This window comes from Triticum urartu, chromosome 3 (genome assembly GCF_003073215.2).
Source record: "Triticum urartu cultivar G1812 chromosome 3, Tu2.1, whole genome shotgun sequence".
Classification (NCBI taxonomy): domain Eukaryota; kingdom Viridiplantae; phylum Streptophyta; class Magnoliopsida; order Poales; family Poaceae; genus Triticum; species Triticum urartu.
In genome coordinates this window covers 735,260,325-735,331,221 of record NC_053024.1, presented here as the reverse complement: position 1 = coordinate 735,331,221, position 70,897 = coordinate 735,260,325, and the positions used below count along the sequence as shown (strand labels likewise).

General features: G+C 44.6%; 4 protein-coding genes and 1 long non-coding RNA gene across 22 annotated transcripts in view; 2 read left to right on the top strand and 3 right to left on the bottom strand.

Moving 5' to 3' along the window:
• The first annotated feature begins 3,398 nt into the window (after positions 1–3,398).
• On the top strand, positions 3,399–4,969 carry LOC125546316 (transcription factor PCL1-like). The gene has a single exon (XM_048710551.1). It carries the CDS (start codon positions 3,649–3,651, stop codon positions 4,501–4,503), a length of 855 nt encoding a protein of 284 aa, XP_048566508.1. The 5' UTR covers positions 3,399–3,648; the 3' UTR covers positions 4,504–4,969.
• Positions 4,970–18,368: 13,399 nt separating this feature from the next.
• Positions 18,369–21,806, bottom strand: LOC125546315. 4 transcript variants are annotated; one of them, XR_007300588.1, is made up of 6 exons: positions 21,350–21,806; positions 19,898–20,519; positions 19,562–19,655; positions 18,880–18,957; positions 18,741–18,791; positions 18,369–18,641 (listed from the first exon to the last, which is right to left on the bottom strand). It is a non-coding gene; the product is annotated as an uncharacterized LOC125546315 (long non-coding RNA). The 4 variants fall into 4 exon arrangements; XR_007300586.1 differs by having other exon boundaries at positions 19,562–20,561; XR_007300585.1 differs by having other exon boundaries at positions 19,562–20,519.
• A 10,539-nt stretch (positions 21,807–32,345) lies between these two features.
• Positions 32,346–42,845, top strand: LOC125546313 (elastin-like). 8 transcript variants are annotated; one of them, XM_048710548.1, is made up of 8 exons: positions 32,346–33,092; positions 33,188–35,307; positions 35,388–35,580; positions 35,774–35,813; positions 35,897–36,166; positions 36,401–37,148; positions 37,261–38,517; positions 42,479–42,845. In XM_048710548.1, the coding sequence occupies exons 7-8, from the start codon at positions 37,530–37,532 to the stop codon at positions 42,619–42,621; spliced, it is 1,131 nt and encodes a 376-aa protein (XP_048566505.1). In that variant the 5' UTR covers positions 32,346–33,092; positions 33,188–35,307; positions 35,388–35,580; positions 35,774–35,813; positions 35,897–36,166; positions 36,401–37,148; positions 37,261–37,529; the 3' UTR covers positions 42,622–42,845. The 8 variants fall into 8 exon arrangements, 6 of the variants coding, with proteins under 6 accessions (XP_048566505.1, XP_048566507.1, XP_048566503.1 ...); XM_048710550.1 differs by having other exon boundaries at positions 32,347–33,092; positions 35,774–36,166; positions 37,261–37,457; positions 37,541–38,517; XM_048710549.1 differs by having other exon boundaries at positions 32,348–33,092; positions 33,188–33,255; positions 35,259–35,307; positions 35,774–36,166.
• An 11,082-nt stretch (positions 42,846–53,927) lies between these two features.
• LOC125546312 (putative disease resistance RPP13-like protein 1) lies at positions 53,928–61,743 on the bottom strand. Of its 8 annotated transcripts, XM_048710544.1 has the most exons (6): positions 61,290–61,743; positions 60,063–60,375; positions 59,194–59,915; positions 55,874–58,237; positions 54,587–54,684; positions 53,928–54,488 (listed from the first exon to the last, which is right to left on the bottom strand). In XM_048710544.1, the coding sequence occupies exons 1-4, from the start codon at positions 61,557–61,559 to the stop codon at positions 55,922–55,924; spliced, it is 3,621 nt and encodes a 1,206-aa protein (XP_048566501.1). In that variant the 5' UTR covers positions 61,560–61,743; the 3' UTR covers positions 53,928–54,488; positions 54,587–54,684; positions 55,874–55,921. The 8 variants fall into 8 exon arrangements, with proteins under 8 accessions (XP_048566501.1, XP_048566494.1, XP_048566499.1 ...); XM_048710537.1 differs by having other exon boundaries at positions 54,587–54,704; positions 59,194–60,375; XM_048710542.1 differs by having other exon boundaries at positions 53,928–54,474; positions 54,587–54,704; positions 59,194–60,375.
• An 8,379-nt stretch (positions 61,744–70,122) lies between these two features.
• The window catches only part of LOC125547372 (serine/arginine repetitive matrix protein 1-like), a 1,022-nt gene continuing 247 nt past the window's right edge, over positions 70,123–70,897 (bottom strand). Inside the window, exons 1-3 of the mRNA XM_048711265.1 lie at positions 70,836–70,897; positions 70,595–70,700; positions 70,123–70,319 (exon numbers count right to left, since the gene is read on the bottom strand). The exon at positions 70,836–70,897 is cut by the window's right edge and continues 247 nt beyond it. Of these exons, the coding sequence (XP_048567222.1) occupies positions 70,300–70,319; positions 70,595–70,700; positions 70,836–70,897 (188 nt within the window). The 3' untranslated portion in view covers positions 70,123–70,299. The remainder of the gene's footprint in view (positions 70,320–70,594; positions 70,701–70,835) is intronic.

Below are 70,897 nucleotides of genomic sequence, written 5' to 3'. Positions count from 1 at the left end.
TGATCGCCATAATAATTTCGCAAGATGACGCTCAAGAAAGAGGTGTTCAATTGATTCATTTTTATCACAAAAGCAACATCTAGTATTACCAACCCAGTTCCTTTTTGCCAAATTACCTTTGGTGAGAATAACTCCTTTGTGAACGAACCACATAAAGATTTTAATCCAAAGTGGAACTTTAATATTCCAAAAGTGCAATTACCTTGACAATGGCCCGAAGTCAATTAAGTCCAGATACATAGATTTCACTGAGAAGACTCCCGTTGCAGTGAACTTCTAGCGAATTGTATCAGCCTGATCTGATAGTTGAATGTGCATCAACCTCCGAACCAGTTGTAACCAAGCATCCCAACGTTCTCCTACTAGGGTTCTCCTAAAATGGATATTAAGCGGTATCGAGTTTAATACCATGGCAACATAATCCTCCTTTTTTTAGAAAAGGAGGATGACACCCGGCCTCTGCATCTGGACGATGCATACGACCACTTTATTAATTATTCTCACAAGACCTTACAAAATCATACAACAGTAAGACTAAAGCCGCCGTCTAAGCAACAAACTGTCGCTACACCTATCCAGTTGATGAAGGGGCGCAGATAGCCTGGGCCTAATACCAAACAGACATCGCAGCCAAGCCTAACATCTAAGACCTGAGCCCTCAACCTAGCCACTTGCCGGGTCTGGGGCACATACTGGTCCGGCGTGCTCTCAGAGGCCGCCGCCGCCAACTGCCACTGCTCCATCTTCAGAACTATACTGATGCATCAACCTTGCTCGGTCCAGCTATCGTCGACGCCACCACGGCGCCCAACGACACCTCCTCCCTGCGCGCAAACAGCCGTACACGTCGCGGTCGCCACTGATACACCTCAGCGCCATGCTGCCACGTACCACCAGCCGACACAGCTTGAAGCCCTTGGAGGATTTGTCGTGCGTAGCACCTGCCGACCAGGCATGACCAAGCGTAGCACCTGTCGGTCAGGCATGACTTGACATCTCCACCGAAGCTCCGTGCAAGACGAAGACCGCTCCACCTCCTGCCTCTGACTTCCAGCGCTGCTCCACAAAACGACGCTCCCAAGAGAGAAACGACACCGCGGTGCCGCCATCGTCCGGTCTAGAACACCAGATCCTAGGGTTTCCCCCGGAGCAATACGAGTGGGTCGATGGTAGTCACATGACGATGCCTTCATCAAGGTAACGACGTGGAACGCCGCCATCGCCCGCCGTCGGCTCGGTTTTCACCGGCAACTACGTCACCCCGATTCGCAGCTGGTGCCAGATGACGGATCCCGAGATCCGAACACCCAGCCTCAGGCCGACCACCTCTGACGGAAGAGATGACCACCACCGCGGCTGCACTGGTCAGAACAGATCTGATCGGAGGTGCCGCCGGCGAGACCACCAGGCCCTCCACGCCGCCGTCGCCCAATCTGAAGGCAGCATGCACGCCGCGCAGCCAAGCCGGCCGCCGTTGACGCAGCCGCCGCCGCCGCCCGAAGGGCCATCCGCAGCGCCCGCAGCCCTGGCCTCCGCCGCGCCAAGCCGTCGCCGTCCGAGGACGGGCCGGCCTCCCGCCGCCTGCCGCCATCCGCCGCGCTGCAGATCTCAGATCGGTCGCGCCACCACATGCCTTGGGGTCCTCGCCACCCCGGAGACGCGTGAGAGAGGAGATCCCCCGCCATCGCCGTCGGCCCCTGGGCTTAGCCCGGTGGCGTCTTCCGGCGGCGGCGGAGGAAGGGGAGGAGGAAATTTGCGGCGGCGGCGGCTAGGTTTCTAGCCGCCAGAGTCGCCCCAGGGGAGGACGACGCGGGCGAGTCTTCTTGGCCAGTTAGAGGCGTATAAAAATCCTCCTTACGTTGCACAATATTATATAAAAATGATATTGCACAGTGAGAGGCGTATCCCCTAGCCATGTATCCTCCCAGAATCTAATACTGTTTCCATTGCCAACTAGAAACATCACCCGTTAGAAGAAAGTTACCTTTGTCTTCATTAACCCCTTTCAAAAGGGTGAGTCCATTGGTCTAGCGATTACTTGGGCCAAAGTCTTAGAGTGAAGGTACTTATTCTGCAATATTTGTACCCACAAACTATCGGTCTCAACAGATAGCCTGTATAGACATTTTCTAAGGAGTCATCTATTTTTCACTTCTAGAATTTTGATCCCTAACCCACCATGTTCCTTTGGTCTGCAAATAATATCCCATCTAGCCAATCGGTATTTCTTCCTGGCCTCGTCACGAAAATATCTATGGAACCTCATAAAAAGCATCGGGGATTTAAAGCTCGTCCGCACAAAATAAATTATATATATCCTTTCACTCAACAGAGTCATTCCATGAGCAGCTAATTTGGAATTTTGGTTTTAGTCCTCTACGAAGTGAGTCTTTCTGCTTGCTTTTTTCGTGTTATAAGTGAATATTTTGAAATAAAAATGAGAACTGAAATATTTCATATAAAAAGATTGTTCTATCTAGGCCATCTAATGTGTTTTTCAAGAGCCACTCTTTGTGGTTGTATCGCCTTGATATGACTGAATCACTGAAAACTCTGCCAATCACTTATTTTTTTTTCTCTTACTAGCGAGTTTGAGTGGGCACAAAACAAAAAAATATAATCACATGTAAAGGCGTAGACTCTTTGCTGTCTTGTGATCCGGTTGTATATAAATCTCAAAGAAATATCTAATCACCGTTGGACCGGTCTTACAATTACTTTTAAATGAGGTTAGAGAAGTTTCAAAATCCACCCCCTAAAGATAAGAAAAGCTTGACATGAAAACAAAGTGAAACACATTTGTTTTTCACGCGCCCCCTCAATTAACACGCGATTTAAATTTTTTTCTTTATCTCCATGTAAAATGAGTTTTGGCTTCCTATGTAGTAGAGTACTATATTAAGAAATTGATCCTTAATGCACAAACTAAATATCCGAGAGAAAATATCCTGACAAAAATATCTATCGTCGGAAGTTCATAACAAGAAGGACCTAAAGAATATTGGACAGACATTATTGCACACAAGCCAAGCCAGAATTTGGATTCCAATAAGCAGAAGGCAAATCACTTTTTATTGCTGGCCTGAGGTTGACCGGGCAAGCTAGTAGCAAAAGTCTCCCCCTCAAAAACTAAAAATGGGCCGCCCGAGAGCGACCCCGGGGCCAGGCCACCAACGGAATCGCGTCGAGTGATAGATTCTGGCCGTTCGATCGGGCTGCGCACGGATCTCGAGGAAATATCCCCCGTCCACATCGGCCTGGGGAGCGCCCCGGAAAGCGCGCGGCAATTACGATCGTGCCATCGGAAAAGCGTATCGAAAATATCGCGGTGACCGGTCCACGTGGCCATCCCGATCCGCGCTTTATTCCCTTTTCCGGCCATTAAATTATCCCCGCCCCCTCCCCCCTCATCTCACCCCCCCCCCCAAAAATATCTTCTTTCTTCCCCTGGCTAGCTAGGCTCCCCTCCACCCACCCACCGCCGCCGGCCGCCGGAGTTAGCCCGGCAGGTAACAACTAGATGATACGCAGATGGCGAGGGTAAGCCTTCTGCTCATCGGGTGATTCGTCGGATTGGGGCTGAGAGCTTCGGTTGGGTTGGGTTGAATTTTCTGGGTTCTTGATCGGGTTGGGGATCCAATCCAATCCATGGGGGAGGAGGCCGGCGTCTACGGTTTTGACTTCGGGGGAGGGGGCGGCGGCTATGGAGGGTATGAAGGGAGGGTCACGGAGTGGGAGACGGGCCTGCCGGGGTGCGACGAGCTGACCCCGCTCTCGCAGCCGCTGGTGCCGCCGGGGCTCGCCGCGGCGTTCCGCATCCCGCCGGAGCCGGGGCGTACGCTTCTCGACGTGCACCGCGCGTCCTCCGCCACCGTGTCCCGCCTCCGCTCCACCTCCTCGTCGCCCTCCTCCGGCAACGGCGCCGGCACCCACGCCAACGGCGGCTCCTTCCCCTCCTTCCCCGGCAAGGGGGCGGCGGCCGGGGACGACAGCGGCAACCGGGACAACAACTCGGCGGAGTCGGCCGGGGAGAAGGCGGCGGCGACGAAGCGGGCGCGGCTGGTGTGGACGCCGCAGCTGCACAAGCGGTTCGTGGAGGTGGTGGCGCACCTGGGCATCAAGAGCGCGGTGCCCAAGACCATCATGCAGCTGATGAACGTGGAGGGCCTCACCCGCGAGAACGTCGCCAGCCACCTCCAGAAGTACCGCCTCTACGTCAAGCGGATGCAGGGCCTCTCCAACGAGGGGCCCTCCGCCTCCGACCACATCTTCGCCTCCACCCCGGTGCCGCCCAGCCTGCGCGAGCCGCAGGTGCCGCACGCCGCCGCCATGGCCCCCGCCATGTACCACCACCACCCCGCGCCCATGGGCGGCGTCGCCGCCGGCCACGGCGGGTACTACCAGCAGCAGCACAGCGGCCACGCCGTCTACAACGGGTACGGCGGCCACGGCCACGGCGGCGGCGTCTCCTCCTACCCGCACTACCACCACGGCGACCAGTAAGGATAACCATCCATGGATCCATCCATCCCGGATTCAGTCATCAACAGATGCTCTGCTCTCTCTGTCACAAGTGTGTGTGTTTGCTCCTGCTCATCAGTCAGTCAACAGATGCTGTAATTGTAACCTGTAATCAGTCGGTCAGTCAGTCCATGATCCATCGTCAGTCTAGTGTAGGTGTGTGTGTCGATTAGTCAATCAGTTCACATCATAATTATTAAGAAGAAGAAGAAGAAGAAGAAGAAGAAGAAGAAGAAGAAGAAGAAGAAGATTAACAAGGGGAGCTGAAGTGAAGCTCCCGGGGTAAGAAGAAGATTAGCAATAAGAAGAAGAGAGTTGCAGAGTGTGTGCTCTGTTAATGTATGTATGTAATACTGCTGCTGTAACTTTGAATCTTGAACTGCTGCCCCCATTTTGGGCAGTGGCAAGATGATCATAATATGAAACCCAACAAGGGAATTAGGATTGTGATCTTGTGCTCCTGATTGTGTCCTGTCCAGCAGTTTTTGGATCTGAAATTCAGAATTGGGACTCACTGTCCTAACTTAAGCATGTACTCTGCTGCTGGAACTGCACATTTTGGGCATGACAGGGCAAGATCCCAATAACAAGAAATTGGGATTGTGATGTTGTGATGATGAATGTGATGACCATTTTGGGATCTTCTGAAACCAAGACAGGGAACGGACTCGGAACCGTCCGACCGTGATCTTTGTCATAATTCAATCACGTGAACCGGTTGCGGCTGTAAGCACATCCTGCCCAACCAACCATTTGGGGTCTGATGTTCAGGCAAGGAATCAGACTTGGAAGTGGCCGTGATCTACTGTCCTAATCTAAGCACATCTTGTAAGTCACAGGACAAAAATCCCAATTTCAAGGAAAATTATGATTGTGATGTTGAACCGAATGTTGTCGCTCTTATGAACCATTTTGGGATCTGATGTTCAGACAGGGAACTAACTTGGAACTGGCTGTGATCTAATCTGTCATCTGATGTACAACTAACCGCACATCTTAGCTGCCAGCTCCCATTTTGGGCAGGGAAGGACAAAGTCTCAATCGGAAACACCAAGCAAGGAAACTAGGATTGTGATCTTGTACCGGATGTTGTCATGTCCTGACCAACCTACCATTTCTGGATCAGAAATTCAGACAAGGAACCGACCACGATCTCTGTCCAAATTTAGGCACGTACATTTCTCACCTCAGCAGGTTGTTGCGCCTAAACCATCCCAGACGAGAAGAAGGAGAACATTCCAGCTCTAGCTTGCTGCTCTCTGAAGCGACGCCGGAACAAGTTGCTTTTGTCCTGACCAAATCTTCCTTCCCAAGATGGTTGCGGCTACAGCAGCACACATTCAGTAGCACAAGATCAGAGTCCAAATGTGTTTCAGGAAGCTGAAATTTCTGTGATCCGTTCAATGATATAGATTCCGGCATCGCGGTCTGGCTCCACTAGTATACTGGCTGGTCTGGCTCTGGCGTCGTGGATAAAGATTGGGACGAAATCGAGAAAGATATGGCCATATGGGCCTGCAAGTTGGGGTGTCTGACAGAGACCGGGACCTGTGATGCTCGTCTGTAGCTGTAGCTGACGAGAGGAGGAGAAAAGTGCACGTATGTATCTACGTATGCGTGTCTCCAGCCCGTGGGTTATCCATTACCTGTGTGCTGTCTGAACAACACTTCTTCTTCTTCTTCTTGTGAAAATCGATGAAACTAGTCTTTATCTGAAACTTCAACACAAAATGATCCCAATCTGAAAATATTTCACAAACTGGCTCCTTTTCGCATGACGCCCGGGGCTGGGGCGTCATGCTAGATAGCGTCAGCTAGGGCCAGCCCCGGACGTCATGCAAAAGGGCCAGTTTCGAAAATATTTTCATATTGAGGCCATTTTGTGTTGAAGTTTTGAAAAAGGACCGGTTTCGTCCATTTTTACCTTCTTCTTCTTGATTACACCAGTCCCAAACCTTCTGACTTATTCGGATTTTCAGCAGCGTTTTTAGTGAAATCTGAGATTCGAAGCTATGATATTTCCAACACACTGGGTTCTTCTGTTTTTTTATGGAGCCCGAACCATTTTTCATTTTTGAAAACATAAGTGTCAAAAAAAAACATTGTAAAAAAAGTATCAGAAAATCAATGAACTAGATACAACACAGCGGCTACAAGACGCATCACCTGTCACACAAAAAGGCACAGCAAAACAGAGGGAGAACTGAAAACCAGCCCTGCCATGCAGCCAACTCTTTGTTCTTGTCACCACCGGATCACACCCAGAAGGAGCATGATGAACGAGTGTTGTTGGATCAGTCGCAAGGAAACCCGACGTCTGGAAGAAGTACACCAAAAGTCACTAACTTGCCATGTGATCACCCTGCAGCTTGAGGAACTAGAAGGGTCGCAGTTGCTATCGAAGTGGGACTCAACGCCTAGGCCTGCCGCAACAAAGAGGGTTGCGGATCGTACCAAGGGCAATGTTCCACCGAGAGAACCCATACACCTCCTCTTGGCCACCCACGGACCACCATCACTAAAGGAGTGAACCGGTGCACCTCCTCAAACACCATTGAAGGACACCGAGACCTCACCGCCAGACACGAACATTCCTGAGAGGAAGTCAACCAACGGGACAACGAGGACCAAACAATTTAGTTGGCCCGCCACCACTAGACAACCTTAGAAATGTGATTTTGTACCGAATGTCGTCACTCTTATGACCATCTTGGGATCAGACAAGGAACGATTTCGGAACCGTTCGATTGCAATATTTCTCCCATTTTAAGGAAATAAACCGGCTGGTGTTAGCACATCCTGCCCAACCAACCATTCTGGGATAATTCAGACAGGGAACGAACTGGGAGTGGGAGGTGACTGTGATCTATGTCCTAATCTAAGCACATGCATATTCCCACCTCAGCAGGTTGTTGCGCCCATCCTTTCCCGGACAAGAAGAATAAGAAGAACTGAACAAGATCCTTCCACTTCCAGCTGCGCGCTGAAGCGACACCGCAGCTGCTGTAGTTTTCTACTCCTGAATATGTGTTGCTGCTGTAAATTTTGGGATCTGATGTTCAGACATGGGACTGACTGTGATCTCTGTCCTAACTTGGGCAAATATTTCCATAGAGGAAGAGATCCTCCCAGCTCTGTCTTGCTTCCTGCTGAAGCAATGACGACGACACAACATCCATTTCCCTGACCAAATTTCAGTTAGTTACCGCAGACCAGTCATCCAGGCATTCAGCGACATGTACACGTAGCGAACGTGTATTAGATCAATACTTCTGCTACTATCAAGTCTGGATTCGTGGGTAAAGATTGCCGACAATATCGAGTGTGAGTGTGTGACACGACCACATGGGTCTGCATGCAAGTGTGGCGAGACAGAGACCCTGACTTGTACTACTCCGTATGTAGTACTAGTAGTACTCATGGAGACCGTTCAGATTTTTTTTTAAAACTATGATGATTTTTATAGCAAATTCGGAAACTATACACCCAAATGAAGAAAAATCAAGAGTATCACCCCGTCGGCTTCTTGTTGGCCGAAAAGGGACTTTTCAGCCTCCTGTTGGCCGAAGAGGGACTTTTCGGCCAACAGTTGGCCAAAAAGGACTTTTCGACCAACAGTTGGCTAAAAAGTAAGAGTCCATCTTCGGCCAACACCTACTCTACTTTTTAGAAAATTCATATCAAATAGGATTTTTAGTATTTTAATTTGATTCTTTTTGCATTAGATTAGAAATTTTATGAAGTTTCTGTAGATATCAAGTTTGACTAGATTTGGAAGTTTGAATTTGAATTTTCATGAACTTTCTCAAATCACTAGATTGCCTATAATTTGAGCTAGGAATATTCTTTTTAGATGATTCTTTTTGCTACTGGTTCTTTGTGACTTTGTTTATCAGTAGTAATTAATTGGTGAATTTTAGGATTATTTAAAATTAGGTTTTTACGTCATTCTCTCTCTCCATTTTCTCCCGCCATTTTAGTTCCCGCCATTCTCTCCCGCCATCTTCTTTCCCGCCATCTTCTTTCTCGCCATCTTCACTTCTCAACTTATAAAACGAGCCTCATGGTGTCCACGATCGTAGATAACATCGTCTGACACGGTCTGTGTCTCCTGCGTCGGTGCTGCTGGTGGAGTGTGAAACACTGTCTGAGAGAAGTCATAAGTGTTTGCAGCTTCGTCATCATCATCGGAGAGTGTTTCACACTTATGACTTCTCTCACACAGTGTTTCACACTCCACATGAAGGCATCATCGTCATCCTTCGTCGATGCAGCACTCCTTAGTGTGGCGGGAGAGAATGGCGGGAAATAAAATGGTGGCAAAGAAAATGGAGGGAAAAAGATTGCGGGAAAGTATTTTTTTTTCATGTATAAAACGGCAATGGTTGTACAGGATTTACAAGGCACTTTTAAATATAAACTCCTATGAAGCTCAAAACAAGTTTTCTAGTAGGATAAAAGAAATAAAATACAAAAAATACTACAAATAAAATAGCTACTGATAACTAAACAGAAACAAAAAGAATATGTCAAAAAACTAAAGAAAAAAATTTAAAGCAATTAAAATTAAAAGAAATAGCATAAAACCTAACAAACACTAAAACAGAACTGTTTTCATAAAAACCTAATTTTAAATAATTATAAAATTCGCCAAGTAATTACTACTGATAAACAAATTCACAAAGAACCAGTAGCAAAAAGAATCATCTTAAAAAATACTCCTAACTCAAATTATAGGCAATCTAGTTACTTGAGCAAATTCATGAAAAAATTAAATTCAAACTTTCAAATCTAGTCAAACTTGATATCTACAGAAATTTCATAAAATTTCTAATCTAATGCAAAAAGAATCAAATTAAAATACTAAAAATCTTATTTGATATGAATTTTTTTAAACAGTAGAGCAGGTGTTGGCCGAAGAGGGACTCTTTGGCCAACTGTTGGCCGAGAAGTCCCTCTTCGGCCAACAAGAGGCCGAAAAGTCCCTTTTCGGCCAACAGGAGGCCGACGGGATGATACTTTTGATTTTTCTCCATTAGGGTGTATAGTTTCCAAATTTGCTATAAAAATCATCATAATTTCAAATAAAAATCGACCGTTCATGCCCGCCTGAACTCTGAACTACACCTTATTCGAAATAGATACAGCATACTATTAAATTATGGTAGTATTTGGTTAAGTCTTCAGGAAAGAGTTGTTGGATCAGTCGTTTGGAGGACGTAGAGATGAAGTCCCGAGCTTGCATATGCAATCACTCGGCGGCTTCAAGAACTTGGAGAGTTGCAGTCGCTGTCCACCCACGGACCACCGTCAGGGGGCCTAAAGGAGTGAACCAGAGCACTGTGCAAAGGCGACGAAATCTCAAATGCCGTCCAAGGATAAACACCGTGCCCTCACCATCGCTGCAACGAACATTTTCATGAGAGGAAGTCAACCAACAGGACACAGAGAGGACCAAATAACTTTGTTGGCCAGCCGCCACATAGCACTTCCTCCACCATCGTACAACCTTAGAAATTTTATATTGTACTGAACACAATGGAAAAAGTTAGTGCGCTACAAGATTTAGGGCCGCCCTTCTCCTGAGGCTATATATAGAAGTTATATCGTACAAACAACGGCGTTGTCCATAAAAATGTCTATTATGTCACAGAATTTAAGGCTTCCATAATTTGGAAGGATGGGGACTTGGGGAGAAAATAGAATGAGGCCGACACCACTACTTGCATACGGGATGAAGAGATTGCTCTCACTTGGTGGCTGACTTGCCGGCGTCGGCGCTGACTTGCTGGAGTTGAAGGTGCGGCCGACGCCGCTACTTGAAGATGGGATGAAGAGAAGCCGCTACCGCTCACGAACCGCCATTGCCGCCGCCCTCAGTCATGAGCTGGTGACAAACTTGTGATGAGTTGGTTAGGTTAAGTTGCATGTGTTGTATGCGTTGCGTATGAGAGAGAGAGAGAGAGAGAGAGAGAGAGTGAGAGTGAGTTGGACCAGTGTTGTGATGCCTGATGGGCTGCTATGCCCGCAAAAACGATACAACGTTATTTTGTTTAGCGTCGAAGTAGCGTGCTATAGCGCGAATAGCGTCGTAGTGAGAAAATTAGCTAAAACGTAGTGTGGCCCTTGCTGGTATGCTCTAGCAACACTAACGCCCCAATAGCACACTATTTTGTTTCGTTGACTTAACATCATCACTCTTATGACCATCTTTGGATCAGATAAGGAACGATCTCGGAACCGTTCGACTGTCATATTTCTCGCATTTTCAGCTAATAAACCGTCTGGTTGTGAGCACATGCTGCCAACCAACCATTTTGGGATAATTCAGACATGGAGGTGACTGTGATATACGTCCAAATCTAAGCGCACATACACATTCCCACCTCAGCAGGTTGTTGCGCCCATCCTTTCCCGGACAAGAAGAAGAAGAACAAGAAGTAGAAGGTCCTTCCACTTCCAGCTCATCTGGATTGCTGCTTGCTGAAGGGACGCCGCAGTTGCTGTAATTTTGTACAGAATATGTGTTGTTGCTGCTGCTCTAGTTTGGGATATGAAATTTAGACTTGGGGCTGACTGTGATCTCTGTCCTAACCTGGGCACATTTTCCAGCTCCGGCTCTGCTTCGTGCTGAAGCGACAACGAAATCTCAGTTAGCTATCACAGACCATTCATCCAGGTATTCAGCGACAAGCATACGTAGCAAATCCGTATACTACTTCTACTACTACCAGTAGCTGCTCTGGAATCGTAGATAAAGATAGCAGACAAGATCGAGAGTGATAGCAGACAGGGCCATATGGGTTTTGCATGCAAGTGGGGCAACGGGCAGGCCGCACTAGCCGCCCATCGTGTGTGTGTTGTACTAGTCTGCCTATCTGCTACACCTCTTCCTGACCATTCAGCAATCCCTCCACCTCATGTACTTCACAGCTTAAAATCAATCGCCTCAGAAAATAGTATGTTTCTTTTTTTGTGGGAAAAATAGTACTGTATGTTTTTAACGATACCGTAATTTCTGCAGCGAAGATGTGCAGGTACTTATGGCGGCCGAAGTTTAAGGAAAACTCAGCAGCGAAAACTCAGTTTTTATTTTCAAGAACACACAAGCCGTGTGTCTTTATATATCCACTTGGAGAACTCCTCACGGATTTTTAGAATCACCTGACATGGCATCGAAGCTACCTTGTCGAAGACTCTACTATTTCTCTCCAACCATCATACGTAGAATGCAACACATTAGCTCATTCAGCTCTTTGAGAAGACCAGCACGAACCCTAACGCTGACCGCTGGCATCCATTGCAGAAGTGAGCTAGTCGGGGAAGGCATGAAACGGTGTTTCTTTGGGCATTCTTGAAATGACATCAACTTTTGCCAGCAGGTGGGCATGCCCATGGCAGACATTCCTGCCAGGTTTGAAGGAAAAAATTATTTAAAATTATAATTTAAACAGGTAATAAAACGGTTATTTTAAGTTTTTAACACAACTACTCCCTCCGATCCATATTACTTTTCTTATATTTCTCTATATACAAATGTATCACAAATCTAAGACAAGTAATATGGATCAGAGGGAGTACTAAATACAAAAGCATTTAATAAATATTTGAATGAAAATAACTAAAATCATATTTTAAAACTGTTATTTTGGTATTCCAAACAATATTTCAAATTTATGAGCAAGTTTCAAATAGAATAATAAAGTTCATAAAGGAGAAAAATGAATTAACAAAAAAACAGAAGAAAAAAAAACATAGGCCTTGGCCCAACTAGGCGACGACCTCACTCCTGTCGTGTGCCTGTCGGGCTGGCCTAAGCGCTCATGGATTGAAAAGAAATTATTCATTTAAAAATCGTTCCTGTTTTTCGCAATTTGGTCACAAATTCAAAAAAAAATTTCTTTTTTCAAAATTTGTTCACAAATTCAAAAACTGTGCGGGGAGTTTCAAATAATATTTGCGCTTTCAAAATTTGTTCAAAATTAAAAAAATGTTCCTGTTTTCAATTTGTTTTCTACACAAATACATAAAATGTTCCGGGAATGTTTTAAATAAATGGTCTCTAAATTTTCTTTATATTTTTCTGATTTTGTTTCTGAAATTTAAAATGTGTTAATATTTTTCAAATAATGTTCGTATTCAAAATTGTGTTCGCTCTTTTTAAAACATGCCTTTTGACATTCTTACAATTTTGAAATACAGGCACAGTTTTGGAAATTTTTGTACATTTTTAAAATGTGACTATTTTTATGTTTTGAACAAATTTTTAAAAAGGTAATGTTTTTTGAAATTTGAACAAATTATTAAAAGTGCGAGCATTTTAAAAAGAAACAAGAAAGGAATACGAAAAAATGAAAACAAAAACAAAAACGAACAGGAAAAAAGGAAAATAGTGAGAAAAAGACAAGTTCGCTATAGTAAACAGATCACTCTCATCAATTTTGAAAAACATTTCACGAATTTGAAAAAGAATCACGAATTAGAAAAAGTTCATGAAGTTTAATAAAAGGAGTAGAAAACGAAAAAAGAGAAAGATGAAAAGAAAAAAGGAATAAGTAAAACCGACAAACAGAACCAGACAATATGATAAAAAAGAAGTAAATCCGCGCCCTCCTCAGCCAAATGAAACCAGAAAAAAAAGTAGACCCACAACCTCCTCTTTCAGTGGGACACAAACAGAAGAAAGAAGAACAGAATAAAAAGGATGTAAGTATTCACATCAGGTGAGTTGTCTGGTTGACTACTGCAGTGTAAACTTAACGAGGAGGTGACGGGTGTGAATCTCCATAAGATCAGACTCAAACCTCTTATTCCCGTTTCTGTTTGGCCGTCGAGAATAATACACGATTGTATCTTTATATATACACTCGTCGCTAGAGAGCATTTACTCCTGGTTCACTTAAATAAGGTAAAATTGGGTATCTTCCAGATTGTCTGCATTTAATATTATTATTTATATACTAACATAAAAAGGCGCAAAGGGAGAGATTCAACTAAACCCAGTCGTAAAACCATGTCTATCCAACGACCTTGATTGCTCCAATGGCGCGCACTCAACATGTTTCTTCTGCAATTAATATCATACCAAATATCAATATCAACGCTACTAATCACATAATTGACATGCAATTAATATTCTACCTATTATCAAGATACGAGTAATATTATGCCAAATATCAACATGCTTGCATGTATGTATTTACTAGTATCTTAGATATGATGAACTAATTTAGTAGATACTCTAACTAAATTGTGCACCTTTGAGTGTGATCCATTCAAATCATTGGCAGAAACAACCGATCACCATCACCTCCAATGTGCTAAAGAATACCCCATCATCCTGGTCGACGAGGCCAGTTTCGCCATCGTCCATCGAATCCGAGCCAAGTAGGATGGTGCAAGAGGGTCTCGATGCTCTGATCATGGGGAACAAGATGAGGATCCTCATCCGTCATAGGGCAGCCTTGGGAGGTAGAGCTTCTTTCGTGTCACAGAAAGACATGATGACGCTAATGTGTGTGTGATCCAACAAAATTAGGACTATCACATCCATAGTATTGATTGTTCTAGAGTATAGGGCTTTGATGGATCCATAGGTATTTGTTGTTCTAAATAATACATTGGGGAATCCATGGAGCTGTCATAGCACTGCATGAAAACTTAGGTAGCCATGTACGTGGATCTTGTGGGTAGCCAGGTGATGTTCTACAAGTGCACATAGTTTGGTTGTACATTTTTGAAGTAAAGATATTGATCCCACATGGAGCAGATAAAGTGGTCTTTGCCTCTTAGACTTGCGATGATAAATTCAATCTTCTGTTTTAGAAAAAAAACCAAATGATAAGTACCACACATGTGGCACGAAGCAATCCAGCCCTGGTGTTTTTTACAACTACTAGCAAAAGAGCACGTGCGTTGCAACGGGAGAAAAAACACAACACACACTTGAAAGAACATGCGGTGCCCCCATGTTTGGTTTTGGAAATTGATGACAATCTCTATGGACTAATGGTTGCCTTGAGTTATATTTGAAGGTTTTGTCCATAGGCTTTTCTTGGAGTACATGTGTTGGTTTCAAGAAAAGTTTGTGTCGACCAAGGTGCTATTCAAGGAATTATCCAAAGATTGGTCATTTGAGAGTTGAGCTTATTGCAAGCATGTCTTGAAGAAGAAGATTGTGTGATCATTCATGTTTACCTTCAAGACATCATCCAAACGAAGAGAGTTGGAAAGATTCAAGGTTGATCAAGACTAATTCAAGAGTGAATCAAGTTGATCAACTCACAAAGCATAGAAGATGTACCGAGAGGGTTCAAGTGATCCCATGGTTTGGTAAGCATTGTCCATTGTGCTTTGTGTACTAACCCATGGTCTATGTGAGAGTTCTACGTGGGGTTAGGTACATGTTCATGGGCTTGTGTCAAGAGGAAGATATCTCTCAACCCATGGAGAGGATGACATCAAGTGGTGATCGTCATCAAGATTGCCGTGTGCAAGTTCAAGTGGATCATCGCGAAGAGATCAAGTGCTTGAAGCTTGCCGGCCATTGTGGTGACAATGGACTTGTGAAGATGTGCCGAAGAGTGGCTCACCCATAGTGGTCTATGGGGGAGCAATCATCTAGTCTTCATCGTGCCAACACAATCAAGAAAAGTGGTCCAACTTGAGGAAGTCAAGATCGTCATCATCTAGCTCAAGTGGACCATGTGCAAGGCAAAGGTTTGCCCTTGATAGGTTTTCTATTTTACCGGTCTCATGATGGTAGTTGGGAGACCGGGTTATAGGATCGATTGCCGTACTATCAAGGGGGGCTCTCGATGAGTAGCTTGATCGTATCATTCGTAGAGAGCTCAAACCATTGCATCCTTGCATCATCTTTCTTGGTTCTTGTTTGGTTCTCTTTGTGAGTCTTAGAGCTTATGGTCATCTTGATGACAAGCTTGAGTTCATCGAAAACGGAGTTCGCATGCTTCTTCTATGATGTTTTCGATGTTGGAGGTTTTGCCGGTTCTTCTCGGTTGGAGGTTTCACTCCTCTTTTTGTTGGCATTCCTCCCCTGCCTCTTCTTACTATAACCAGTCGCTGTTTTGATGCTACTCGTCGTCTTGTTTTCAACAAGCTTGAGTTTTCTCAATTCGGAGCTCATATGCAGAAGTTATGGCAGTTCTGATTTTCTTGAGTGTGGTTTTTGTCAGGGTCCCAGCGGTAGTACCGTGGTACCCAGCGGTAGTACCGCTGAGGAGTCACAAGCGGCAGTACCGCTCCGCAGCGGTAGTACCGCGGGCCACAGCGGTAGTACCGCTCCTCGGAGCGGTAGTACCGCTTGATGGTCTCAGCAGTAGTACCGTCGCAGCTCCGTGCTCCTACCGCCTCGACTCGAGTGCGCTTTTTCTCGTGTCGGGTTTTGCGGCACTTGCTGCGGTAGTAGTGGCGGTAGTACCGCTTATTAGCGGTAGTACCGCCCTGCCTCCACGGTAGTATCGCTCTGGGTCCCAGCCCCAGCCCCTTTTCTTCTGGCGCGGCAGTACCGCTGAAGGGGAGCGGTAGTACCGCCCTGCCTCCGCGGTAGTACCGCTCTCTGCGGGGCTGAGTGGGGGATAACGGTTGGATTTTCCCCCTCCTATAAAAGGGGGTCTTCTTCCCCTTTGAACCTTATCCTTTAAGCTCGTGTTCTTCCCCCATTGTTGACCTTCTTCGAGCTTGCTAACTCTCAATCCATCCATGGATTCTTGCTAGTTTTTGAGGGAAAAGAGAGAGGAGATCTAGATCCACATTTCCTCCAATCACTTTCTCCTCTATGTGAGGGGAACCCCTTGGATCTAGATCTTGGAGTTCTTGGTGTTCTCTTTCTTGTTCTTCCTCTCACCTTCCTCCCTAGCATTAGTTGCTTCGGTGGGATTTGAGAGAGAAGGACTTGGGCACTCCGTGTGCCCTTGCCATTGCATTTGGTGCATCGGTTTGAGTTATCCACGTGATACGTGGAAGTTACAAGTTGAGAAGCTTATTACTCTTGGGTGCTTGGTACCCTTGAGCTTGTTCCTCTTGGGTGCTTGGGCGCCCTAGACGGTTGTTGGTGTTCGGAGCTCAATCATTGTGGTGCAAAGCTCCGGGCAAGCGTCGGGGTCTCTAATTAGGTTGTGAAGATCGCCCCGAGCAATTTGACGGGTACCGGTGACCGCCCCCAAGGGTTGCCAAAGTGTACGGGTTCGGTGACCGCCACCAAGGGTCGCCATTTGTACGGGTTCGGTGACCGCCCTCAAGGGTCCCTTAGTGGAATCACGGCATCTTGCATTGTGCGAGAGCGTGAGGAGATTACGGTGGCCCTAGTGGCTTCTTGGGGAGCATTGTGCCTCCACACCGCTCCAAACGGAGATTAGCATCCGCAAGGGTGTGAACTTCGGGATACATCGTCGTCTCCTCGTGCCTCGGTTATCTCTTACCCGAGCCCTTTACTTATGCACTTTACTTTTGTGATAGCCATATTGTTTCTTGTCATATATCTTGCTATCACATAGTTGCTTATCTTTCTTAGCATAAGTTGTTGGTGCACATAGGTGAGCCTAGTTGTTTTAGGCTTTGTGCTTGGCAAATTAACCGCTAGGTTTATTCCGCATTTGTTCAAGCCTAAACCGTAATTATTTTAAAACGCCTATTCACCCCCCCCCTCTAGGCGACATCCACGTTCTTTCAACACTCTTAACCGAACAACCATCACTCAAGATCACAATAGGTCAATCTCCTTTATTTTAGCGACGCATCATATTTGTGTTGCCGCTTATCCTTCTTCTCACCCTCGCCGGCGGTGGCCTTAGTGTTCACACAAACCAAAACGTGTTAGATTATGGTTAACCCTAAGACGTCTCTCTCTCCCTCTCTCCTCCCTCTCCCTCTCTCTCGCTTTCTCTCACACTCGCGATGAGAAATCTGTTGTTTTCCCCTACGACGTATTCAGAGGTATGCATGTGTAGTTCTCGATGTTTTCTTTTTCCTATATGATTATAGTGGGTGTTTATTTGCAATCCGGATCGCCGCCTGTATGAAAAAAAATGAATCGTGTGCTATAGTTATAAGTTTGGTTCCAAAACAATATTTAAAAAATATTTAACAGGTAAAATTAACATCATATACAGATTTCACACATTTTTATAATCAAATTTCATATATAACATATTAAAATCTGAGTTACGGTTTAAAAGATACGTATAATTTAGAAACCCATTTATTTGAATTAAACTAGCAAAAGGACCCGTGCGTTGCAACAGGAGAAAATATAATCATATATCTCCTTAGAGCATCTCTAGCAGACCCCGTATAATGCCCCGACCTGCAAAATAACCGTCAAAATATGGGTCCGCGCAAAAAAAGTTGTCCGATCAGACCCCGCAAACACGTCGGACCCGTAAATATTTTTGCAGGACACGGCAAAATTCCCACCCCAACACGCGAAAATGCAGGTTCTCTCCCTTGCCCAGACAGTGTTGTGACTAACATCTAGCAATGCCGCAACACCCCAAATGGGTATTCTTCAAATGCGAAAAGGATGGGGTATGTTCTTGTTTTCATTCGGCTTTGTCAACCTATTCACTTCAATTTCGGTAGTTTATTGAGATGGACATGTATGTAGGAAGGTGGATGCTCATTTTGGTATTGGAAAGAAGAAATGTTTTTTCATACCCGAAATTGAAATGCAAATTATTGATTTACGGGCCGGCGCGGGCGGCGGCCGAGCAAACCCCATGAAGCGGACCCGTAAAAGAGGATTCACAGAGGATTCGCCGGCCAGCGCAAAGCGGACCAGTAAAAAAGGATATTCAGCCCCCGCGCCGGCCCGCAAAACCATATTTCCGCAAACTGTAAACGTATTTAGCAGGTCGGCATTATACGGGGTCCACCTCTTGGCCCAATAAGCATGGCCTAAACACCCAAAAAAATTGCAAAAAAAAGTAGAATCTGCCATTACAGTACTGAAGATATTACATGGGCAAGATCCCAGCCAACATGCAGTTCTTTGCTATGAGCGACCAAGAGCAGTGAGCTCATGGACGGCTCCAACTTGCGAACGAGCAGTACTTCTCTATCTCCTTGGACCAAGGCTGGCTATGCTTTGGCGCGATCTGTGGCTGCATAATTACAATGTGTTGCAACGGGTGATACCATGTTAAAATGTTGTCAGTTCTCAAAAAATAATGTCGTCAAAGCAGTGAAAAGGAAAAGGATACCTGTGAAATTATTTCTTGCTGCAGTTGGTTGTGAGCAGAGAATCAAGTTATCTGTAACAAGAGAATCAAGTTATCTATAAGAAAAGGAAACTAAGTTAAGCCATGGTTGTACTTTACTTTTAAGTCCTGAAGCCTTTACTTTAAGCACTGATGTTGTGCATGGAAGCTCATGCTGGAATACCTTTAGCTGCATATTACACCACAAATAGCTTCCCTGCTGCAAAAATTATGAGTCACTTCCAAGGTTCAAACAGTTCTTTGAATTTACCATCTTATAAAACAATGTATATGACCTTAATGTAAACATGTCTTAAAATAGTTCATGCATGGGCTATAATAACATATGAAGAACAGATCCGTTCCAAGATTCACATGGTTTTTGAACCATCTATCATAGCCAAGAAGATTTGAATCGCAGAAAATGGGCAGTACTAAGATGCAGATTTTTCAATAAAAATCGTTGCACTGTAGTTTGAATCCCTGTGCAGAACGAAATTTATGTTCAATGAAATCCTATTAACCCAATGCCATAATCCAAGATAATCTACCGAATTGCATTATTGAACATGAGAACTTATTATTGGAATATGTCAAAAAGGAGATCAGACTCCATCAAGAATAGGTTATTTAGAAAATAAATTACATGTCAATTGCAATAAAAAAAATCTTCAAAGCACGTTTGACATGACAATTTGGCTGTCACAAATGCCAAATAAATTACAGCCTATAAAGAAAACATCATGTAGCTAGAGAAAATGGACTTGAAAGAACTACGTGACAGTAAATAGGAAAGAAGATAGTTTAGTCGGCAAGGCACATACAATCGCACCAACAGGAAAGAAATCCATCTCCATCGATCAAAGTTGTTCTTCTTCTGTCGAGATACGACGAGCGAGCTATCTTTGAAAGAGCTACCTGACAGTAAATAAGAAAGAAGATAGTTTAGTCGGCAAGGCACATACAATTGCAACAACAGGAAAGAAATCCATCTCCATCCATCAAAGTTGTTCTTCTTCTGTCGAGATACGACGAGCGAGCTATCTGTATGTAGTGGAGTACACATACATCGTAGTTAGTGCAGAGATGCCCTCATGCCCATTGTCCATCAATCGACTCAAAAGAAAAGGTTCCGACCAAGCAGGCATGAGAACACCAACCTCTCACAGCCCACAGAAGAGCTATATAGCGTACAACATATCCTTGCTACGCAGTGCGCCCCAAACACTGACCTTTTTCATCAGAGAATGAACTTGTACTTTGGTAAGTGATTAATCACATCCACAAGTCAGTTTTATTCTGTGGAATTCGATGGCAACCTGCTGCCTCGATTTGGTGCTCTGTCATTCTGAAGAAACATTGTGTATTCCTATGCTAACTTTCAGGGGACGAAATTGCTGTGCAGACAAAACTGCACACACGATGTGTAGCCGACAGTCAAATCCAACCGTAGAACAGTGCTGCTGCTGTGCATCACATGGCTTGAATTTAGCATCGTCCACAAATCGTCTGCGTGGCATCGTGTGTATAGCATTGCTGTTCAGGGGAAGACTGAACACAAAGTATTTCATGGTCAGAAGCAATGTCAGAATAGCATCTGCCACGCGGGTATTTCTTCCTGTAGTACAAGAAACCATATGCCGGCGAGAAGCCAACTTCTTCAATCAATTTGATTAACTCATAAAAGGAGATATCTTTTCTGTCCATGAATCCTTCTAGAACTTTATGTTGTTGATTCTCATCTTGATAGAAAAGGCAAATTTTCCAGATTTCCACAGCCATCTACAATGACATGGACGTAAGGAGCATCAGCACCAAACCAACCTGACAGTGGCATGAAGTGAAAAGAAGGTTGGCATGTTATTTGTAACGATCTAGGATTTATTCATACAGAAATGGAGGGAAATATATCAGCCTTGTGCACTTTGTATGTTCAGTGTTTGCAGAGTGTACGCACAAGCACCTTGAGCACTTTACGTCATGTACAATGAATTTCAGAGTATATGAACTTTTAAAAATTCAGTACTAATCAGAGTACAAGATCTGGGGCCCCCAATTTTGCATCACTGCTGCATATATCAATACTAATCAGAGTACTAAGAATCTCATAGTACTATCAGTATTGCAGAAGATGTATTATTAATTTCAGAGTGCAAGATCTAGTGCCCGGCCCCAACTCTGTATAAGGACTCCATATATCAGTACTAATCGGGGGATTATAGCCTAAAACCAGGGGATTAAAGACTGAAACGTTTAACCGCAAAGAAGGGGGGGAAAGGCAGCCAACATGTCATAAATATCTTCAAGAGATGCAGAATATACATGCCAATGCGATAGGATTGTAGCACACACAACTTCAGAGGAATAAAAATATTCAGAGAACATGGTACTGTTTTGCCATGCAACAATTCAGACTATAAATCATACTCGTACCAGTTTAGCACAATGACTAATGATTTCAGCGCACCCTCCATTCTTATCCTAGATTCACCACTGGCTGATTAACTACTTGCTACGCACTAATACCTACTACCAAATTCAGAGAGGAAGACACAGGGAGGAGGAAGAGAATCAGTCAGGATTCATAGTAGGGAGATGAGAGTAGAGGATACCAGCCACGAGAATTGTGGTAGTCCTTCTGGATGTAGCCGCCGGAGTCGAAGATCGACGATGTCGTCGCCGCAATGATGCAAACCACATTGAGGCAGGTCTTGGCAGCAACAATTCAATCGGGCGTTGCCGGGCGGGCAGGCGGATGGGTGGGCGCTGAAGGGCGGCGTTGGATAAGGACGTGCTGGGCATTGGAGGGGTGGCGAGGTGGCCGCTGAAGGGCGGGAACAGAGGCTGCCGAACTGGGGCTTCCTATTGGATGAGGTGGTTGGGGCGGCATCCATTGGAGGGGAGGAAGGGTTGGGTTGCGACGGGGGCGGCGAGCGGGCTGAGGTGCGACCGCGGAGGCGGCGACGGGGGCGGCGAGCGGGCTGAGGTGCGGCGGCGGCGGCGAGGGGGAATAGATCGGCCTGGGTAAAGGTGAGGATCGAGGAGAGGAGCAGATGCGTACGGGTGTATTTTTTCATCGAACCGTTTTTTCCTTCGGTCTGGCAGATTAACGATGGATTGCGGGTTGAATAACTAAAACATAAAGGACTTTTTCGCAAAAAGGCCGCGACGGTGAACCTGGAGACTCAATCCATTCTTTATTATTAGGGAGAGATATCTTCCAAAATAATTTTTATAAACAGGTTTAAATAATCTTATATTCATATTCTGCATATTTTCTACTCAAATTTCATATATAACATGTTTAAATCGGAGTTACGGTTTAAAAGATATGGATAGTTTAGAAAATCATTTGTTTGACTTAAATATGATCCACGGATGTAATACCTAAAAAATTAGGGGGGTTGTTAAAAAACTGTAAAATAACGGTTCGGTGTGACTTAAATCTGGACTGCAGGTTGATTTCATGAAAATGCGTTTTTCTGTTGCAAATTGGCGCGACAGACAGACAGAAATCCTACGTGCTTTATTATTACTAGCAAAAGAGTCCGTGCGTTGCAACGGGAGAGAAAACATAACACACGCTCTTAACTCAACAACCATCACTCAAGACCACAATAGGTCCATCTCCTTTATTTTTGCGAGGCATCATATTTGTGTTACCGCTTATCCTCCTTCTCACCCTCGCCGGCGATGGCCTCGGTGTTCACACGAAATAACAAAAAATGTGTGTTGAATATGGTTAATTCTAAGGCGTCTCTCTCCCTCCCTCTCTCTCTCTCTCTCGCTTGCTCGCTTTCTCTCACTCTTGCGATGAGAAATCTGTTCTTTCTCCTGCGACATTTTTTAGAGGTATGCATGTATAGTTATCGATGTTTTCTTTTCCCTATATGGTTATAGGCGGGTGTTTATTTCAATCTGGATCGCTGCCGGTATGAAAAAAAACAGATCTTGCACTATAAATTATAAGTTTACTTTCATAACTACATTTTAAAAATATTTAACAGGTAAAATTAACATCATATTTAGATTTCACACATTTTTCTAATAAAATTTCATATATAATATGTTAAAATCGAAGTTACGATTTAAAAGATACATATAATTTAAAAAATCATTTGGTTTGACTTAAATATATTTCAAAATAATATTTAAAAATACTTAACAGGTAAAAATAATTTCATATTCATATTCTATATATTTTTTTAATCAAATTTCATATATAACACTTAATATAGGTAAAAGCATTTGTTTGACTTAAATATGATCCGCGGATGAATTACCTAAAACATCAGGGGGGGTCGAAAAATGTAAAATAACGGTTCGGGTGTGACTTAAATCCGGACGGCGGGTTGATTTCAAGAAAAGACAGGGACTTTTTGTGTAAAATACAAAAATAACGATTCGTTTTAACTTAAAACAGAATTGCAGGTTGAATTTTCTGAAATAGAGGGACTTTTCTGAAAAATGCCATGACGGACGAAAGAAATCCAATTTGCTTTATCTTTACCTACTAATAAACCAGCTATTGCTTCTGGTCGTCCGTCGTGGTCGTTTTTGCAAAAAAGCCCCTGTTGTTTGTTGAATTCAACCCGCTATCATATATTAAGTGAGTTCCTAAGAAAACGTTTCATGTTTGCAAAAGAGCCCCTACATTAGTTGGAATTCAGCCCGCAGTCAGTCCTTATATTCCTTATCCATTCCCAAAGTCCACCGCCGGCCACTCGCCGCCGCTTGGTGCCGGCGTCCATGACGCCGCTCCGATGACCCCTCGCACCCGCCGTCGCCGGCAGCCACCAGCATGCCACTATTCTTTTTCCTCTCATCCTCCCCCTCGCGCCTGCGTCCCTCCATCGTCGGCGAGGACCACCTCCGGCCTCCCCTTCCTCTGCTCCGCCTCCTTACCTCGCGCCCGAGTGCCGCTCCTGCAGCACCTCCGCCATCTGCCTCTGTTTTCCGGTGCCCCGTCGTCGCGGGACCTCCCCTCGCACCGCGTGCTGCTGCTTCCCCTCACCCAGTCCCGTGCGCCTCATGCCTACGCGCCGCGCCCCGAGCTCCATCCTCCCCACTTCGCCCGCTCCTGTCGTGCGCCTGTCGGGCTGGCCTAAGCGCGCTCATGGATTGAAAGAAATTATCCATTTAAAAATCGTTCCTGTTTTTCGCAATTTGGTCACGAATTCAAAAAATGTTTATTTTTTCAAAATTTGTTCACAAATTCAAAAACTGTGCGGGGAGTTTCAAATAATATTTGTGCTTTCAAAATTTGTTCAAAATTTAAAAAAATGTTCCTGTTTTCAATTTGTTTTCTACACAAATACAAAAAAATGTACCGGGAATGTTTTAAAGAAATGATTTCAAAATTTTCTTTATATTTTTCTGATTTTATTTTTGAAATTTAAAATGTGTCAATATTTTTCAAATAATGTTCGTATTTAAAATTGTGTTCGCTCTTTTTAAAACATGTTCGCCTTTTGACATTCTTACAATTTTGAAAGACAGGGATAGTTTTGGAAATTTTTGTACAATTTTAAAATGTGACTATTTTTATGTTTTGAACAAATTTTTAAAAGTAATGTTTTTTTAAATTTGAACAAATTATTAAAAGTGCGAGCATTTTAAAAAGAAACAAGAAAGGAATACGAAAAAATGAAAACAAAAACAAAAACGAACAGGAAAAAAGGAAAATAGTGAGAAAAAGACAAGTTCGCTATAGTAAACAGATCACTCTCATCAATTTTGAAAAACATTTCACGAATTTGAAAAAGAATCACGAATTAGAAAAAGTTCATGAAGTTTAATAAAAGGAGTAGAAAACGAAAAAAGAGAAAGATGAAAAGAAAAAAGGAATAAGTAAAACCGACAAACAGAACCAGACAATATGATAAAAAAGAAGTAAATCCGCGCCCTCCTCAGCCAAATGAAACCAGAAAAAAAAGTAGACCCACAACCTCCTCTTTCAGTGGGACACAAACAGAAGAAAGAAGAACAGAATAAAAAGGATGTAAGTATTCACATCAGGTGAGTTGTCTGGTTGACTACTGCAGTGTAAACTTAACGAGGAGGTGACGGGTGTGAATCTCCATAAGATCAGACTCAAACCTCTTATTCCCGTTTCTGTTTGGCCGTCGAGAATAATACACGATTGTATCTTTATATATACACTCGTCGCTAGAGAGCATTTACTCCTGGTTCACTTAAATAAGGTAAAATTGGTTTATATCTTCCAGATTGTCTGCATTTAATATTATTATTTATATGCTAACGTAAAAAGGTTCAAAGGGAGAGATTCAACTAATCCCAGCCGTAAAACCATGTCTATCCAACGACCTTGATTGCTCTAACGATGAGCACTCAACATGTTTAGCGTGTAATTAATGTCATACCAAATATCAATATCAATGCTAATCACATAATTGGCATGCAATTAATATTCTACCTAATATCAAGGTACAAGTAATATTATGCCAAATATAAACGTGCTTGCATGTATGTATTTACTAGTATCTTACATATGACAAACTAATTTAGTAGATATTCTAACTAAATTGTGCACCTTTGAGTGTGACCCATTCAAATCTTTGGCAGAAACAGCAGATCACCATCACCCGCAATGTGCTAAAGAACGCCCCATCATCCTGCTCGACGAGGCAAGTTTCTCCATTGTCCATCGAATCCGAGCCAAGTAGGATGGTGCAAGAGGCTATCGACACTCTCATCATGGTGAACAAGACGAGAATCCTCATCAGTCATAGGGCGGCCTTGGGAGGTAGAGCTTCTTTCGTGTCACGGAAAGACATGATGACGCTAATTTGTGTGTGATCCAACAAAATTAGGACTTTCACATCCATAGTATTAATTGTTCTAGAGTATAGGGGCTTTGATGGAGCCATAGGTATTGGTTGTTCTAAATAATACGTTGGGGAATCCATGGAGCTGTCATAGCACTGCATGAAAACTTAGGTAGCCAGGTGCGTGGATCTTGTGGGTAGCCAGGTGATGTTCCACAAGTGCACATAGTTTGGTTGTACATTTTTAAAGTAAAGATACTGATCCCACATGGAGCAGATAAAGTGGTCTTTGCCTCTCAGACTTGCGATGATAAATTCAATCTTCTATTTTAGAAAGAAAAACCCAAATGATAAGTGCCACACGTGTGGCATGAAGCAATCCAGACCTGACGTTATTTACAACTAAAGTTGCCATCCAAAAAGAAAAGACAAACCAAAAAATAAAAATGAAACTTGCCATTCAAAAAAAATGATGTCATGCTTGACAACTAAAGTTGCCATCCTCCCGTCACTAGATTTGCCACAAAAAATATTCGGAGTTGCCATGTGTTAGTGTCACACGTGTGGCATTTATCAGTCGACATTATGGTTAAGAACAAGCGAAGTAAAGTAATTTAAAAATAAGTGGGGCGCATCATGTAAAAAAGAGGTCACCTTGCTAGATTTTAAAACAACCCTCAACGGTCCAAGATGCTTGTTTACGGTTGGGTTTTGGAAACTAGTTTCCATTTCCAACAGCAGGTGCCCCTGATGATCCTCCCTATCACCAATCACGAAAGACCTGTTCGCATAGGAGCAGGTAGATAGTTTTTCTGCTATTTCCATCTTTTTTTGAACGTAGAAAGGCGCACAAAGCGCCACCCAATACATTCAGCTCAGTAACATCTTACAGCGTGAATTACATAGCCCTGGAAATTGAAATTAGACAGGAGAGAAACAACAGGGCATATCATGCTTGTATGAGCTGAAGCAAAACAACTAGTGTCAGGTTCTGGTAAACTTCTTAGAACCTGATGAGCCACATTATGAGAAATACCATTGATCTCTTTTGATATGTGATACACCTGTGCTTGGAGATCATTATAAAGGAGAAAAATTCAGCTAGAGAAGTTCTGATGGTCCAAGGGGTGGAATCTGCCAATACACTTCTTGCCGCCACTGCGTTTGCCAAAGAGAGGCAATCAGTAAGAAAAGTAGGCCTAGAGATCTGAAGTCTATGGGCGACTTGAGCTGCAAAAAGCAAAGCAAGAGCTTCCGCTTGAAGTGGCGAGCTGGTGTTCTGGGTAGAAGCTTGAACTTGCACATTCACTTCCACTTGGTCCTGAAAAAACTGAGAAACACTCCTACTCCTGTAGGTGTTGTGCCATGTGGTAATCCTGGAACCTTTGCACATTTGAAAGCAGCATCAGAATAAATTTTTGCTCCAGATATAAGAAGATCAGATTTGAGAGTGTGCCCTTGAGCAGGAATAACACAACTATTTCCTTGATGATGAACTTGATCAATAGCTTATCCCTGATTAGAAGAAATTGACACAGCCGTGTATTGGTCAGACAAAGCTTTTGCAGCAGTGTGAACATGATGAGGTTGAGAATTGCGCCTGTCAAAAAGCTTATCATTTCTGGCTTTCCATATGCACCACATAAAATTTAGTATGTTAGATATAGATGCATGAGGATGATTCATATTTAGTAAACTGAGAATAATACTGTGCATAGAGAAATGATTTTGAACCAAGCCATCAGATCTAATATACCAAGGGTGGCCAAACCAGGCTGCTCTAGCAAAATCGCAAAGAAAAGGGAGATGCATTTCATTTTTCATTCTCACCACACCTGCAACATGTTTTAGAAATGTGAATTGAAAAGCGGCCCGCTCGCAAACCTGTAGGAAGAGCTTTTCGAAGAAGTCTCCATGCAAAAGTTTGAACACGAGGTGCAATCAACTTTTGCTTCCAAACCTGAGTGAGAAGATTTTTAACCTGCAAAGATAGTTGAGAGGGAGTATTCCTGGGAATGCTTTGAATATCCTGCAAACACAATTTATAAGTGGATTTAGAAGTGCATTTGCCACTCGGAGCGAGGTCCCAACAGAGAATATCTGGGCAGTCATCCTGAATGGTGGAGGTTTGAGTAATAGAAGTAGCCATAGGCTCTTGGAAAAGAGAATGAATAAGATTGTTGTTCCAAGTTTTTTGCCCAGGAAGCCATAGATCCTTAACCTGAGCAGGATAAATAAAGCCAGGTGGCTGAATGATGAGATGATTATGAATAGTGGACCAGGAAGAACACCATGGGGAACTCCAGAGGGCAATATTCCCCTGAGTAATTTGGTAGAAAGAGTGGGCTTTTAACTTGGGAAGCATTTTGAGAATGGAAGTCCAATAAGCAGATTTTGGAACAGTGGAAGTAGTAGTCCAAATGGAAGAGTTCGGAAAGTATTTGGATTTGAGCACAAGGTACAAATAAGAGTTAGGAGCATCTGCAAGTCTCCAAGCTGAAGCAAGAATAAGGCCTTCATTAATGGCTTGGAGGTTTCTAATACCTAACCCTCCTTCATTATTAGCTGTACAAATGTCCTTCCAAGCTCTGAGACAAAGACTTCTGTTTGAATTATTATCCCTGATTCCTGTCCACCAAAAGTTTCTAATAATAGCGGTGAGTTTAGCAATAAACTTTTTTGTGAACAAAATGTTTGACATGTAGTAAACAGGAATGGCTGAAAAGACAGATCTAATGAGTTCCAGTCTAGCTGCATGAGAGAGCATGTTAGCCTTATAAGCAGGAAGCTTAGCCATAAATTTGTCAAGAACAAAGTTATAAGCAACAACTCTATTTTTTGCAGGAAGAATTTGAGGGTGCCCCAAATGAGTAAAGTTGTTATCCATGGAAGGAACAGGAAAAATGGTTTTAATATCAGCAATGACAATTTGACTAACATGGGCTCTGAAAAGAATAGTGGACTTTGACCAGTTAGGAGTTTGACCTGAAATAACACAAAAATGATGAATAATTTGAGCCATAGTGTTAACTTCAGATGTATTAGCTTGTCCACAAACCAGAAGATCATCTGCAAAAAGAAGAGAGTGAACAGGAGGGAAATTTGGTCCAAGAGAAATACCCTGAAGATGGTTAGCAGCCATGGCATCATTCAGTGCAAGAGACAATTCATTTATAGCTAGAACAAAAAGATAAGGAGACAGAGGGCAACCCTAACGAATCCCTCTATGACTTTTAAATTTATGAGAAGGCTGGCCATTAATGATGACAAAGAAAGTAGGTATGGAAATGCAGGCATAGATCAAGTTTATAAAATGATCATGCAGCCCTTTACGAGCCAGAGCAGAGACAATGAAGTTCCATTCAAGGCGATCAAAAGCTTTAGCCAAGTCAATTTTGAGCATGAAAGCATTATGTTCCCAAGATTTGAGCAAAAGAATGGGTGATCTCTTGGGCAATAATAATTTTGTCACTAATTCTACGACCTTCAATAAAAGCTTGTTGAGCAGGGTCGATATAATCAGGCAAATGAGGTATTAGCCTATTAGCTAAGGATTTAGCAATGATCTTATAAACAACGTATTGTTGGACACTCACAAGTTCTGAATAACAATGTATTGTTGCATGTATATGAAACTTTAATTGTTCTCTTCGTGTAAGGATTATCAAATGTCATTAATTGCAAACATTTTGTTTCTACTTTATCTTTTGGACACTCACAAGTTCAGAATAACAATGTATTGTTGCACGTATATGAAACTTTAGGTGTTCTCTTCGTGTAAGGATTATCAAATGTCATTAATTGCAAACATTTTGTTTCTACTTTATTTTAAAAATTACAATACAACTTTCCTTTTTATCCTCTGATTCATCAAACGAAAACTCAATCGTAGAATTAGTTTAATATTTGCTAAGATTTAACCCATGTGTTTCTGATTAGAATTACGCAGCCAGCATGTACTTCTATTTCTGGTAATGGATCTGCTAATCCACCCAAAAGTGAAGAACTCATTCTTTTACACTATATTTTGGGAAGAAAAGTCTACATTACAACCCGCAACTAACCTGTTAGAGTTGTGTCGAGTATTGTGTACAAGGTAGGTTACAGTTGGACTAGGAGTTGTATTGTGTTTACATAGGATGTGAAGTCGTGTCCTAATAGGACACTTGTATTCTAGGCCTCTCATATATATAGCGGGGGTAGACACACGATGTAACCTATGCCAACATAGTAGAACAGGAACACAGGGGAAGCCGGCGGCGTGTGCCGGCGTCCAAGGCGACCTGGTGTGGTATTGTCACGGTATTTTGGGGAGGAGCGTACATAGTCAGGCCACGGGGATGTAGCCATATTGGTAAACTTCGTTAACAAATCTTGGCGTCGTGCTTGTGTGATTGCTTGGTCCTCGAATGATCAACGGTATGCTTCAGATTTATTCTAACAGGTGGTATCATGAGCTAGGTTGTTCAAAGGTTATGGACTGTTGATCTAGAGGAGCGCTTTGCAAGAAGATCGTTGAATTGGATCGCGGTGCAGGACAGTTGTGATGGAGCGGATCGTTGTCATGCGGTACTTCCGTGTTCGATCAGGGCAGTCGCTAATGTTAGCAGTGAATCAAAGACGACGGATAGGAAGCGCGTGGAAGCAAGAACCGTTCGGCAGTAGGAATCGCGAACAGTGCGGTGGCATAGCAGATGCGTGGGGGCGGCAGCGTGGAATCGAAGGCAGCTGCAGGCCAAACGGGGGCGCGGCGAAGCGCTGGCCCAGCTAGGTTGGCCGAGGCCGCAAGGCCCGTGGCGCGAGGCAGCTGCTGGCTGCGGTGCAGCCGGCGTTGCCCAGTCGTTCGCGTATACGTGCAGTTATTGACTTGTACGTGAGTATTGCTGCTGAATATGCAAGGCAAGTTGAGATTTGTTTGAGACAAAAAGAAGAAGCAACCAGGACCACGTGTGTGCACGGGAGCAGTTTAGAGGGGTCAAGTTCGATCTATTTTTCTGCTATGAGGTGCACGGAGCAACAGGCAAATAGTGACAGGAAAAAAGAAGATTTGTGCAGTTTGCATGGAAGTTTTTTTCTGGGCCGGTTTGCTAAGATGGCTTGAAGCATGTGGACAGGCTGAGGAGGCGCGCGGATAAGTGCGTCATGCAGGGTCATGCATACACATGGCGTCTAAGACAAGATGTGCGGGTGGACACGACGCCGGATGGAGCATGGTTGCAGTTGGATATGTTCGGATGAGTCAGACTGGACAGTCTAACGGATCGACATGAGTCGGTTGGTACAGAAGACGGTGGTGTGATCGGCGACAAAGACATATGAGCGTGATGCTGATAGTGACCGACTTCTGGGCGTGGAAACACGTGGCGCAGGTTTGAGGACTTGTGTGGCTTCGACAAGACTATGCGCGCGGGGTTGATTCAAGACAGTGCACATGAGAGCTTGAAGTCGACGTGGTGCGGGGTGGACTGATCATGTATCATGGAGTCATGTTGAAGGTGGAGTTGGATTGAGGGGCTACGATGTAAGGATCCAGGGAATCGAAGCCTATTTAGTAAGGAGGAAAAGTGAGTGACATGCAGTTCGGACTAGAGCCCAGTGGTCTGATGAAAGCGTGAACTCGTCATCGACCGGCGATGATCGGTGGTACTCTACAGTGGGGGTTGAGTGGTGTGAGTTCGCAGCCCTTGAGACTCGACCGGGACAGCGGAGGCTCGACACGGTAATTGCAGCGAGGCGTGTGATTAGCACGGGACATGGAGACGGGCCAGGGCTCTGGTGGTCATACATGTGGTGAGACAACTGTGAATTTGACTCGGGATGACTATAAGCAATGGTGAAATTCCTTCAAGTTTCAGACATACGGTCAAGGAAGTGCGGTGATGTTGAGTTCATGTAACTCTTATTTGTGACACCCAATATATGAGTTGTTCACTTTCACGTAGGTCAGTGATCGATGTGTGATGGCATTGGATGAATACTCTGGAAGTTAGGAGCACAAACTAGAATAACAAGTAACTTAAATTTGCTTGAGTGTTGACTATGATCAAGAAAAGAAGGGACTACAAGTTGCAGGTGGAGTCATATGGAGTCTTTGGAGTAGCAGCGATACTCATGGGATAAACTCAAATCCAATGTCCATGTAAGTTTGACGCATTGACGAATTCAGAGTGGTGGAGAATATTCGCCAAGGTGGAGTTTGTTAGAGTTGTGTCGAATTTATGTACAAGATAGGTTACAGTTGAACTAGGTGTTGTATTGTGTTTACATAGGATGTTGAGTCGTGTCCTAATAGGATACTTGTATTTTAGGTCTCTCATATATAGCGGGGTAGACACACGATGTAACCTATGCCAATATAATAGCACGGGAATGCAGGGGAAGCCGACAGCGTGTGCCGGCGTCCAGGGAGACCTAGTGCGGTATTGTCACGGTATCTTGGGGAGGAGCGCCCATAGTCAGACCCTAAGGATGTAGCCATATTGACGAACCTTATTAACAAATCTCGGCGTTGTGCTTATGTGATTGCTTGATCCTCGAATAATCGACGATATGCCTCGGATTTTATTCTAACATAACCAAACCGTTCAATATTCAACTCTCAACTCTAAACCGTCCATCCCACAGCTCAAACTAATCATCCGGTTCAGAAATCAACCCTCCACCTGATTTTGACTCAGGTAAGCGGTTTTTATCATGTTGACTATTTACTGGGCACCGCCACATCACATTTTGATCCCTCTTTATATGTGGGACCCACCCAAGAAAAAAACAAAAATAAAAAAGCTATATCTCTCATTCAGTGTGTTGTTGACTCCTTCGTTCTTTTTTTTCCCATAATAAAAAGGAAACAAAACCGCCCGTCCGCACGACCTCCTCCTTCTCCCGCACGACCTCCTCATCCTCTCGCGCCGTTCGCCTCGCGCCGCCGCACCCTTCACCGCCGCCTCGCGGCGCCAGAGGCGGCCGCGGGTTGCCGGGAGCCTCCCTAGCCGCGGGAGCCCGCCCCGCCGCGCCTTCATCGCCGCCTCGCGTCGCCGGAGCCACGGGAAGCGACTGCGGGTCGCCGGGAGCCCGCCCCCGCCGCGGGTCGCCGGGAGCCTCCCCAGCCGCGGGAGCCCGCCCCGCCGCGCCTTCACCGCCGCCTCGCGTCGCCGGAGCCACGGGAAGCGGCTGCGGGTCGCCGGGAGCCCGCCCCCGCCGCGGGTCGCCGGGAGCCTCCCCAGCCGCGGGAGCCCGCCCCGCCGCGCCTTCACCGCCGCCTCGCGTCGCCGGAGCCACGGGAAGCGGCTGCGGGTCGCCAGGAGCCTGCCCCCGCCGCGGGTCGCCGGGAGCTTCCCCAGCTGCGGGAGCCCGCCCCGCCGCGCCTTCACCGCCGCCTCGCGTTGCCGGAGCCATGGGAAGCGGCTGCGGGTCGCCGGGAGCCCGCCCCCGCCGCGGGTCGCCGGAAGCCGCGCCCTTGGTCGCGGGCCGCCGTTCCTCCCGCTCCTTTCGCTGCGCCCCAGTCTGCCCCGTCGCCCTGGTCCTCTTCTGCTTCCCGGTGGCCAAGTGCGAGCGTAGAAGCAAGCAAGTAAGCTCAACTATTCCTAATTTACAGACTACACACTACCTACCGTTTTGCATTCAGAATGTTGGCCCTCTTAAACTCTGTTTCACATTTGCCAGTGTTTGCGTGTTTCAACCAAAGGGATTGAGCAACTTCACCAGTAAGACGTATAAATGCCCCAACAAAGGTGAATTTTCTGAGTAATACGGTCCTTCTATCAGAGGTGAATTTTCTGAGTCATGCTTCATGATGTCTAATATTTACTCTCTCACTTTCGCTTCGGTACAACCCTCCTAAACACATCAACGGAGGAGATTTCTTCATACCCCTTTATAATAAAGGGTATGATGATCTTTTTTTAAAATACGTCAGCGACGTTTTTTTTTAAGACAGCTCGCGAAAATAAACAGCGGCTAACAGTAGCCTGGGCCGGCCCAACAGCAAGTCGGTCTATCTGAAACACTGGAAAATCCTAAAAACATGTGCACGCGTCAGGTATTGAACATAGGACCTTGCACTCTCAGGAAAATGAGCCAACCACTAGACTGACCCAACTATAATAACAAAGGAGCAGCGCGGTATCTTAAGACTATTAACAGCGACATAGCTGAACAATTTTTTAGAATTTTGAACGTGACTTTTTTGAACGCAAAAGAAATTCAAAATTGATTTTTTTAACATGCATACAAATTTTCCGAAAAGTAGAACAGAGTTTAAACTCTGAATAAATTTTGAAAACCAAGATTTTTTTTAAAATTCAGAATAATATTTGGAAATACAAACAATTTTAAAAATCTGATTTTTTTTCTAAAAATGCGACCATTTTTTGATATTTTCGAACTTTTTGAAAAATATGAATAAATAAATAAATATGCTGCACATTTTGTAACATTGCGATAAATATGAATAAATATGGTCACCCTAGTACTCCACGCAAAAATTGAATGAATTCGGACAGTAAACATACATTGCGTCACGTGCGGTAAGTATTTTAGGGACTTTCCACTGAGAAAACCCTAGAAAATGCATAGAATAACAAAAAATAATAAAACTTGGCATGGATGCTTGCCATGATGATAGAATACTACGGGAAATAATTGGATCCACTTGATGGATGTGAAAAAATGCTACGTGACAAAAAATGCGTCACAGGACAAATAATACAAGAACCAAAAAAAGTTAATTTTAAAACAATACAACAGTCATCAATGCTCTCATTTTGAAGAATACGAACTGTTTGTATGAACCTTCCTAGTTCGAAACTAGTGAATATTCATGGTAGCAGTCCATATCCTAAACAAAGAGTACATTGAAGACCGATGCTTATGACAAGCAGAGGAAATGGCTATTTCCTTCTCATTCATCTTTCCTCTCGCTCGGACATAGATTGTTCGCACAAGTTTTTGGAAAAAAATCATGGGTTTTAGAAAAAGTTTGTAAAAATTGAGACAGGTTCGTGGATCTGAAAATCGTTCATGTATTTGAAAAAAAATCAGTGATTTCAGAAAAAGTTCACAAGTTTAAGAAATTAGACACGGACTTAAAACACCGTTCACGAATTTATGAAAATTTCTGGATTTTAGAAAAATTTCGTGAATTTTAGAAAGGAAAAGAAAATGAAAAAAGAGAAGAAGATCGAGAAAAAAACAGTAGAAAATTGGCTAGACAAAACCGGAAAAAAAAATTAAACAAGGCGTTGCCTTTCTTGTTTACGTCACGTCTGAGGGCACAGCTGCGGCCGAGAAACATTTGTAGAACGCATGGGTACATAGGTTGTTCACGAGTTGTTTATAGCATAAGAATAAGAAAAGTTCTAGTCTGTACGCCAGCATCAGCTCTACCACTTGGTTAGTGCACTGTATGAATACAATGTGGTAATGAGTTCGAATCACACTACCCGCATCTGTTTTGAATATAAAAAAATATATTAATGGGCCAACCTGTGGGTGTTAGCACATAAATGGGCTCCTCGTACGTACGGCGTGCAACTATATTGTCCTTTATACGTTTTGGAGGGGGGTTGTACCGAAGCGGGACTCCCTACTCTCTTTGTACCAACTATCTTCAAGAAAGTCATATGGCCCAGATAAAAAATTCCTATTCACCTAGATTTAAATTTGATCAAAGTTATTTCTCACAAGAGGCATAAGGGTTTTCTACCTAACCTTCTCACCCTTCCTAAGTATCCAGGTATAATTTTGTTCTGTGGTTGCGATGTGCTATCCACGGTATGATAATGGTAAGTTAACCTTGACATTTTGCCAGGATTGATGTACGCTTCAGCAAATTCTGGATATTAATGTTGGTGTTGTTGTGTAGGTTCTAGAAGCATTTCTTGCTCCAGGATCTGAATTGTGGATGTTTAATGAGGTGGCAGAGAAGAAGAGGGAGAAAAACTGACTGATGATAGTATGGATATTTTTGGACTAACAAACATTAAATTGTACACAAAGAAGGGAATGTTTTCATCAGGCGGCACTTAGAAAGCTTGCCTCTTGAGACCTTTGATTCTGTGAGTATATGCTCCATCTTAGAGATAAATAGAGTGCTCTGAACTTTTTTGTTCAAACAATTATTATTGTTATGAATCGGCCAATGTGGTCCAAAATGGCAAGTCAGCATTGCCCTGCATTTCTTCTACTCAAGTTTAACTGTGCTAAAGTTACCAATGCTAACTTTGGAACCACAAATTTTGATTCTTGCAGATGAGTCGGTGGAGGACTCCATTGTACAATTAGATTCATGGTGCTTAGCTACACTTCTTCTAATTCATGACGTTTCATGCGAGCAACAAGCAGCCTGGCTGTGACATACTGTATAACTGACAGTGCGCAGGTAACCCAAACGTCTTCCGTTGAAGGAGTCAAAATCACATCTACGTCACAATGGCGTTTGTCACAGCTCCTGGATTCGGGAGATGTAGCATGTACTGGAGAAATCGATAACAATTTCACTGGACTCGAGAACAATAAACCTTGTGTCTGTCTCCAAATTCAGCGATAACGTTCTGTCAAATGAACTTGTTAGTATTTCATTATCCATGGTGGCAGAAGACAAGCAAATCGACAGTGTTTCTCGAGGAACTCTTCGTTGAGGAGGTACTATGTTTTGTTTTAGCAAAGAGGAGGTACTATGTAAAATGTGACATTCTTTGAATTGTGCTTTAATAGTTCAAAAGCATGCCTTTTCGACAATCTATGTCTACAGGCCACACTTCCCAGCTAACAATGACTTCAAGTATCTCTATTTAATGATGCACCATATGTTAGTTTATAAAGTTAACCACCGACTTGTCTTAGATCTCATCTGACCGTGGTAATCGTATGTTACAGGAAAACAAGGTGTGCATATGGTCTGCTGAGTTACCTGTACGGACAAGAGGAGTTGAGCTTCCTTGACATAATGGCCAGGGCTCGTGAGAGAGACGAGATTGTGACCGCCTCCATTCGCCGCCGTCCGGGCAGCACGACCTTGCCGCCCCTCGCTCCTCGCCGCCGTCAGCAACACCATGGCTGAACCTGCTGCCCCTCGCTCCTCGCCACCGTCCGCAGCAACACCACGACCCTGCCGCCCTGTGGTCCTCGCCGCTGTCCGCAAGCCCGCACGGTCCAGCCGCCTCTTGGTGCCGGTCTTGGAGTTCGTTAACTGCATCGCACCGTCCTGCCGCTCTGAAGGTTTGTCGCCCGTAGAAATTTGAGGGAGATTCACTGCTTTGTTGCTTCAAAATATGTCAAATTAGGCCATCAATTCAAGTCAGACCAGTGAATACATTGGTTCCATACTGCTGCCTTTATACTAATTTTTTTAGTTGCACATGCCTCACACAGCATGCACATGCCTGATGGACTGAAACTTTACACCTCCTGCAGTAATGTGTCTTCTTCACTTAAATGCAAACAAGTTCAGATTAATCCTTTTTGGAGTTCGCCTCTTAATAAATTTGGATTACGATGTAGTTAGTTCTGTTACTAAGTGTAGTTTGCTGCCCGGACGGCGGCGAACAGAGGCGGTCACAATCTCGTCTCTCTCACGAGCCCTGGCCATTATGTCAAGGAAGCTCAACTCCTCTTGTCCGTACAGGTAAAACTCAGCAGACCATAGTTTTGGCTTGTGTAGAGTATCTGGTACTAAGTGTATCCTGGAGTTCCACGAGTGGAAGCAGGTGGAGCCTAAGGGAAAGCCGCTTACGCAGGTCTGGTTGCGGTTTACAGGGGCTCCATCTAAGCCTCTGCAGGACGCTCGAGTGGTGGCTAGTATGGGAATCATGGTGGGGAAGACAGAAAAAGTGGATATGGCTTTCACACGTGCCCATGGGGTGGCCCGGCTATTAGTGAGTGTTCTGGATATTGAGTTCGTGCCCGATAAGGTCAACTAGACCTACAGGGAGAGGTGTTCCCGCTAGACATCGAATTTGAGGACACTGCTTTATTTGATGATGCGATTAATGGTAACGATGTTGACATGCACGACAGTGATGGCAATGCCGGGGCCGAGGGGGCACCGTCAGATGAGCCCACACGCGAGGGGTCTAATGGTTCTTCTCAGTTGCCTGGGGATGGGACCGGGGTTGAGCCTGCAGTTTCCCCAGCGGTGCCCATGACTACTCTGTGTTTTGGGTCCTTTGAGCCAGCCTCGGCACCTCCCAGACTATGGAGTGACCGGGTAGATTCTGATGATTCTCTGGAGCACACGCTCCCCCCGTTGGAGTTCGAGGGGGATGCTGGATTGTTTGCTGGATGGCCGGCAAGGTCTTTGGTCGGAGCTACGGAGAGGAGTCCGGAGGGAGCTTCTCTTGTCCTGGCGCCTCACGTGGACGCGACTTCGGTGTCGGCGTCTACGGGCAAGATGGGTCGTGGGGAAGGAGCTTCGGGGCAGGTGGCCTCGCCTTCTCCCAACCCCATCCCGATCTCGGTGGCGTCGGTGACGCTGGCCCCATGTGGGTCGGCCGGTGCGGGGAGCGGGAGCCCGAGGCAGGCGGCCTCGGCTCCTGCTTCCCCGACGGTGGCGGTAACCACCGCGGCAGCAGCTGCGTTGGGGGGGGGGGGGCTGGGGCAGGAGGCCTTGGCTCCTCCTTCGCTCTCGATGATCAGGAGGACCGTCTCTCCTTCGCCGATGGCTCATACGTCTGAGCCGGCGGCTGAGGTCGGAGGAGCGGCCCGCGCCATCTCCTCTTCGCTCCTACCCATGGTCGGGGTCCCTAGTGTGGGACTCCCGTCTAAGGGGATCGGGAGCCCGCAGACGCCTTCTCTGGTAACCCCGGTAGAGCCTTTGAGGGACTCTGTGCCAGGTGTTACTAGGGAGGAGGTTGTCGCGTTTGGCGGGATCCCGGACCCTATCGCCGAGGGGAGACGGATGAGTGCCCGCATCCTCGACATCCCCGAGGTGGATGATATGCAGCAGCGGTGCGCTATGAGGGCGGCCAAGCTTCAGGAGGCTGCTTTGTCTTCCGGTATGTCCGTCAACCTATCTAATTCCTTATTGCATTTTTCTAATGAGGAGATTATAAATAATGCAAACCAATTAGGAGTTTCACTAGGTGCTATGGATAGTGAGATTACCAATTCGGTGAATGATTTATTAGATTTGGAGGCGGAACGTGCCTTAGAGACTATTCGTAATCTTGCAGCCGTTAAACCAATGAAGGATGATGAGATTGATGCGTTAGGGGTCAGAGTGCTAGATAATCTGTGTGCGGATTTAGCACCACCCAATCATGACTCTGAGGAAGATGATGTACCCCTAGAGAATGATGATAGTAATATTTGTGAACCCGGTTATGAGGACCGGGCGACAAAGCCTAGTAAACCTAAGCGTAAGTGGAAACGAAAGATCTATCCCGATTCCGCAGTTCGTAGGAGTGCTAGGATTCGAACCACTAAAAAATTCCATGATGAATTATGAGAGGAATATTTTGTAATAGCAGAGGTCTGAAGGACTTGGCTAAAAGAAAATTCCTTGCCGAGGCAGCTTTAGAGCAGAGGTTAGATTTTGTTGCTCTATCGGAGACGGGTAGAGATAACTTTGCACCCCAGTTTCTCTCTTCTCTGGTGGGTGGTATTGATTTTGATTGGCATTGCCTCCCTCCGCGAGGAAGGTCAGGTGGTATCTTACTAGGTGTGGGATGCGATTCGCTTGAAGTCCGAAGTGTAGTGATGGGCGACTTCGCGGTGAAGTTTCGAGTCAGGTCTAGGATAGATGGTTTTAACTGGGCTTTGGTGGCGGTGTATGGTGCCGCACAACCCGAGCTTAAAGCGGAGTTTCTGGCGGACCTGGTTCGTATCTGTGGGTCAGAACAGCTTCCAATTTTAGTTGGAGGTGATTTCAATATCATCAGGAGGAGAGAGGAGAAGAACAATGATAACTTTGACGGCAGATGGTCGTTTATGTTCAATACCATTATTGAAAGCTTGGATCTGAGAGAGATAGAGCTTTCTGGTAGAAAGTTCACCTGGGCTAATGCTCTGCCACACCCAACCTATGAAAAACTTGATCGAGTTCTTGCGAGCGTGGAGTGGGAACAAAAGTTCCCTCTGGTGACGGTGCAAGCTCTTTCAAGGGGAATATCTGATCATACACCATTGTTCGTGGACTCAGGTGAGCCGAACCATGTGGGTAACAAGAACACCTTCTCCTTCGAGATGTCATGGTTTGAACGTGAGGGGTTTTTGGACTTGATGGCCAGGGAATGGGATAGAGGTGTTGGAGGCAAGACTGCGTTAGAGCGTTGGCAGAATAAGATTAGGCATTTAAGGAGTTTCTTACGGGGCTGGGCTAAGCACCTCAGTGGTGTGTATAAGATGGAAAAGGATAGACTCCTTGCTCTTATACAGGCCCTGGACATACAGGCCGAATCCACTATCTTAACGTCAACTGAGCTTCAGGCTAAAAATGCGGCGGAGAAGAGGTTGAAAGAACTGCTCCGCGAAGAAGAATTGAAGTGGGCTTTGCGTGCTAAAGTCCGCAAAGTGGTCCAAGGGGACGTGAATACTCAGTTCTTCCATTTGATAGCCAATGGCAAGCACAGAAAGAAGCGTATCTTTCAGCTTGAGGAAGACGAGGGTACTATTTTAGGCCAGGACAACCTAAAAACATATATTACCGACTATTATAAGCAGTTGTTTGGACCTCCGGAGGATAATTGTGTGTCCCTCGATGAGTCCAGGACTGAGGATGTGCCTCAGCTATCGGCTGCCGATAATGATATTCTGGTTGCCCCGTTCTCGGAGAAGGAGGTGTTTGATGCTATTGCACAGATGAAAAACAATAAGGCTCCCGGACCGGATGGATTCCCGGCAGAGTTCTATAAAAAGTGCTGGCACATTATTAAGGGGGATTTACTACCTATGTTCCATGATCTGTTCTGTGGCCAACTTCAATTATTTCACTTGAATTTTGGGACTATCACACTGCTTCCGAAGAAGACGGATGCGGTGAGAATTGAGCAATTCAGGCAGATCTGTCTCCTCAATGTTAGTTTTAAAATTTGAACCAAGGTCGGGACAAACAGACTCACACAGATTGCGCATTCTATGGTGCAACAGTCTCAAACTGCTTTCATGCCGGACAGAAATATCCTTGAAGGGGTGGTCGTCCTGCATGAAACATTCCATGAAATCCATTCCAAAAAATTAGATGGAGTAATTAAGGTGGATTTCGAGAAAGCGTACGATAAGGTCAAATGGCCATTCCTCCAACAGTCATTGCGTATGAAAGGTTTTGATGAAGCCTGGCGCCGACAGGTTGAATCATTTACGCAAAAAGGTAGTGTAGGAATTAAAGTTAATGATGACATAGGTCATTACTTCCAGACACATAAAGGCCTAACACAAGGAGATCCGATGTCCCCTATCTTGTTTAACATTGTGGTGGATATGTTAGCAATTTTGATAGGAAGGGCCAAGGAAAATGGTCAAGTAGGTGAATTGGTACCTCATCTAATTGATGGAGGTGTATCCATCCTTCAGTACGCTGATGATACAATCATCTTTATGGAGCATGACTTGGCCAAGGCGAGAAATATGAAGCTGGTGTTATGCCTATTTGAACAATTGACCGGGTTAAAGATTAACTTTCATAAGAGCGAGCTGTTCTGCTTTGGTAGGGCCAAAGATGAACAGGAGGCTTATAGGCAATTGTTTGGGTGTGAGTTGGGAGAGTTACCCTTCTCTTACCTGGGGATTCCAATCCACCATCGTAGGCTAACTAACAGAGAGTGGAAGTGCATCAAGGATCGGTTTGAGAAAAAAATGAGTTGTTGGAAGGGAAAGCTCATGTCATACGGAGGCCGATTAATCCTGATTAACTCGGTGCTCACGAGTATGCCAATGTTTCTCCTATCGTTCTTTGAGGTCCCAGTTGGTGTTAGGAAGAGACTGGACTTCTATCGATCGCGTTTCTTTTGGCAGGGTGATGAGCTTAAAAGAAAATATCGGCTTGCTAAATGGGACATCATCTGTAGACCGAAAGACCAAGGGGGTCTAGGTATTGAGAATCTAGAAGTTAAGAATAAATGCCTTCTTAGCAAGTGGCTGTGGAAGCTCTCATTGGAGAATGATGCTATGTGGGCTCAAATCCTTCGCAGCAAGTACCTCCAGACAAAAACTTTGTCCCAGGTTACTGTCAGGCCGACCGATTCGCCTTTCTGGAAAGGCTTGATGAAAGTCAAACAATCGTTGTTTAATAGGACGAAGTTTGTTATTGGAAACGGCATGAGTACACGTTTCTGGGAGGATACTTGGCTTGGCGAGACACCCTTGGCCATCCAATATCCGTCTTTATACCGTATTGCTCAACGACGTGAGGTGTTCGTTGCATCGGTCTTTCAATCGACCCCCCTTAATATTCAGTTCCGACGAATGCTAGCGGGCAATCGTTGGGAAGAATGGCTCCATCTAGTTAGGAGACTGATGGAAGTCCAGCTTTCACAACAACCCGATGAATTACGCTGGAAACTGACTAAATTTGGAGTATTTACGGTTAAATTAATGTATATTGATGTTATTAATTCAAACTCCATTCCTACGTCCAAGCATGTTTGGGATGTCAAAATTCCTTTGAAAATAAAAGTGTTTATGTGGTTTGTCCATAAACAAGTTATTTTAACTAAGGACAACCTCATAAAGCGTAATTGGACAGGACCTACTAGGTGTAGTTTCTGTGATCGGGATGAGACTATCAAACATCTCTTTTTTGATTGCCCGTTAGCCAAGGTACTTTGGCAGACGGTCCACATTGCTTTTAGCATCAATCCACCGAATTCTGTTTATGCGTTATTTGGGACATGGCTTAATGGGATTGAGCCTAACTTAGCGAGACATATTCGGGTTGGAGCTTGTGCTTTGCTGTGGACTATCTGGACTTGCAGAAATGATTTGGTTTTTAACAGAATATCATGTATACATTTTTTGCAGGTCATATTTCGAACTACGGCACTGATCCGTTCATGGTCGCTACTCACCCAGACGGAGGCCAGGGAGCATTTGGTTACTGGGTCTTTCCGCTGGGAGATGGTAGCTCGGGATATTTTCAACCGGTTTGGATGACGGTCATGTAATAGGATAGGCATTTAGATCCCCTATCTATTTTTTAGCCAGCCGGTTGTGGTGTCTTTTCTCGGCTAGTTGGTGTTTCTAGCCTCTTTCTGGCTCTGTGTGAGCTGTCTGTGCTTTTTTATTATTTTTTGTGGAGACCTTTGGAACCATGTTGACACTACTTTATTTGGTTAATAAGAGGGCCGTATGCATCTTTCTGATGCAGAGGCCGGGGAACCACCCCTTTTCCAAAAAAATGTAGTTAGTTCTGTTCTGTCGGATGTAAACTGTGGATTCTGTAGACTACACCGCTCACCGATCTGTTATTTGCCTCACACAACACATCTACAAATTTACTGCCCCTTATTATTAGGGCCCAATAATTGCTTCAAATTAGGCCCCAACAATCCAACCAACCATACCTACAATGAGCACATCGTAATATATCTGAAATTCATACCATGTTGTTTACATACCATGCTGTTTCACATTGATTTCGCTTATTACTTTGTGCCATGTTAATGAAAACATAACTCATGATCATCCGATACTGCCCTCAACTATGGTGATAAGCGAATTAGAAAATACAAATCCATCTCAGCCATCATTGCTACCAGGCTCCTAAGCCATTGACCATCTCCTTTGCTTCTCTATCAATTGGTTTATGGTGCTGCTGAGGAACTTTCATGATTCTATGATATTCTTCGCAAGTAGATCAGGTGCAATGCTTTGGTTTCAAATGACCCTTGACCCTTCCCAATTTAGCACAAGTTATTCATTACTTTGGTTCCGTACTGCTAATGCTGGGGGCTTCTGTTCCTTCCTCTGTTTTGTTTAACATTTCTGCTGATGAAACGCAGATGGGCAAGCACAATCCAAGTGCACATACATTCATGTCAGGAATCATTCTCCATTTACGGACCTAACCAACACATCTACAACTGGGAATGAAAATCAGGACCCGCAACAAAATAGCAGTCACTCTGCGTATGCCCAAATATCTGTTGAGAAAGAATCAACATCCCTGCACTGGCGTCGTGTAAACCTCCAACAAGAAGATTCCTTCAGCTGGGGATAGTGTTACCCATGATCCGGTGGCACGCACACATGCTTCACTAGGGTCTGTGCAATGTACTGCTTTTAGCAACATAACCAACACACATACAGATGGTATATTCATCCACTTCATATAAGATTGTATTGTTGCACCTATTACTATTGTTTATAAATTCATCTCCTATTTTATTGCAGGGTGTACATCTACAAGCTCCGCGAGTCATCGTCTCGAAGAAGTAAATGGTGGCCGAAAATTAAGAAGTGGCACCAGTTGGTATGCCGGCCAATCCAATGAACAGAGGGCGGAGTGCTTAAATAAGCAACGGATTGCACGGCTAAAAAGAAAACATGCCTCAAACAAAGATAATTTCAATGTCACTCAGAGTTCCTCTTTTCCAGTTGGTAAGACGAACTCCAAATAGGAGATACAAATGGACCATCTTCATTCTAAAATATGACTTGGTCTACTATTCTGATGTACAGGTGCAACCTCCATGGCGCCACCCTCCATGTGGTCATCTCTTCCGGCCGTGCAAAGGTCTGGAGCTAGACCCCACAGAACATTTTAGACCATTTGTATTAAATAATAGTAGTAGCAGCAGCATAATAATACAGGATTGGCCCCAAGGATAATGATTTTTGTCCGATATTTAACCTTCACTTTCCCTGGTATTTTCTCTCTCAAGGTCTTTAAAGAGGCTTTTTGTTTTCTGTCTTCCAAACTGGCTCTGGTGCATTCTGGATCCATTGTTTAGTAGTATGCTGCATTGATCATACATAAGGCTCTATTTCTAGCCTTTTTATTCATTTTGTTAATTGTGTAAACACTAATGTAACGAGCTGTATCAGTATATTGTATGTCATCGGAGATGAATGGTGAAAGATTCAAGCCTTGATTCTCACATGGTGATGAAAAACAAAGTCATCTTTGTCGCTTTTTCTTTATATTCAGAATTGAATTCTACTCATTATGCTCGTACACATATCTTTGCTCTTCGTGCTAGGCATGTAAGAATTGTTCCCAAATTATTTGTTTCATATGAGATGACGCAATACTCTGAAATCTTAGATCTTTGTATTTCAAACTTATTTTTTCCGGTGCATAGTATCTAACCGTGGGTTTTTTCCTCATGTGCAGAGCTATACAGTTGGATATTTGTTCAAGACAATTATGTCTGAAGTTCAAACTGCTATCATAAAAGCATTTGCTCCGGTGTTTTAAAGTTTTTCGGTGAAGTGTAATGTATTCGACCATTAGCGACACTACTGACCATAAGCCATAGTACCAATGATGCTCAGGATGCTCTTATTTGTGTCCGTTGTGACTAATAAGTAACCTGCTCAGGATGCTCTTATTTGTATATATTTTGAAACTGTTTCCTGATTGATGTATTTGAAACTGTTTACTTCACAGATATACAAATATTGTTGTTTCAAGTGTATACGTGCGCGCACGTACACGTTTACTAGTAAAGAAAAAGGAAACTGAGAGCACATCCACAAGTCCTCTACTAGCCGGTTGGCCCAATAGCCCAACCTCTCTTTCCCTCCACGACTTGGTCCAGTAGCGCCGCACGTACGCGCACGTCCATCATCGCCCAAAAAAACCTCCATCGATAGATCAGAGGCACACACGAACCGGCCCTCACGCACGCATCGATCGTTCTGTTCCCACGCCAGACGCCACTCCGCCGCCGGCCAGCCAAGGCTGTTGTCGTCGCCTCCCCTGATCAAAGATGGCGCGTGGGCATGGCGCGCCGCCGCGACCCTTCTGCTCTGAACTTCTGGTGCTTCAAGTGGGCAGCGGACAGTTTGATTCAGTTTCAAAGTCAGAACCGCTGATTATCTATCGAAGGTATTGATAAGGGACAAAGTAAAAATGACTGGAACCGTGTCCGCTTTATTACTGATGATGTTACACATATATAGCCCCTGAGGGGATGCATCCAATGGACACGTCTGTTAGAAGAGATAGGAGTGAATGGGCGTGACATCCGTCGGCAAGGGAAAAGGAGATTCCCTTATTAACACATGTTAATTAAGTCCTTAACAGGTATAATTGCTAATTAGAAGTATTAATTCTTTCAGAATGACTAATTCACATCTAGATGATATTTAAGGATGTCACATCTAAGTGTTTGTACCGTCCGATCTGTCTCTGCACGAGGTGATGCGCTCGCATCGTCGCATTGTCTCGTCTGTCGGGCCGAGTGGGATACAGCGTAGCGGCCTCCGATTTTTTGTTTGGGCCGGCCTTCGATTTTTGTTTGTTTATTGGGCTTGCTTTAGAATCTGAACAGTCTAACCTGATCTGGAGTCCCGTCCTCACTCTCCTCGCCTCTTTTCCCCTCCTCATCCCTTGTTCTGCCACCACTGTATTCCTTCTGACTCGAATCCAAGGGAGAGACGACCTGATCTGGTGGGCTTGTGGCGACAGAGATGGCAGGGGAATCCAGCGGAGTGAGTGTTCATCCCCTCTTTCTTTTCCTCGCCTTTTTTTTCCTGTTTTCCCATGCCATCTAGGGGTGTTTGTTTGTTTTGAGGGATGAACATCAAGAACCTGGGGGGGGGGGAGTGTTTATATGAGTGGCATACATGAGGTGCTTGCTGTTTTTTCGTGATATATTAGATTCGTTTGCATCACACATTTTTTAGAGAGAAAATGAAATGTTTTTAAGTGTGGAATGTCTGAATACATGCCTATATATGCAGCTGATGAATAGTAACTAGCAATCCAACCCGGTTATGTTCATGCCCATGGCTGTAGATTTGTTTTCTGTGTGAATCTGATTGTAGCAGCGAGCACCCCCAGTTTTGTAACTTGAGTCTGTACATCTAGGGACTTCCAGTTTTTTTGTGTGTGTGAATCTGAATGTAGCAGCGAGCACCCCAGTTTTGTAATCTGAATGTAGCAGCTAGCACCCCATTTTGTAATCTTGAGTTTGTAGCACATACTACATATAGACAGCAGACAGAGTTGCCTGCCATTTTTGTCTGAAATTTAAGAGGCATAATGCGAGTGGATAAACATTTTCAGTGGCATACATTGCAATCCTTCTTTTTTCAGACAGGAATGTCTGAATTTTTGTGTGTGTCTGTTTGTAGGGAGCATGTGTAGTCTTCTTCTGAATACTTCAAACTTCTCAGACTAAGCGAGGTCTTTTTGATTTCTTAAAAGTTGTGGCATATGGCACAACTCCAGAAATTGAAAGTATAGTAGTAGCAGGCCCGAATGTATAGCTTTTGTTTTTCATATTTTTATAGATTTTCTGTTAAAATCTTTTCTTGTTTGAAGATATGTGATTTCAAAATCTAACAAGAGTATTTTCTGATCTATGAGCACTAGAGAAAATTTATGTGATAAGGTAAGTGAAACAGATGGTAACTAGGTGGATAAACTCATCCGGTGCTGAACCTTTTTCGAAATGAACTCTGTTTCAGTTATATCATAGCAACCTGAACTTTCAGTATAGTCTACTCCAGATTCAGCTTATTTTATAAGTTTTTTAGTCTATAAGAGTTTTAGATGTCCACTCCTTCCGAGCAGGATGAGAAGTGTACAATGGAGGCGGTCTTAAGTACCTCTGAACACACCTCCTAGTTTGTTTTTATACGCCCCCTAGTTCGTTTGTGTGTGTTTGTCAGGGTCCCCAGTCCAAACCGACCATCGACTCGCAAATAGGTGATGAGGACATGACTACCTTGGATACGACCAAAAATATTGCATACATGCATATTTGTCAGGTGATTTCTAATGCAAACTATTCAATAATCTATTTATGTTATCCAGAACAAAAATACTTCACACACTTTTGTGTTTTGTCTAATTGCAGGTGTATGGGACATTTGTACAATCCACATATGAAGACAAGGGAAAAGGAGAAGTTTAGGTTGTGTTCAAAAAGTCCTCTCACGTCACTTTTGGGCCAAGAGAAGATAGAGTCCAAGTCTCTCACGTTCTGAATTCAGATTCGGACTGCACAGATATACCTGACTCAAAACGCCAACAACTTTTTCATACGGACTCCGAATTGGGTGATTCTTTTTTTGTTGGAAACTAGATTTCGTGCTCTTTCCAACCCAATTGGATTCACCTTCAAATTCGTCCGGAGCGTTGAGTTACGGACGAAACAATCTGACGTTGCAGCAGAATCCGAGTCAAACTACAAGCCCAAAGGTGTTGCATCACCTCCACTTGGGCCCATGAGCCTTGTACGACCTAGGGTTAGTTTTAGGCTGCCTTGGGACGTCCTCCCACCTCCTTGGCCGCCACCACTTGCTCCTATATAAGTAGATCCATCTAGTAGCTTTTTCCTTGGGATTTGTTTAGTTAAAAGTTAGCCATTGCAACTTCGTGTACTTCGTTTGTGTCCAACGACCAGACCAAGACCGCTTACGGATCCCCACCATTATCAATACCTCATATATATTTGCAATATTCAGATTTCTTTATCATATTCTTGCTCGTTCTTCGATTGCTTGCAGGAATAGACCTTCGTGGTCAGGCTGACCGTGCTTCCGGCATCGTCAGTAACCTCAGGAGATTGGTTTAGCGATTGCTAAGGCGCAACGTCGTGCACGTTTGTAGTCGGATCATCAAAGTCGTCTCCACCAAATCGATAGTTATCATCTCATCGAAAGATCGGGACCCTCGCCTCAGGGGTGTGTGTTTTCTCAGGGCCCCCAGTTGCAAGCTGACCATCGACTCACAACTAGGAGGTGAGTGTGTTTCTCGTTGCCCTAGTTGCATGTTGACCATCGACTCGCAACTAGTGTCGGTGCCCTCAATTGCATGTCAACCAACGACTCGCAACTAAGGTTTGCGCGTGTTTTGTCGAGGGTCCGATCCCCAGTTGCATGCCAACCATCGACTCGCAACTAGGGGTGTGTGTGTTTGTCGGGGCATCCAGTTGCAAGCCGACCATCAAGTCACAACTAGGGGTGTGTGTTTGTCAAGGGTTCCCAGTTGCAAGCCGACCATCGACTCGCCACTAGGAGTGTGTGTGTTTGTCGAGAGTCCCCAGTTGCATGTCGATCATTGACTCACAACTAAGGTGCGTGTGCGTGTGCGTGCGTGTGTGTGTGTGTGTGTGTGTGTGTCGAGAGTCCCCAGTTGCAAGCCGAGCATCGACTCGTGACTAGGGGGAGTGTGTTTTTATTTGTTGAGGCTCCCCGGTTGTAAGCCGACTAGCAACTCGCAACTAGGGGCATGTGTGTTTTTCCAGGGGCCCGGTTGCAAGCCGATCATCGACTCGCAACTAAGGGTGTGTCTGTGTTTGTCAAGAGTCCCCAGTTGCATGTCGATCATTGACTCACAACTAGGAGTGTGTGTGTTTGTCGAGGGTCCCCAGTTGCATCTAGACAATCGACTTGCAACTAGGGGTGTCTGTGTATGTGTGTTTTTATCGTGATCCCCAGTTGCATACCGACCATCGACTCGCAACTAGGGGTGTGTATGTTTTCTTGGGGCCCCCACTTGCAAGCCGACCATCGACTCGCAACTAACGGTGTGAGTTTGTGTGTTGATGGTCCCCAGTTGCATGTCAACCATCAACTCACAATTAGGGGTGTGTGTTTTGTTGAGGGTCCTCAGTTGCATGTCGACCAGTGACTCGCAACTAGGGGTGTGTGTGTTTTTTCGGGGGCCCCGATTGCAAGCCGACCATCGACTCACAACTAGGGTGTGTTTGTTTTTGTTTGTCGAGGGTCCCCAATTGCAAGACGACCATCAACACGCAAGTAGGGGGGTGTTTTGTCGAGGGCCCCACTTGTAGACCACCGACTTGCAACTAAGGGTGTGTGTGTGTGTTTGTCGAGAGTCCCCAGATGCATGTCAACCATCGACTCGCAACTGGGTGTGTGTGTGTTTTTGTTTGTCGAGTGTCCCCAATTGCAAGCCGACCATCGACACGCAACTAGGGTGTGTGTGTGTGTTTTGTCAGGGACCCCACTTGTAAGCCGGCCACCGACTCGCAACTAAGGGTGTGTGTGTGTGTGTTTGTCGAGAGTCCCTGGTTGCATGTCAACCATCGACTCACAACTAGGGGCGTGTGTTTTGTTGAGGGTCCCTAGTTGCACGTCGACCAGTAACTCGCAACTAGGGGCGAGTGTTTTTTCAGGGCCTTTGGTTGCAAGCCAACCATCGATTCACAACTAAGGGTGTGTGTGTGTGTGTTTGTCGAGAGTCCCCAGTTGCAAGCCGAGCATCGAATCACGACTAGGGGGTGTTTGTTTTTGTTTGTCAAGGGTCCCCAATTGCATGTCAACCATCGACTCGCAACTAAGGGTGTGTGTTTTGTCATGGCCCCAGTTGCAAGCCCACCATCGACTCACAACTAAGGGTGTATGTGTGTGTGTGTTTGTCGAGAGTCCCCAGTTGCAAGCCGAGCATCGACTCGCAACTATGGGTGTGTGTGTTTGTCGAGACTCCCTAGTTGCAAGCCGAGCATCGACTCGCAACTAGGTGTGTGTGTGTGTGTGTGTTGTGGGTTCCCAATTGCATGCCGAACTTCGACTCGCAACTAGGGGTGTGTGTTTTGTCGTGGCCCCCAGTTGCAAGCCGATCATCGATTCGCAACTAAGGGTGTGTGTGTGTGTTTGTTGAGAGTCCCAAGTTGTAAGCCAACCATCGACTCGCAACTAGGGGTGTGTGTGTGTGTTTGTTGAGAGTCCCAAGTTGCAAGCCGACCATCGACTCATGACTAGGGGTGTGTGTTTTGTTGAGGGTCCCTAGTTGCATGTCGACCAGTGACTCGCAACTCGGGGGGTGTTTTTTTGGGATCCCCTGATTGCAAGCCGACCATCGACTCGCAACTAAGGGTGTGTGTGTGTGTGTTTGTCGAGAATCAACAGTTGCAAGCCGAGCATCGAATCACGATTAGGGTGTGTGTGTTTTTGTTTGTCGAGGGACCCTAGTTGCATGTCAATCATTGACTCGCAACTAGGGTGTGTGTGTTTTGTCATGGCCCCCGGTTGCAAGCCCACCATCGACTCGCAACTAAGCGTGTGTGTGTTTCTCGAGAGTCCCTAGTTGCAAGCCGACCATCGACTTGCAACTAAGGGTGTGTGAGTGTTTGTCGAGACTCCCATCGACTTGCAACTAGGGTGTGTGTGTTTTGACGTGGCCCCAGTTGCAAGTTAACCATCGACTCGCAACTAAGGGTGTGTGTGTTTATCGAGGGTCCCTAGTTGCAAGCCGACCACCAGCTCGCAACTAGGGGTGTGTGTTTTGTCAAGGGTCTCCAGTTGCATATCAACCATCGACTCGTAACTAGGCGGGGTGTGTGTTTGTTTAGGGCCCCCAGTTGCAAGCTGACCGTCGACTCGCAACTAGGGGGTGTGTGTTTTATTGTCGCCCCCAGTTTCAAGCTGACCATCGACTCGCAACTAAGGGTGTGTGTGTTTTTCGAGGGTCCCCAGTTGCATGTCCACCGTCGACTCGCAAGTACGAGTATGTGTGTTTGTTGAGGGTCCCCACTTGCATGTCGACCATCGACTCGCAACTAGGGTGTGTGTGTGTTTTGTCATGGCCCACAGTTGCAAGTCCACCATCGACTCGCAACTAAGGGTGTGTGTGTGTGTGTGTGTGTGTGTGTGTTTGTGTGTGTGTTTCTCGAGACTCCCCAGTTGTAAGCCGAGCATCGACTCGCAACTAGGTGTGTGTGTGTTTTGTCGTGGCCCCAATTGCAAGGCAACCGTTGACTCACAAAGGGTGTGTGTGTGTTTGTTGAGGGCCCCCATTTACAATTATTCCATTTTTTGATAGTTTTTTTTTCCTTTTTTGATGTAATAAAGATTTACAAGGTACTTCTTCATGAAACCCCTAAAGAAAAAAGGATTTCTAGTTTGTTTTAATATAACTGCAATTTTGATAGAGACCGAATCTGTTACATACTCAGAATTTGTCCAGTAAGACTGAATTTGTTAGATTCAGAGTATCATAGAATTTCTGAAAATTTAAGAGTGTGGTTATGTGGCAGGGGGTGATTTAGATGTAATTAGTAACATCGTTCTAGGCTTATGTGAAACTTTTGAGCAGGGGAGACCCGGACTTCATGCAGACTGAAATTAATAGTGTGTTGGTTATATACACTGATATTTTGTTCATTCATACTGAACTTGTGTTCATCTAAGGCTGATTTTTTTGCTTGATTGAGGTTGTAATTCTCCCCCTAGTCAGTTTGAAATTCTCAGTGGTCAGTCACATACTTTTGTTTTTCCAGAAATGAATTTTGTTGTGATTCAGACATGGAACCCTAGCAGTCATACAACTCCGATTCTAGGGGATTCTATATACTTTTTCCTCTTGTTTTCATTTCTGATTCTAGACATTCATTTTTTTCCCATTGGCTGGTTCCTCCTAATATGTCTAATAATGTACGTGCTTGTCACAATACGATTACAACAATTTTTCCGTGCTCAGTTCATACTTGACTATTCTTCAAAATTCTTTGTTTATCTATTCTTGTTTCTTTTTACAGGGGGGTGTAAGCAGAGATACCAACCATCAAAATTCAGAGAGCAATATCATCATTGAAGACCTGGACCAAACTTTTCATGGCAATGTTTCTGAAGTTGAGGCCTCTAATATTGATTTAACAGAAACGGATGCATCAGATGGCATGTTGCTTGATGGTATCAGAAAATGGTAAATCATTTTTCACCGCACCAAACTTTTTTGTGTTTTCGTGCTTCTTTTTTGCCTTCAGAAGTTCAGTCTTGTTTGAATATAATCTGTTCTATAAGAGCCTAATTTTCTTTTTTGTTATTTTGGTTTTTTTGTATGCAGCTGCAAAAGAGTGATGAGAGTAAACATGGGAGGAATGTTTTGAAGGAGCAAAGCAGGAAGGTAAATTGTTTTTTATTTCAATTAACATCTTTTACCTACCACGCCATCGGTTTTTTATTATAAGTAGTGTGTTATCATGCCAAGTACTTTTTTGTTTGATAGAGCTGAGTTACTAATTTTAATTTGTCTTTTTTGCTTGATTATCAGATGGGAACAACCCAAGAATGTTTGAATAAAGGAAGAGCAAGTGCGTATATCAGATTTAGCATAGGGTGTTCTTCCAAGATAGTCGACAGTGTTTGCAAAAGCAATTACAGAATGGAGCTTGTGAAGAACTCTGGATTCGGATACATGCTTGTGAAGAACTCTGGATTCAAGCAATTTTGCCAAGGCCTACATCTGGTCCCAAGCTTTTTTTTTTACAACAAACAAACAAATTAAGCCCACAAACACAAGGCCTAGGCTCAGGAAACTTGCCGAGAGTGTGGGGTGGTGGAGGGGGAGAGGGACGGCCCAGCCCTGGAAGCGTCCAACAAAAAAGGACGAGCAACGACAAACAATCGAACGACTGGGTGACAAACAATCGAACGACAGAACAAGAACAGGGGCGATCGGGAGGCTACAAACAGGATGATGTCATGTTAGATGTGTCCTAGACGGACCCTAATTCTTTGACCTCTGAAATTGGGATCTCTCCTCTTGGTCTCATGCCGATTCTTAGTCAAACTGAATTCATCTATAACTGCAGAGTGCAGACACGGTTCTATTCTCACTGTCTAGCAGGCCGCTGCATTGTTGTAGTCTTCTCACTGTCTACACGGTTTTTATCATTTGCTATTTTCTATCCTCCATAAATCTCAGATTTTACTTGTCTATTTGTTGAACAATACCAAGTTATGTTAAATTTTTATGAATATTATATAATATATGATATATTTTATATATTTTAGAGCTAGTACAATATGCTGCTATAATCGGTTATACTCCCTCCGTTCCAAAATAGATGAAGAAAAGGCTGGCGGCCGACATGCAAGCCATGCACGCACGCAACCCAGCCAGCATGAAGAAGCAGTTTCTTCTGAATTTGACACCTGAATATCACTTCTGAACTTCTTTGCACTTTCACTGTCCCTGGCAGAAAAACAGCAATGGTGAGTGAGAACAGGCCGGCCACTGCGCCATCAGGGAGAGGCTAGACAACGGGGCGATGACGTGCTGGCGCTGCGACACAAGTACATGGATACATGTGCTCCAGACGGCGTCCGTGCTGACCGCCGAGCATTCCTTCCACAGCTGCTCTGTTCTCTTGTTTTCTGATCCGGTTTCATGGCTGCCTGTCCACTGGACAGACAGACACACATTAATTCAGTCCAGCATAACATTCGGGTCACATCACTAATCTTCAAACAATCAAGCAAGCTATTAAACTTTAGCAACATAGCAACGGAAACAGGCATGCCATAACCATTCTCGACAAAGAAAATATAACCCAAACAGAATATACTGATGGAGGGAGAGTCAGCCATGAAGAGTAAAACATGATGCGTATCAGAGGTCTATATCATGCTATCAAGCCTTATACAGCAAAGTCACACTATCAAGACTTATACAGCAAAGTGGAATGAATAGCTAACTTTCTTTTGGACAAAATGAATGGCAAACTGAGTTCACAAGCAATACATATCACAGTCCATGAGCGACTACAAAAAGGGCTAATAATTGATGACACAACTCACAATGTATCTTTTGTATGAACGCAATCTAATGCATCAGAATCTCAAGAGGCGCTTGAACGCCAAGGCCAAGCGCAACAGGGGAAGGCCATGAACAGCGGGGCATCTTTCAGGTAGAAGTAGAACGATGTATTCAACCTTTTCTGTAATCCTAATCATCACTTGAACACAAGGGCAAGCGGAACAGGGGAAGGCCGCAAATCAATGGGGGCCGGCGTCTTCAGGATTTGCAAAACATAAGGGAAAGCTATGATAGAGGATGCTGATGCTGTTGGATAGCACGGATGGCCGAAGGTGACCTGCAGGAAATTACCTGAAAACCTCCCGTTAAATGTTACAGTTAAGAACAGATGAAGTCAAATAATTTAATAACAAAGTGGGGCGCATCATTAAAAAAACCGGTGACCTTACTGGATTCATCTTGACGGTTCGAGAGGCTTGTTTACGGTTGAATTTTGCAAACCAGTTACAACTGTAGATGCTCCTGATGATCACCTCTGTCTCCATGACTGAAATGCGAAAATATCCCCTGTAAGTATCGGAGCAGGTCGGTACTTTTCTGTTATTTTCCACCTTAATTTATCACAAGTTTTGAATAACAAGGCTTCGTTTCACAATGCAAGAAAAACACTTATGTGCCAACGTATATGAAACTCTAGGCGTTTCTTCATGTAAGGATTATGTAACGAACTACCATCATGTTGCTTTCTGATTGGGTTTTTATCATTTATGCCACTAATTGTGTCCCACTACTCAGTTTTGCCACTAGAAGTTACAACTGGTCAAAGATGCCATCGTTCCGTGAGATGCTTGCTAACAAATGCTATTAGACACCTCAAAGATGCCATTGTTCCGTTAGGTGTTTGCTCAAAAAAGCCATTAGACAGTGTTACTATCAGGTCAAAACCATTCACTATGTTATATGACCAAAATACCCCTAGACCTACATGTCAGCTCTCTCTATTCACAATAATAAGTGTGGACCCCACTTGTCAGGAGTAAACAAGCGAATAATTTTAGAGGAAAATAATAACATCGTTGGGGATCGAGTGGAACCCACACTTAATCGTAGTGAGATAGAGGGAGAGCTGACATGTTGGTCCATGGGTATTTTGGTCATGATGGTAAACGGGCTTTGAGCTAACGGTAATGGTGTCTAGTGGCATGTTTTAGCATGCGCCTAACGGAGTGATGGCATTTTTGAGCTGTTGAAACTCCTAGTGGCAGAACTGAGTAGTGGGACACAACTAGTGGCAGGAATGATAAAACCCAAGATCTTTATGTTCCAATTCATCAAACAGGAAATTAATCTTAGAATTAATTTAATGTTTGCTAGGATGTAGCCTATGTGTTTCTGATTAGAAATATGCAGTCAGCATGTAAAAGAAACAAGAATGAATTGCATACCAAAAATTGGATGCTTCTGGGTGAAAGAACCTTTCAAGAAATCGAACATTTTTTGGAGGAGAATCAGACAGGCAGAACAGAAGAAAACCAAGCAAAGACACACTTTGAAGAGAACATGCGGAGGACAACTAGAAACAACAAGGAATTGGCAATCAACGCCAGCAAATGTGTTAGCAAACCAAGCAAACAAAGGACAAGAGAGAATTGGCATAGGCCAACCAAGAACGATGGAAGAAAATTAGAATAGCAAAAAAATGTGTCACTCAAACCAACAGCGAATGGAGCACATACCGATATATTGATGTGAGCGCAATTCATCTTGCTTTCCCCTGATTCGCACTACCTCTTTAAATGAGGGCAGTTAATTTTCAGTTTCTTGAGGTTGGTGAGTTTTTCTATGCTCTCTGGCAAAGACCTGATGCCCTCACAAAAATTGATCACAAGAGTATTGAGATAGGTTAATTCTGTCAGCCAATGGGGCAATGATGACATGCTGTTACAGTTGTACAGTTTTAGCTCTTGTAGCTTTGTCAGTTTCCTGATGCTCTCATCCAATTCCTTTATCCCTCTGTATCCATCTATGCACAGCCTCTCAAGGGATGTGAGCTCACCCAACCATTTCGGCAGTTCTTCATGTTCCTTGCCTGTTAGGCTTAGACCATTGAGGGAAGAGAGATGTTGGATTATCTCTGGTGTGCCGGTCAGATCACCACACCGTTCCATCCTTAATTCAGTGAGGCCAGAGAGATGGCCAAGCAGTCTCCACTGATGCAGAGGCAGCTCGCAGTCTGCAACAGCCAGTTGAGTAGTTACTAGAGAAGGAGAGCTGGTGTCTGACATAGTACACTCTCCCCATGATGAAAGTGCATTATCACTCTTACTTATATACCAACGTTTAGCTCTTGGAAGAAGCGATTGCATCCTCAGGTTGGGGCAATTTTTTATATACAAACAATCAAGCTTAGGGAACCTGAGGTCGTTCGCACCACTGGAGTCTGATGCACTCCACTCTTCCAGATGTTTCATATCGTAGAGAGCTAGCCATGTCAGGTTTGGCAGTTGGCTGAGCCAGGATGGAAACCTGACACCATTATACCATTGTATAATCAATGTAGTTAAACTGCTCGGTGGCTCTAGTTTCTCCAACAACACTTCATCATCCACAAACCTCTGAGCATCTTCAGTCCACCGGAGAGTCAAGTCTTGAAGTCGTTCTTTTTCCATCAACTTTATACACATAGCTTCTTCCGCCGACTTCACTTTTTCAAGTTGGATGATCTTCAGCTCAACAGGATTCATGCCTTGTAGGAGAACAAGGTTGCTGCTCGATTTACCATCACCAGCATGCACGCCAAAAAGTGGTAATGATATGGAACTAGCACTGAGCTGCGGTACATTAGACAGAAGCCAGCATCCCTTAAAATATAGCATCTTCAAACTATCAATCGTACCTATACTTTCTGGTATCTTTGTAATATTGCAGTGTGAGAGGTCCAGTGTGTGCAGCTTTCTAAGGTTACCAAGACTTTCAGGTAAAGAGCAAATAGCATCACCATTATTAGACAAATCCAAATGCTCTAGATTGGATAGGGTACTGATATGGTCTATCAAACGGTCAATTTGACATACAGGTGACTCTTCAAGTCTATACCGGAGGCATGCCGATAGATTCAAATATTGAAGATTGGTAAATCCAGCAAAAGCTTCCGGTATATAATTAACCCCTCTGCACTTCGATAAATCAAGATGCACCAAACTTTTCTGGTTTCCAGATAACCATGACAACTCTTTGAGACAATAAGAACCTGATAGGTTTAAAAACTTGAGTTTATTGAGGTTGCCCAAAACTTCAGGGAGCTGTTTGAGGCAAGAGTGACTTGAAGATAAGTTCGAATGCTCCACTTTGGTGAAGACATCGAATAATTTCGTTTTTCTGCAATTAACATAAGAGCTGAATGATAAGTTCAAATATTGCAGCTCAGATAGGACACCCAAGGATGCGTGTAGATTTCCAATAGATCTACATCCTGACAAGTTCAAATATTGCAGTTCCGTGAGGCTCCCCAAGAACTCTGATACATTGCAAACACAAACGCATTTTGACAAATCAAGATGCACCAATTTTTTTAGCTCTCCGAAGGATTTTGGAAGTTCTCTCATTCCCGAACAACCAGATAAATCAAGATACATCAGACCTTCAATTTCTCCAATCGACTGTGGCAGTGTCAAGATGTTAGAAGAATCACGGAGACTGAGGTAATTTAATTTTGATAGACTGGTTATACTATTGGGAATCGTTGCATCATGTATTCCCGGAGCGTTAAGATACCTCAACCGTTTTGATCGATCAATAGAATCTGGCAACTTATGTATGCAACACTGACTTAAGTCCAAGACACGTAGGGACTTAGCAGATGCAAATGCAGCATCATGAAGTCCAATTTCAGCAGAGTCCATAAAATGGAGTGCTCTTATCCTGGGTGACTCCAATCGCTTGTTACAATCATCGAGCAATGCAAAGTGGCAGTTGCTTCCCCCAAGGTTGCCATCTTCGCTAGCGACAAGAATTTCACCGTCCATTACCGATCTGGCTAGATCATGCACAAGATCATGCATGGTGAATAATGTAACATCGTCCGGATGCACTCTAGCAGTCTGCAATAAAAGAAATTAGTAATATCAGATTTGCACTAGCACATATAGTGTACACTATAATGTCGATGAAAGTATGTCCTTGTGTGCCCGTATGTGTTTCAATCGATTTAATTTAAACAATAGAACATATATGGAAGTATGCCACTGTATCATTTTTGCAAGTAATGTAAATTTGATTATGGAAATTCCCTTGCACTTCAGAGTTTGAAACCCACCCTCCAAATGTCATGAGGCCTCCAAACCCATGTCTTTGACTCTTAAATCTTAATCTTAGGCAAGTTACCCCTGTCAGAGTTGTAGCCAAATTTTCACTGGCATGACAATGATTATACTCAGCTTCCTAATCCATGATAATCATTTAACTTTGGCTTGTGCACAGTAATTAAAAATACTTTTATGCATATTACACATCAAATTTTAAGTATGCATTTTAGAAGAGCATGCATCAAGAAAGAATGGAGGAAATAGTTGCTTGTACTAATCAATCATGCTAGTGGAAATAAGCAAAAAGGCCCAGCAAGCGAGAAGCTACGTTTATGCAAGATAGAGAATCCCAAGGGTGATAAGACCAACTTTTCATTCAAGAAAATTTGAATATTAGTTTTCTTGCATTTGGAAGTTACCTTCCGCCGCTAGCCATTACTTCTACATGATATGTTTATTTTTATTTGCATGCCATAATAAAGTCAATTGCCAAGATAATCGGGAATGTGCTTTTGTTGAGCTTGGATGTGTGGCAGTATGGGATGTGCATTTTGGAGTATGTTATAAACTGAATTAACCTCGTAAACCCTTTATATATTATCTTGCCATTTTTCACAGACAGCATTTGTTGCCATTTCAGTATCACAGACTGTGCATGTGTACTACAGAAATAGGCATTGTGTGAGTTGCCTTACAACAGTACGAAGAAAATAACTATAACGTTCAATTGTACAAGTCATGTAGAAACTAACCAGTGATGACTTTGAGTGTTCAAGGAATGACAGCCCTAAAAGCTCCGTAATGTATTTCTCGCCGAGCTGATGACTGGAGGATGTTCTGGTTGGCTTGATAAAATCAAGAGAAATCCACTGACAAATTAGATCATCTTTGACTATCTTGTGACCTTTTGGAAAGATTGCACAATAGGCGAAGCACAGTTTCAAATATGAAGGCATGGAACTATAACTTAACCTCAAGGATGCAATCACCTGTCTTGAAGGTGTATCTTCGGAGTCTGAAGCAGATAGAGTCCAAATATCACTCTCTCTCACTGATTCCCATTCATGAGATGTTGGCATAGAATTTAACATGTACCCAAGTGATTGAGCTGCTAAACCCACACCTCCACATTTCATTGCAATGTCCATCCCAATCTGCTCCAGCTTAGCTTTGTCATCTTTATCTTCAAAGCCACTCTTTTGCTTTATTATAGTCCAACACATGTCATTTGTCAGTGGTGCTAATTTGTGTGGCCTGGTTGACATTTTCTTTGCAATGCCTTCATTCCGTGTGGTTAGTATAACAACCACCTTGCTTGCCTTCTCAACCATTAACATAGCCTTCAGATCATCCAAAAGAAAATCACTGCCCTCCCACAAATCATCTAAAACAATCAGAATCTTCTGCTTTTCAGCAAACAGCTTTTGAAGAGCAATGTGTATCATCTCCCTGTTAGTGTCTTGACTCGTCTTACCTGAAAGTTGTGATATTATAGAATTACCAATATTGTTCAAGTCAAATGTCTGGGACACATAAACCCACACCCTTGAGTAGTCTTGGAATTGGGAATTATTATTGTAGATTAGTTTGGCCATGGTTGTCTTGCCAAGGCCCCCAATACCATATATAGGAAGAAAGGTGATTTGTTCTGTGATGCCCTTAGATACAGAAGCCAGTATTTTCTCTTCCTCATCAGTCCTCCCAATGATCTGTGCCTGCAGGGTCGATGATGTTGTTACACGTGTATCGGTAACTTTCTGCTTATTGGCACCAGCCCCTGGCATTAAGTTGAAGGCCTTGTGTTGAGCTGTGATCTCCGCCACATGCTCTCTCATCGTCTTCATCTTATTAGCCATTTTAATTTTGTGAACAGTTGTGAGAAAAGGGATCACAGCAGCCAATTTCTTCTTGCGGGAGACCTGTAAGAGATATTTCTGTTGATCTGTTAGTACTTTGCTAAATGTTTGGAAGTGTCTCAGTAAATGAGCATGTCCATTCTAGCAGCCTAGCTGCATTATTGTCTATCATAACCCTTTTTTTTAAGTAATACTGTAAAGACTGTACCAATCCACACTGTTAGGGACCAAGATCAAGATACGTTCTGTTGTTATACAATGTGCAGCCAATGGTATAACTATATGACCAGATGAGCAATTTATTTTGCGAAGTTCCCCAGTAAAGAAAAAGATGCCGACACCCAATAGGGGGTCATCTCCGACGCCGCCTCCAGCTTTGGCTCGGTTCAGATGGGGCCTCCCTGCCTCCTCCTGTGGTGCGCTCAATTATTTTTCTAGAGTACGAGAACACACTTTTTGCTGGAGAGAATACGAAATCTGCCAACAACCTATAAAGAGTACTTTCTTTTTGAGAGAAATATAAAGAGTACATTTTGACTCTTCTTGTTTTCTTACCTGGAATGAGACTGAGAAAGAGGAACCTATAAGTAGTAATCGAAATGATCTTATATTTCTTTACAGAGGGAGTATTTTACAACACTTCGTAAACAATGTTCCTTTCTTGAAAGTAAAGACTTTGCCTTGTCATAAAGAAAATCATTGCGCTACCAAAATCACACATTCAATGCTTCCAAGAAAAAAAAATAACATAGCTGCTTTAGTTATTTTTTAAACTAATTTAGTACCATCCTTATAGTACATAATAGGGTGCTAGTTACCTTCACGTACACAAACAAATACAACTCCTGTAAAGAAATATTAGTGTTTAGATCACTACTTTAGTGATCTAAACGCTCTTATATTTCTTTACGGGGAGAGTATACTAGTTAAAATAAGTTTGACAATAAGAAATTATAGTAAGAACAAAGAAGAGGGTCTGGAGTTAGAGTTACCTCTCCTGCTTCGGAATCATCAAGCATGTCGGAGATGGCGTACATGGCGTCCTTGAGCCGCTTCAGCCACAGGCGGACCTCGTTGTCGGTGATGGCCCGCCTCTCGGCGTCTAGCAGCACCGCCTCGACGCACTCGAGCGTCTCCTTCATCCTGCGCAGGTCATTGTCGAAGTTGCGACGCAGCTTGATCTGGCCGCCGAGCACGGAGCCGATCTGATCCCCTACCACCTTGAGGAGCGCAGAGGCGATCAGCCCCCCGAGCTGCGCCATGGCTCCTCCTGCTCCTAAGAGGGCGTCAGTCTCACCGTCGCCGTCAAGTGTTGGGATGCGTGTGGGGGGTGGGATCAAATTCCAGATCTAGACCTGTTCATTCCCATCCCTGCCCGGATCAAGGAGAAACAGAGCGTGGGGGTTGTTGTGGGTGGAGAACTCAATTATTGAAGGAGCATTTGTTTTTACAGCGCTTTGACCTTTCAGTAGTACACCACTGACAGTGAGTACGTCGCTAACTTTGTTCAAAAATAAAAGTAGTTTTATATTTCTAAGTTTTTGATATTTTTATTCAAGATTCGGGGACACGACGCTCCTTCGCCGCGTGTTGCTCCCGCAAGCGACGGGCGGCGTTGCCGACTGGACGACGAGGTATGTCTTTTGCTCAGCCCTTCTAGTTTGCTACTCGAGCGGCCCATCTTCGGGCTACTCCACTGACGATGCTGGCTAAGAGCATCTCCAAGCGCGTCTCAAGGAGGTCTTTTCAGACGATTTTTTTTACATCAACATTGAAAAAACGATCTAGTCACGTCATCAGAAATTTGATTTTCGCCGGCCTGAACCGAAATCAGCGCCAGCGGACCCAGGCCGAACCCCGGCGCGCTGAGGGGCGCCCGGAAACGCCGGGGTGAGTGGTTTTGGCGCGAAAAAGCCGCGGGCCAGGTGCGTCAGCGACACCGCGCCTCGTCCTCCCAACGCCTTGGTTTCCCGCGCGGGGAATCAATGGCAAGGCTGCCGCCAGTCAGCCTTGCCATTGATTCCTCACGGGAAGGCGCGTCACGGGACGGCGCGCCGACGCCTTCCTCCCTCGCACGCGTACACACGGGCGCGGCGTGGCTATATAAGCCGGTGGCCTCGCTCGCCTGTGGCCACACAAGTCCCGCCCTCGCCGCCGAGCTTTACCTCTCTCGAGCGCCGCCGCCGAGCTCTCCCTCTCCCTCTCCCGTGAGCCGCTGCCAGCCCCTCCCTCTCCCTCCCCCTCCCCCTTTCCCGATGGCCGAGCGTTTCCCCGGAGACGAGGCGGCGGCCAACGGCTTCGGCCGCCGCACTCTCCGCGAACAGGAGTCGTGGCTCTTGTTCCAGGCGAACATCCCGGCGCCGCCGGACATGCGTGCCGGGCCGACGGGCTGGAAGCTCAGCAACGGGGGAGTGCCCATTCCCCCGTTGCCCGACGCCGTGGCTAAACCCTCCTACTTCGCCGACGAGGTCGAGGTCGTGCGTGCCTCCCTCACCGACGCCCAGCTCTCCCTCCCCCAGTACGCCGCCGACAACCACACGGCTTGGGCGGCGTACTTCCAACGCCGTCAGCAGCAGCGGCTGGCGTCCACCAACGGCGCGGCGGTGGTCGGCGGCATGAAGAACAGCGAGGGGCGCCGCCTATGGTGGGGCGTCCCCGGCCGCACACTCGAGGGCGTGCTGATGCACCTCGAGGGCGGCAACAACCCGCCGTTGGCGTACCCCCCGGCGAGGGCGGCCGCCGCGGCACACCTCCAACGCGACGGGCCATGGGCGCCAAGGAGGTTCGGCTCTTCCTCCTCACGCTCTTCCTCGCACTCCTCCGGCACTCCGGCGCTGCTTGGCGTCAAGGCCGAGCCCGCGGCGGAGACGCCGCTCGGCCGGCGCACTCGCAGTGTCGGCATCGTCATCAACCAGGGCGGTCGGTGCGCCTCCTCGTCGGCTCGTCCTCCGCGCTTCGTCAAGCCAAAGACGGAGCTGGGGCTCGCGCCGGTGAAGGCGGTGCCGGGTCTCCCCGCCGTGAAGATGGATCACGGCGAGGTCGAGCTCGACGACGACGCGGCCCTTGAATGGGCGCGCCAGGACTCCCTGAAGATGGCGAGGGAGCGCCAGTGCGCCGCCCTGCGGGCGCTTCGCGGAGCGCCGCCGGGGCCGCGACGAAGGAGTCGTCGTCGTCATCGACGATAGCGACGACGGCGACGCACCGCCGCCGCCACCAGTCCGCCATGGTGACACCGGGTCCAGCAGGGGCGCCCGCGTCAAAGAGGAGAAGTTGACGATGACGACGGCGGTGAGGATGGCGGCGACGACGACTACTCGGCGTTCAGGCAGTTTCTTTTTTAGATTAGTTTATATATTTGCTATGTAATGAAAATCAGCGAACTTTGTCCAAATATATGCCCAAGTTGGATGAAATTTGTCGTGTTTAGCCGAACTTCGCCGAATTGTGCCGAAATTTGCTATACTTTTTTATTTTTTAAACGCGCCTGGGGGCGGCCCTAGGGCCGGCGGCTGTGGACCAACTCGCCCCCAGCCCATTTTTTGCGCCGGCTCACCCCCAGGCGGCAATTTTAGGCGCTCCCTGGGGGGCCAATGGCTGGGGATGCTCTAAGCCCCGATGATCCACACCGTAGAAGAGAGGGCGGAGGGACCAAGTTGGGATCTACCATCGTATTCGGGTCCCTTTGCACTTTCTGTGGGAGTTGCTATGGGCCCCCTCACGGTGCCAGGGTTCGGGGTAGTCCGTCTCTCGGGCTCGGCGGTGGTGGCGCTCGGCGTCATCACACTCTTGAAAGCCTCGTCACGGATACTGGTACCTCTCAGTTGAAGATGCACTATAACATGTGGTTGGCCTTTCCCCTATCGTGTCGCATCTTCATCCCTGGTGAGAGACCCGTTCGCTTGATGCCTGCAGCTTGGGTGTGGACTGTTTGAAGGAAATATGCCCTAGAGGCAATAATAAAGTTATTATTTATTTCCTTATTTCATGATAAATGTTTATTATTCATGCTAGAATTATATTAACCGGAAACATAATGCATGTGTGAATACATAGACAAACAAAGTGTCACTAGTATGCCTCTACTTGACTGGCTCGTTGAATCAAAGATGGTTAAGTTTCCTAGCGATAGACATGAGTTGTCATTTGATTAACGGGCTCACATCATTAGATAATGATGTGATTGACTTGACCCATTCCGCTAGCATAGCACTTGATCGTTTAGTTTGTTGCTATTGCTTTCTTCGCGACTTATACATGTTCCTATGACTATGAGATTATGCAACTCCCGTTTACCGGAGGAACACTTTGTGTGCTACCAAATGTCACAACGTAACTGGGTGATTATAAAGGTGCTCTACAGGTGTCTCCGAAGGTACTTGTTGGGTTGGCGTATTTCGAGATTAGGATTTGTCACTCCGATTGTCGGAGAGGTATCTCTGGGCCCACTAGGTAATGCACATCACTATAAGCCTTGCAAGCATTGCAACTAATGAGTTAGTTGCGGGATGATGTGTTACAGAACGAGTAAAGAGACTTGCCGGTAACGAGATTGAACTAGGTATTGAGATACCGATGATCGAATCTCGGGCAAGTAACATACCGATGACAAAGGGAACAATGTATGTTGTTATGCGATTTGACCATAAAGATCTTCATAGAATATGTAGGAACCAATATGAGCATCCATGTTCCGCTATTGGTTATCGATCGGAGACGTGTCTCGGTCATGTCTACATTGTTCTCGAACCTATAGGGTCCGCACGCTTAAAGTTCGATGACGATTATATTATGAGTTTATGTGTTTTGATGTACCGAAGGTAGTTCGGAGTCCCGGATGAGATCGGGGACATGACGAGGAGTCTCGAAATGGTCGATATGTAAAGATCGACATATTGGACGACTATATTCGGACATCGGAAAGGTTCCGAGTGATTCGGGTATTTTTTGGAGTACCGGAGTGATGGCTGGTATTCGCCGGTGAGTATATGGGCCTTATTGGCCTTTAGGGGAAAGAGAGAGGAGAGGTTGCGTGCCCCCACAATGCCTAGTCCGAATTGGACTAGGGGGAGGGTCTGCGCCCCCTCCTTCCTTCTCTTCTCTCTCCCCTTTCCTTGACTCCTACTCCTACTACTTGGAAGGGGGGAATCCTACTCCCGGTGGGAGTAGGACTCCTCCTAGGGCGCGCCATAGAGAGGGCCGGCCCTCTCCTCCTCCACTCCTTTATATACGGAGGAGTGGGCACCCCATAGACACAACAATTGATCTCTTGATCTCTTAGCCATGTGCGGTGCCCCCCTTCATCATAATCCACCTCGATCATATCGTAGCGGTGCTTAGGCGAAGCCCTGCATCGGTAGAACATCATCATCGTCACCACGCCGTCGTGCTGACGAAACTCTCCCTCAACACTCGGCTGGATCGAAGTTCGAGGGATGTCATCGAGTTGAACATGTGTAGAACTCGAAGGTGTCGTGCGTTCGGTATTTGATCGGTTGGATCGTGAAGACGTACGACTACATCAACTGCGTTGTGCTAACGCTTCCGCTTTCGGTCTACAAGGGGACGTGGACACACTCTCCCCTCTCGTTGCTATGCATCACCATGATCTTGCATGTGCGTAGGAAATTTTTGAAATTAATACGTTCCCCAACACTGTTAGAGTCGAGGACACCGACGGCATCTCATCTTGGAGTACACACAAAGATATTACCAAATCAATAGCTTCCATGTATGCTAACGGACTTGTGTTGTAATTAAACTCGATAATCATCTCATGCTATAAATATATGAGGAGGCTTGCCGAGGCTGACATTGAGCCTCCTAGTATTTTCCCTACTGCATGGTATCAAAGCTGATTGGTCCTCTCCTACCTCGAACTCGACCGCACACCCTAATCACCCTCCTCACCGCCGCCGCTTCCCTCAGTCTCCACCCTCCTTCTCACCATGAACGCTGACGCCGAGCCCTAGCACTAGATGCCGAGTTCCGCAACACACCGCAAGGAGACATGTCCATCCACGACTACTGCGCCAAGCTCAAGCCTCTTGCCGATGCTCTTAGCGACGTCGCCCAAGACATCTCCAACGAGACTCTCGTCCTCATAGTGCTTCGCGGTCTCAACGAATAATTCTGCCATCACTACACCACAACACGAATGCAACGACATGTAATCTGCCAGGAGAATGCACTTAAGGCGACAGATATACTGCCGGGAGGGAGTTTCTCCTGGCAGATAGAACTACCACAAGAACGGCTGCCGGGGATTACTTGTCCCGGTAGATAAACTATTCCCGGCAGTTTCTCTGCCCTGTCTATTTTATTTGCCGGCAGCTCTATTTCTCCCTGTCACCGGCAATAAAACTGCCAGCAGAACCTTGGTAAGCCGGCAGTTAACATGCCATCACATTGATTTCACTAACAAAATTTTCTACGCAGCTTATCCCTAGTTTAATATACATTCAGTATGTTTGGACAAATCATGCTAGATCTCACAGCTCATAGAGACTTCTCAATCAAAGTTACATATAAGCCACATCCAAAACCTTAAGCTTCATTTGATAAGCGACCAAATACTTGTTTCTAAATACATCAAGGATGTTGTGCCACAAAAGGAAAAAAATACATGTTTCTAGATGTGCTACACAGCCAAAATGAGCATACATCGGCTTATGCGCTAAAATAACCACCAAAATTAGGAAAAAAAAGTTAAGTATGGACGCCTTGCAGATCTTGCCAAACCTCCAACACCTTCAAGATCTTGTCAAACCTTCAGGAGATGTGTTCAACGCCTTATTTATAACGCTAAGCTGAAAAAAGTGAAGTGAAATTTGAGGTTAGTCCAAACTGCATCTGCATGCTAAATGATCACTTGCTAAATATAAATATCCAACTAATAAAGGCACAATCTAGTACTTCTATCTATCAGAAAAAGAACAAGAACGACTCTTATGAGAAGAGGAGGGGTAGCTCGGCAGCACCACCACCATCAGCATAGCGTGTAGAGGAGGGTCACCAAAGCAGAAGACAGGAAAAGGAGTAGCATCAGCAAGTAACACATCATCAGTCTCTCCACTCGCCATTGTAATCTTGCTGCTCTTCAGATCCATTCACATCCTCTCCCCCCACATGCACATAACACAGGGTAATCGTTCAAAATATTAGACAGGATTTGTACGCAGAAAATTGGACAAAGAACTTGCCTTGGACTGAGCAACGTGCTCAAAGTAGAGGTGCTTGAAGGAGAAGAAACACCAAGTATATGCCTTATGGGTTTTTAGTTGCCTGAGTGGAGTAGTTCTGTCGAGGACGAGATGAAGCAGTGGCGCAACCCCTGCGCCAGGATAGCTAGCTCGAGGTCTGCGCCCCCAAAAATTGTGTTTTCTAGAACCTATGCCCAAACAGTTGTGGTTCCTTGATATTTACACTTAATATTACAGTCAAACTTTTTCGGCAGTGTGCACTGCATACTGGAACCAAGTAGGCACATACATACATTCTACATCCATGTTCCCTTTAAGACATGATGACAACACGATGACATTAACTTAACCAACTAAAGATATCTGTGTTTTCACTTCTCAACACCCCACTGACAACAGCTACTCCATAAAAAACAACAGGGAATATGCAGCTAAAATATTTCTGCACACCACTTCAGGATGTTCTACTTCTTAGTGCCCTTATTAAGTTTTCAACCTGGGTTGCCTACGGCGATCTATGATCCATTCATTATGATTGAAACTACCATATTTGAGCCTATGCTTTCAGACTCAGAGGTCATAGCTAACAAATAGCAAATCTGCTTTGCTGAATTCTATCAGACAGAATCCATCTCAAGGATGTTGTAAACAGAGTCTAGGGTACCCTACATATCGGTTCACTTTCCTACATATCGCCTACCATTCTATGAAATATGATTATGTCGTCTAACACTCTAATTCAAGATCTAGCTGGCATGCAAGAATAAGAAACTATATCAACAACCACAACCAGCAGGATTCTATTCTAATTGATTTGCTATTGTGGTGAGAGTGTGAAATGTGATTGCAAATAGTAAAAAGCATCATCTCTGGAGAACGTAGAGCAGTAGATGGAAAAATAGACATCCAACAAGAAAAAAAATAACCCACTTAGACCTCAAAGCCAAGAGAAACATGAATATTACCTCACCTCAGCTTGCTTGTGGACGCATTCCTGCTTTTGCCATGGACTTGTCCACTTCCAACTGCATACAGAGAAGCAATGTTTTTTAAGCAATCAACACAATATAAGTGTCCTTGCTCTGGTTCATCTTTTAAACAATAACAGCAAATCAGCATGTGGTTCCAAGCTCTGGTTCCTTACCATAAGCAATCCATAAACATCAGATGGGACACTGGACAACCGAAAATAACAGATTATAAATAGAGAACAGTGCTTGCAAAACTGCTATTATTATTAAGCAAAGAAAAGGAGCTTGTTACTTAGTTATACTGACATCTTGTACATGAGCTTTTCGCACACACAAAAAAGAGATATCTTCTACATGAGCTTGATCCTTATACTTTGACATCTAGCTAAGGGAAGAACAAGAAAAAACTTCCACTAGTAGTTTTTCAAGTGACATCCAAAGCCATGAAAGTAGACTGCTAAATTATCACATTATTTGCATAATATAGAAGCTCATAAAAGAAGCGCTTATAATTAAGTAGCAGCACGAACCAGAATAAGCAGAGTATCTACAAATATGTTTTGATTAGTACAGTGAGCAGAATATCCAATTTCCCTTCCATACGCAAGACTTCGTGTAGTAGTGAATTAACTTCGTAAAGCTTTCTCTAGAATTAACTAAAAGATAAATGAGATAGGGATATACATTGGACCAATTTATACTTCCGACATGCCATCTCTGAAATATCAAGTCATCACAAAGCATATATTTTCAACAGACAATCATGACAAACCAATACTATCACAGATTCTTCTTGTAGTACATGTGTAACCACGACCAAGCATTGAAACCATACATCAATAAATAGCTTGTACTGCTAAATTCGGGAACTAAAATAAGCCGTGAGCAGCTAAATGGAATCACATTCAAATACACGCTACAAACAAAATAGGGTGCAGAATTACATATTTACATAGCTAACCAGCTAGGCAAGTGCACAACCAACAGTACAGTTCACCTAACCCAGACTAGCACATGAGCAAGATCATAGACCTACCAATGAAGAATTTATTACCAAATAGGCATTGCACCCAACTTGTTAGGCATACAAATAAGTCACCAACAGTACATGCCGGCTCAATCAAATACTGTGCTTGTAGAATATAGAGAAAATAAAAGGATAGAGCTCTATTTTTGTTTCCCGCAATAAGGCAAGCGCACAGCCTACAAGAAATCGGTTTTGATGTGAATGCATAAAGGAATGGTTGTAGGTTGTAAGAGAAACAAGCTGAGGAACAATCTCCATAATACAAATGTAGAGTACAGATCACACAACCCAGAGCAGAAGATAAACAAGATGAGACCAACTGATAAAAAAAATTAGGAAATAAGCAAAGCATCACTATCTAGATGGACTGCCATTCAAATCTGCAGTTTCCCACTTTCAATTTGATTCTACAAGGTAATATTAGCAGTAACCTAAAAGAGCATGGTTACGATGGCCAATATTTCATGCTTCAATATTTTAAATCGTCTAACATCACAAAAAAGGTGGATGCAGTATAAACAATGCATCTTATAAGCTTAGTTCTTCTTATGAAGTTATCAATGCATCTTATAAGGTATTATACAAAGATCAGAAATCAATGATTGAGAGGCTTTAAGTTCCTTCCAGACTTATCAAGATAACGATTGAATGTTAAACAACAAAGAAATAGTACCACATGGCAATAGCCAAGAGAAACATGTATTACCTCCTCAGGTTTGCTTGTGGTAGCCTTTGTACTTTTGCCATGTATTTGTCCTCAACATCTCTAGTCATTTGGGACCTAAGAACTCGAGTTACTTCAACATTATGCTTTTACGCAGTGCTCTACAAATAACCAAACAAGATGATGTAAAAAGTTGCATCAACACTGAAGTAAAGCATGACAAAGTAAACTGCACAAAGCATGAACCACACACTTTTGGTTGCTGAACTGCAGGAACAAAATAGCACTTGTTTGCCCCTGATGCAACAGAAGGCTAAATATAACTGGAGCAAAGATTTATTTGGGCTATCAGCCTCATTGGGGTTCAGAAGGAATAAATCAGAACCCTCACCTACAGACAATACAAATATTGCGCCAGAGCAATCAATAGAACTACCTCTGTTCGACTTCCCCACTTGTTCTTCTCTCATAAGAAAATAGTCCACAAAGTCCAAAACTATTGCGCTCACCAATCCCATCTGAAGAACTACTGGCTTGATAGACTGCACGAGGATCATTAAGAAAAGTGGTAGCATCAAGACCATCATCTAGGGAAAAAGCATAAGAAAGAAAATGAGGACAACAAAGTACACATCGCACGCGACAAAATGGTGAGATTCTTCTCCGTGGACACGCACCTTAGGGAGGAGGTCTGCTCGGGGGAGGAATCTCGCGAAGAAGAGTGTGGTGGCGAGGGAAG

Coding starts and splice junctions, on each gene's coding strand:
- LOC125546316 (XM_048710551.1), top strand. CDS start 3,649: ATGGGGGAGGAGGCCGGCGTCTACGGTTTTGACTTCGGGGGAGGGGGC.
- LOC125546313 (XM_048710548.1), top strand. CDS start 37,530: ATGCACGACAGTGATGGCAATGCCGGGGCCGAGGGGGCACCGTCAGAT. Junction 38,518..42,478: donor GGAGGCTGCTTTGTCTTCCG/GTATGTCCGTCA, acceptor CATTTTTTGCAG/GTCATATTTCGAACTACGGC.
- LOC125546312 (XM_048710537.1), bottom strand. CDS start 61,559: ATGGCGCAGCTCGGGGGGCTGATCGCCTCTGCGCTCCTCAAGGTGGTA. Junction 60,376..61,289: donor ATGATTCCGAAGCAGGAGAG/GTAACTCTAACT, acceptor ACAGATCAACAG/AAATATCTCTTACAGGTCTC. Junction 58,238..59,193: donor AACACTCAAAGTCATCACTG/GTTAGTTTCTAC, acceptor CTTTTATTGCAG/ACTGCTAGAGTGCATCCGGA.